We start from the raw sequence: 67,559 nt of genomic DNA, 5'->3' as shown, positions 1-67,559 counted from the left end.
ACACTTAACCCACTGAGCCATCCAGGCAACCGCCCCCCTTAAAAAAATTTTTTTTTTTAACGTTTATTCATTTTTGAGAGACAGAGCTATGTTGTCCACTTTATTAATGAAATCTCGGGCCAGCTGCACCAGAAATAATGGTAACAACAACAACATGTCCGTTTACCAAACATCTAACGTGCGCATGTCAAGCTAATCACTGAAGAGCCACAGGAGGTGTGTCCGTTCCCCTCAGTTTACAAATGAGAGAAGTGAGGGTGAGGGGGGGGTCAAGTGACTTGCCCAAGGCCACAGGGCTATTGAGGCAGGATTCAAAGCCAGGTGTCTGTAGCTGCTCTTAACAATGATATTTGGCCGCCTGGTGGGTACTCCTTCCTGGGCCCCCATATTTGTTTCCACCCAGAAATTCACATGAATTGGAGCCTTGTGCATGCATTTTACGAGTTCCACTTGGAGGGGGAGGCTTTATATTGGGGTTGGCAGGGCGGGGTGTGGGCAGGCCTCGTCATCCTTCCTGCCGATTTCTTATGGCTCCCTGGACATGTCATTGACCTCTTCCCTCTGCAGCTATGGAAACAATGCCGGCCAGAAAGGGGAAGGGACGTGCCTAAGGCTGCACTGTGGAGAGATTGCACTGGACTGGGGTCCTGGTTTTCGATTCTGTCCGCCGGGGGTGAACAAAGCATATGGGATGGATGGACAAGGACATAGGGGTTAGAGGCCCACGCTCCAAAGGACCATCACTGCTACATCTGTCCTGGCACAAGTCTTGCCATATAGGAGACCTGTGAATGGGATACAGAGGCCAGGACGGGGTGGGGTGTCTGTGGAAGTCTTCCAGGAGGGGTCCAGGGGCAAGCAGGGTTTGGACAAGCAGAGAGAGAGGAGACGGTGGACCCTATGCACAGGCAGATGTGTGGAGAAAGGGTGTGTTGAAGGGCAGGAATAGGACAAGGAGGAGACTGGCCAAAGGGTCTGGGAGTCTTTGAGGGGCCAGAGAGGACCCAGAGGCTCCAGGCCTGGCCTTTGGGGCAATCCCCTAGCCACCACAGAGCCTGCCCTGGTAATTCCTAAACAGGAACAGAAGGAGGAAGTTCTATAAGCGACACTCAGCTGGTGAGTGGGAGGCACGACTTGGTTTCGTTTCCAGACCGAGTCCTGGAGTCGTTTGGCTCTGGTGCCCGCCCCCACCCTGGCCCATCCCCTGCTGCCTCTGCCCTCCGCTCAGGTAGTGGTGAGCCCCAAAGCCCAGGGAGAGGCCAGGGGAAGTCCTGTCGTGTGGCAATGCCCTGACGTCTCTTTCTCTGCCAGACCAGACAGTGAATTCCGGAAGCCTGGGCCGCAGTTTCCACTTCCTCTTTGCCTGGCAAACCCTTTCCTATCCTTCAAGACCCAACCTAAATGTCCCTCATCTGGGCGCCTCCCGGAGAAACCCCCATCTAGGCAAGCTGAGAAATGGCTACCTCTCTCAGCTCCTCCAGCCCTCAGACTGAACTTAAAAACAGATGGAAACGGGGCACCTGGGTGGCTCAGTCAGTTGAGTGTCCGACTTCGGCTCGGGTCATGATCTCGTGGTTCGTGAGTTCGAGCCCCACGTCGGGCTCTCTGATGTCAGCACAGAGCCTGCTTTGGATCCTCTGTCTCCCTCTCTCTCTGCCCCTCCCCCACTTGCACTCACTCTCTCTCAAAAATAAATAAACATTAAAAAAATAGATGGAAGGAATCACCGTTCATCGAGTCTGTGCAGTGCGCAAGGCACCGGGCTAGCTACCTCTCAGCCTTGACACTTTATTGGAATCTCTCAGCGTCACTGGTAGTTGGTACAATCAATCACCAGGTGCTCGACGTCACCAGCAGCAGAGTGAGGCCTCGCAAGGTCACACGGGTTGCAGATGGTGGGGCTGGATCTTTCGGTCATGGAAGTTCATGGCTCCTGGCCCTCTAGCTCAGGATGTTTCAGCGTCTGTTTCCCCTTCTGATTTGAGAGTCCCCAAGGGGCAGGGTCTGTGTCCTTGGACACCTGGCCCAAAGAAGTCGCTGAGCCAAGGACAAATCTTTGAACCTCTCAACCCACTTTCACCATGACAAGGACATAGGCTGGTGCACTGTATACAGTAGACATTTAATAAATTCTTGTGACATCAAGAAACTTTGATCCTAGTCCAGGCTGTCATAAACTTGCGGTATGACCTTGGGCAAGTCCCTTCCGTTCTTCAGTCTTCAGTTTCCCCAGCTTTAGAAGGAAATGTTTAGAGACCGCTTTCTTGGCTTCCTGCCTGTCCTAAAACCCCCCCTTTTTTCTTTTTTCTGGCTCTAGAACATAATGTGGCATATACCCCTATTGTTAACATCTTGCATTGGTATGGTACATTGCTTACAACTAATGAAACAATAATGGTATATTATTATTAACTAATGTCCACACTTCACTCAGAGTTCCTTAGTTTTTCCCTAATTTCCCTTTTCTGTTCTAGGATCCCATCCAGGATGCCTCATTTTATTTATTTATTTATTTATTTATTTATTTATTTATTTATTTAAAACATTCTTTTTCAGGGTTATTGATTTTGACAGAGAGAGAGAGTGCGCACGTGTGCACACGAGCCAGTAGGGGAGCGGCGGTGGGGGTGGGGGGGAGGGGGAACAGCAGAGAGCCTGATATGGGGCTTGAACTCATGAACTATGAGATCATGACCTGAGCCAAAGTTGGATGCTTACCCTACTAAGCCATCCAGGCGCCCCAGATGCCACATTATATTTAATCATCGTGTCTCCTCCTTAGGCTCCTCTTGGCTGTAACAATTTCTCAGACTTTCCTTGCTTTTGATGACCTTGACAGTTTTAAGGAGAACGGGTGAGCTAATATTTGTAGAATTATCTCTCTACTGGCATTTGTCTGATGTTTTTCTCATGGTTACATTGGGATTATGGATTCCTGGGAAGAAGACCACAGAGGTGAAGTGCTGTTCTCATCACATCTTATCAAGGGCACATGTTATCACCATGATTTATCCCTGTTGATGTCAACCTTGACCACCTGGCTGAGGCAATGTTTGTTGGGTTTCTCTACTGCAAAGTTACCTCCCTGCCCCACCTTCCATGCTGTCCTCCTTGGAAGGAAGGAAGTCACTAAGGAACGGAGGAGTTATGCTCCCCTCCTTGAAGGCGGAGTATAGTATTAACATTTTTGCTTCTTTGGTATCTACTTTTCAAAGCCCTCCCACAAAACGTTGCTACAGTCCGTCTTTCCAACAAGCCTGGGAGCCTTTGGAGATGAGGTGGAAATGGAGGCTCAGGGAGGGGACTGGGGTGGAGATCAGCAGTTGGGCCAGGCTCCGTGTGTCCCACCTCTCTCTCCCTTCTGGATGTGAAATAGGTGAAGGCTGTGAAGGCCAAGGCTCACAGAAGGTCTGGGCAGGACAGAGCCACCAGAGTATTGTTCTCAGAGGGGCTTGAATTCTGCCTGGGTTTGCATTCGAGGTCCTGCACTCCCTCACTGTGGCATGTCCCCTCACTGAGCCTCAGTTTCCTCATCCGTACAATGGGGATAACAGTAGCTCTTACCCCATAGTGCTGTGAAGAACAAACGAGTTAAGTACACACAGAGCCCCAGAACGGAGCACTGGGCAGGAAGTTCTGTGCACAGTGACGGTGAGCTGGTGCTATGATGATTATTTTTACAAGTATTCTTTGAAGCCCTCCTGTTGCAGGCCGTCTCCTGTCTGCTCAGCAGGCTTCTAACCCCCTCTGATCTGTGGGGTCACGGCTCTGGCTGCAGATTTCCTCCCTGCCCTCTGCCCTCCCACCAGGTCAGGCGGATCAAGGGCCCGGCTCTTTTCATCTTTTCTCACAAACATTCTGAGACATGGTGGAAGGAGGCCTGGGCTGGAGCGGGGCCTGCCTGCCAGGGATGCCCTGTGTGACCTTGGGAGAGTGTCTGTCCTTCTCTGGTCCTCCACCGTGGCCTGAAGAGAGTGGTGGGGTGTGTGGCTGAGTTTCTTGGCTCTTGGCCTTCACAGGAGCCTGGTGGGGCCAGGTGCCTCCCTTCTCTTCACATGGGTAGGTCTTTTCTGCCTGTGACATCCCCTGTCCTGTCACCAGACCCTGGGCTGGACAGAGAAGCATTTGAACCTCAGGCTTCCCGTCTGTGAATTGGCCGTGCACACACAGAAGGTGGGGCTGAGAGGATTTTGATTGTGTGGGGCTGCACTCAGTGGTTAACACTTTGGTTTGCTTGGGCTCCACCCGCTTCCCTTGGCTGGAAGGTGGGTGGATGCTGGAGGAACATGCTGGAGATTGGCCACACTCCTGGCAGCTGGCCTCTGAGGGAGAACAGGCTCACCTGCTCCTAGTCCTTCTGACTCTCCTGGGGCGAGGCACGCTTCTCTAGTGTGCCGTGTTTATGCCTTCAGGCGGGTCTGGCCTGACTCCCTGGAACTCCGGTGCCCACACACCAGGTAAGCCAGGGACCTGGCTTTAACTGGCTCAGCCGTGGCTGCCGTCAGCACAGAGGCCTCCAGACTGCTCCTCCCCACCCCTCAATCTGTCTCCCACTCAGTGATCGCATATCTCCTCAAGCCCTTCTCTGCCCACGCCCCTCCATGGCTCCCCGGGGCCTCTGAGATAGATAGAAGCCAAGCCTGGCATTCAGGGATCTTCAGGGCTCACCCCAGCCACACTTCCCACCTGACTTCCCCAACTCCAGCCCCCCATCATGTGCTCCATTAGCGCTGCCGTGGCCATAGTTCCAAACACAGCAGTGGTTTGGGCCTGTGTCTTTGTTCATGCTGTTCCCTTTGCCTGGAACACCATCTCTCCTCAGGCTCCTACACTCTCCATAGAAGAGTATAGCATTACACATGCTGGGGGGCTCCCCTGGGCCCCTCCAGCCCCCAGTGCTTGCTCCATCACCATGCCCAGTGTGCGGGTCCCACTCGCCTCTCCCCGAGGCTGTGAGCAACTCCAAGACAGAGACCAGACTTGGTTTGTTCCCCGCTGCATCCCCAGCCCCCAGCACAGACCCTAGCACCTAGATGTTCGGTAGATGCTTGGTAAATACTGAGTGGCCAGAGGACGGAAGAGTAAGGCTTGGCCAGGCACTAGGGCATGGAGAGCATTGCCGGCAGAGGGGCCAGCAGGTACGAGGCCTCGGGTGGAATGATCGGCTCTGACGGAGTGGCTGCCGGGAGGCAGGCTTGACAAGGAGGGAAGGCCACCAGGACCTGCGTAGGAGGCCCGAGTGGCTGGCAAGGGCCAGATCAGGCTGAGGCACTGAAGAACTGGGCATCTCTGTGTAAACTGTAAAGTGCAGTGGCACGGAAGGTGCCAAGCCCACTCCACAGCCTCAAGCTAGAGCCTGCCTACTCTTCCACCCTATTCTTTCACACTGAGCCCAGTGGTTTTGAACAGACAACTTGTAGTAGACCTTCTGGGGAATGACAGGGCTGGTCTGGAATTTCCCGCTGAGAGTCTGTGACGGGTCAGCTTCCCAGTCGCTGTCGCTGTGGCTGTCAGAGGGTGAGCTGGGCTGGGGGTGGGCGTGGCAAACAGGCCATTGAGTCAGAGTTACTGGTGGGGGGGTGGTGCCTCAGATCCCATGTGGCGGGGAAACCAGTCTCACCCAGGGGACTGTCGCCAGTCGTGCGGAGCCAGGCCTCGCCCCACACCTTCCACCCTGTCCTCTGTGTAGCTTTGACTCAGGTTGGGTGTCAGAGGGATGAGGAGGTTTCTAGAGACATAACATGTTGATATCCATAATATCTGTCATTTGCTGGGTGCTTTGGGTTGGGAGATTGTCCTCGTGGCTTTCTAGGCCTGGCCCGGGGCTTTGTATACTGTTGGTGGTCATTGAATGTTTGCTGTCCGTTAACGATGATGAATACTTTGCAGGTATTAAGCAATGAGTTGCTGTTCTACTAACAAGATTTTAAACAAAATAATGCACAAAGAGCCACTTATCCACCAGGCTAGACCAGTGGGACTCTTGTATCTGCATAATCATGGAAGTTGGTACGGTTGTTTCCCCCAGTATATTGATGAGTAAATTGAGGCTCAGAGGGCAGGGTCATGCAGTCAATGGAGAGTTGGAACTTGAGCTTTTGTGGATGTCCTTATCTCTCCGGCCAACTGGGCAGTATCTGCTCTGTGCTGGGCACGGGTCAGGCCATAGTCCCTGCCCTCGGGGTGGGGACAGACATACCCTAGATGGACTTGCAGTGTGCCTCCATCAGGGTTTGGTCAGGAAGCATGTCCTGGAGGAGGTGGCACTTTTTCAGGACCTTGATGAACAGCAGGGGTTGGGAAGCTGGAGATATGGGGCAAGTATTCTCCGCTGGCTTACAGCCTGAGCAAAGGCCCAGAGGGGTGGTTTGAAAATAACAAACACTTCCAACACTCAATAATGAAACCATTGTGCTGGCCACATCCTCCTGAAGGGCCTCCTGAGAACCTCAGCCTCTGAGCCAAGCCTCAAAACCAGTGATGGCTCCAGGTGGAAGGCCACATCTGTGCTTGAGAGCCAACATTTGCCCCAGTCGTCCCCCACTCCTCCAAGAGAGTGGGTAGGGGTATGACCAATGAGGGCTCTCACATACTAAGTGTATATCACCTATTTCATTTTCATGAGAGTCTTCTGAAAGGAGCACTATCTTTAGCCCATATTGCAGATTGGCATACCGAGGCTTACAGAAATGGCATGCTAAACATCACATATACAAGAAGTGGCAGAGTTGGGACTTGAAACCCGGTATGTGGGTCCAAAGTCTGTGCTTTTAAAGCCCTCTGTCATCCCAGGCCCAGAAGAAGCCCGGAACTTTCAGTTGAACTCCTGGGGATGAATGTGATGTACCTGTAAATATTTAACAATTAGTTCACTGGAAGGGAAAAAAAAGCCTTTTTTTTTTTTTTTTTTTTTGCTTATTTCCAAGGAGAAAATATTCCCACCGACCGTGGCTAATATCAGGCTACCAATGTGACATCGTTGAACTGTTGGAAAGAGATGAGCGCCTTTAGCTCCTGCAAGGGGTGCAAGAGTTGGTTCCAGCACCCACTGGATGCATATCCTGTCCCTGGCCCAGTGTGGCCCGGAGAGGCCTTCAGGAGTGAATAAGGGCTGAGAAACCTGCTCCTCCAGCCAGGGGCCCACCCAGAATCCCAGGAAATTGCGGTTAATCTTTAAGCCAGCCTTGCAAACAAGTGCAGCTATTTTGCCAGCCCGGGCTGGCTTCTGGTGCTGGCTCTGCTACTGGCCTACTGTGGGACTTCGGGCAGCAACTTCCCTCTCTGGCCTCAGTTTACCAACCATAAGAGCTACCATTAGCTGAGGACAAGGTCAGCCACCCTCACACTTGTCCCTTCTAACCTTCTCAGGAGTCCTCTGTGACCATGTTCACTTCTGTTTTACAGGTGAGGGGACTGGGCTGGGGAAGCTGGTGGATTTGTACCAGGTGCAAGCAGGTGGGCAACTAGTCTAGATTTGAACCCAAATCAGTCTGGCTCTAGGCCTTGCTCATTCCTGATCTCTTGGAGGCTCTATTGTACTCTGAGGCCTTTGCCTCCTATATTCTAAGCTTTCCCTCCCAGCTCCTCTTAGGAGAAGCCTAGGCCTGGTGCTATTTGACCCGGCTGGGCCTTAGTTTCCCATCTGTGAAATGGGAGAACTTTCAGAGGAGAGAGGAAGCAGGTGGTGGTATTTAAAACTGGATTCAGGGGGCGCCTGGGTGGCGCAGTCGGTTAAGCGTCCGACTTCAGCCAGGTCACGATCTCGCGGTCCGTGAGTTCGAGCCCCGCGTCAGGCTCTGGGCTGATGGCTCGGAGCCTGGAGCCTGTTTCCGATTCTGTGTCTCCCTCTCTCTCTGCCCCTCCCCCGTTCATGCTCTGTCTCTCTCTGTCCCAAAAATAAATAAAAAACGTTGAAAAAAAAAAAAAAAACAAAAACAAAAAAAAAAACTGGATTCAGGCCCACCCTTCCCTAGGCCATGATTCCAGGAGGGCAAGCGAAGAGCCAAGGGTGGGGTGCCCGCCCCTGATAGGGCAGTTCTGGAGCCTGGGCCAGGAGGCGGTGGGGGTAAAGTGGTTGGCACAGTGGTTGGGGGAGCCTCTGTGGCCTGAAGCAGCATTTCCTTATTGTCTCCTTTTTCTGCTAAGCTCCTTGCCCCCTGCATCAAGATATAATTTGCTTCTTTATTTACTTGGAAGTGTGATTGCCACTAAATACCAGCTTCAGCCCCCTCATAAGCAGGAAGATCCAGAACTCAGTGACTTCTGATGAGCTGCCTTAGTTACTGTTTTGTTTTGTTTTTCAATGCACATTAAAATGAACACACATCTATTAAAATAAATGTTGCTCTTCCCCACACTGTGCCTCCAGCCCCAGTCCCTACTTTGGGAAACACAGGTCAAGGCCAGGGTCCAAGGCCTGGTTCTTGTCAGGTGACTTCTTTCTCTGTGACTCAGTTTCTTCATCTGTAAAATGGGGATAATCATCAGCCCGCCCAGCCTAGGTGTTGTTAGGAATAGATCCTAAAGTCGACCTGGCCATTAGCGTGGTGCCTGGCCAGGAGTGAGGGCTCCATCAGTGCTAACATGATTATTATCATTACCCGTAATTGCGAAAGAGGTGGATTTGGGGTAAATAGGGTGGGTCGACTGGGGGCAGTTGGGGAGGGCATTCTGGGGTCTCACAGGGCGGGGCGCTCTCACCCGGCGGGGTGGGGGCAGGGTTTCTGTGCCTCCGCCCCCCTGCCCTGCCCCTCCCGGACCCCTGGCTCCAGTGGGTGGGGGACCCGCGTGTGGGTCTCTCCTAGGTCACCGGCGGGGAATCGGTCCCCGCACGCTTCCTCGTTCCTCCTCCTCCCGGCGGCCTGCCGGGCCCCTCCTCCCTGCTCGCGCGCTCCCTCCCTCCTCTTCCCCTCCCCGGGCCGCCGCCTCCTCCTCTCCTCCTCCCTTTCTCTCTCGATCTGTCTCTCCCGGCCCGGAATCCATTCCGGCCTGGGAGCCGGAGCGGCCAAGGCCGCCGTCTGCCCGACCCCCTGGCCGTCCGGCGGTCCGCCCTCCCGTGCGTCTGTCTGCCGGTGCGCCCGCCTGCCGATCGGCCCAGGTGAGCGCCCCCCGCCCGTCCGCGGGCCCCCAGTCCCGGCCGGCATGGGGGAACCCCCGCGCGGGACCACCGTGGCGTTGGGTCGCGGAGCCGCGGGGGCTCCTGTCCACCCCTCCAGCCTCCGCCCCCGGGTCCGAGCCGCGATCCCGGAGCGCTGGGCGGGCGCGCGGGGACCTGCCCGGCGCGGCCTTTTGTTGTGATGCCGCGGGGGAGGGGGCTGGGCGGGGGGCTCAGGGGTCCTGTCCGCGCGGGGACCACCGCCGACTCACCCTTCCCCTACGAGCCCCCTGAGAGCAGGAGCCGGGCCGAGCCCCCCAGCCGGGTCTAGGCCAAATCTGAAATCTGAGCCTGTCGGCGCCTCCTCTGGCCGCGGCTGCGGGGCCTGGCGCCCCCGGCCGGGGATGGGAGGTGGAGAGGGGGCGGGCAGGGTGGGCCTGGGGGCGCCAAGCCAGGGGCGCCGGCCCGGGCACCAGGACTTCCCTATACTCCTGGGGCTTTGGGTAGGGCCTGGTGCCGCCGGCCTGGAAGGGACTGGGCCACGCTGTTGGTCCCCGCTACCCCCAGCCCCCCAGCCTCGCCCCTGGCAGACCCAGCCGCCTGCCTGCTCAGAAGTTGGCAAAAGTTTTGGGTTTTCTCCACCAGGCCCGGTCCATCTGCCTGCCTGGGCTTCGGTTAGGGGCGGGTTTGAGTCCCAAAAGGGGCCACCACTTGCCCTGCTCTGTGTGGTCAAACAACTGCTTACCTTCTCTGATCTGGGGGTCCTGATCAGTGGCAGGTGGGTCTGGCTGGGACTACTGGGCTGCTGGAGGGTTGGGGGTGAACAGAAGAAGCTCACCTGTGGGGTATCAGTTCCGCCTCTGGGGCCTTTAGGCTGATGGCACAGTGGGCAGAGCAAGTGCGTGACCTCAGATGAGGCTTCCTGAGCTTCAGGACCTCTACAACTGGGGCAGTGGTCCCTGGGTCACCTGGGGTGAGTCCAGGCCCAGCCACAGTGCCGTTGAGATCGGGCTTGGTTTCGAGAATAGGCCAGGCTGGTCCTGTCACTGACCCTTTTCTCAGCCTCCTGGCTGGGCAGACGAGACACCAAGGCTTCTTGGCTCACTGGGTGACCCGGGCCAAGGGACTGCCCCTCTGAGTCCCCGCATGGAAGGGGGGCAGCGTGTACGTACTTCACCATGCAGGAGCTTGGTGTGTAGTTGGTGCTCCCTAAATGAGCGCTTCGCTGGATGAGTCGCCTAAAATGGGTGGGGGCCGAGGGCGCCGGCCCTAGTGGGGCTCGTCTCCAGAAGAGGATGGATTGGTGTCCGAAAAGCCACTTCATAACCCCTGGAGAAAGAAACAGGTCCCGTACAGTCCTGCCATCTGGCAGCTGTGTGACCCTAAGCAACTCACTGCCTCCTCAGGCCTCAGTTTTGTTGAGTATAAAATCGGCCCAATGGAGAAACTGAGGCTTGGAGAGGGGAAGTGAGTTGGCCAAGCCCACACATCTTGAAGCTGGGTCTACACTTCAGAGACCCCAGCCTGGCCGCCCTTGCACCCCTCCGTTGTTGGGGGAGCAGGGGTTTGCCAGTACGGGACCAGGCACACAACAGTGTCGGAAAAGACTATACTGATGAGTGACTGTGTGGAAGCCACGAGGTCCTTTTGGTGATGTGGTCTTTCCACCCAGGGAAGTGACTTACAGTGTGTCACCTCTCTCAGCTGACTGCCTGCCTAGGCCCTCCTGTGTGGCCCCTGGGCTTTTCCTCCTGAAGGTGTCCCTGCCAGGACTGTCCTCTCCTTCCATGAGCTGCTTATCTGTTCTTGCTCTTGAAGGTTTAGCTTCAGGCCCGCCTCTCCCAGGAAGGCTCTCTGGCTCTGTCCTCCACTGCCCACCTCTTCCTGGAGCATGAACTCTCCCTAGCTCACGCGCAGTGCCTTCTTTTGCTTCTTCCCTGATTGTGACCTGGGAGGGGTGGGGGGATGTCTGTCTCCGCCAAGCTCCAGGAGCCAGGGAGGGGATGGCTCAGTGACCTGCTGACAATGCCCCCCCCCCCCCAGCCCCCTGGTCCTCAACTGACCTCATTTTCTCAAACCTGCCTCGATGCAAACATCCATGACCCTGTATGAGCATCTGCTAATAACCAGGAGTTTCAAACTCAGGCTGAGCGGTGTGGTGATGGGGTTAGTAGTGAGAGTTGTAGGAGGCACGAGGAGGCGTCCAGGAGGTGGTGCTGAGGGAGAGCAACAGTTTGCTCCAAGTTAAGGAGAGATAGCGCCCTTCCTCCCCTTCTGTTCAGACACTTCCCAGGGCCCCTGGGGTTGTGGAGAGTAGTCAACTGGGATAAATCCTTGCTGCAGAATTGCAAACAGGGTCCCTGGTCTCCCAGATATTTGAGTCTAGAGGGTGAGCCAAGTATCAAACAAGTTGCCAAATAAATTAATATATAATCACAGATGTGATAAGGGCCCAGAGAGAGAGGCGTGGGGAGCAGAGGAATCTTGAAGGAAACATGTAGGAGTTGGCCAGGCATGGAGCTAGGAGAAGGGCTTGCCAGGCAGAGGGAACTGCATGTGCAAAGGCCCTGAGGTGGGGGAGTGTGTGTTGTTATGGAGAAACAGTGGGAAAACCTCTGAGTCTGGAGCACAGAGAGTTAAGGAGAGTGGGTGAGAGGTGAAATGGGGGTGGGTGTTATCAGCAGGGCTGGACCATATGGGGCTGTGTAGGCTTTGGGGAGGAGTTTGACCTTCATCTTCACACAAGGGGCTAATTTGTGTCCCCTGTGTGAACAGACCCATGTTGGAGGCCAGGGGTACAGAGCTGGCCAAGGCATCTGGTAGAAATAGATCTGTGGGGCTGGACTCCCAAGTATTCTGTGAGGGCCTAGATCAGGAGTCAGGAGGAGGAGGCATTTGAGGCTGGGCTTTGAGAGTGGAGTAGGAGTTCACTGGTAGGAAGACAAGAGAGGGTGGCTGGAGGCTGGGAGTGGGGCAGGGAGCAGGCAGGGGTCAGCTGGAGACCAAAGGTATGATAAGGGCTCAGGAGTCAGGTCTGCGTTCATGTTCTGTCTCCACTTGTTGTGCATCTTTGGGTCATTTACTGTATCTTTCCGAGAGTTATGCTTTCTTTGTCTCGAAAATGGGGACAATAAATATCTCCCTATCCGGTGACAATTAAAGGAGGGCTATATGGCCCCAGTGCCTGGTGCCAGTAGGTACTTAGGAAAGGGGACCTGCCTTGAGTGACGTTACACTGGGTGGGTGGGTGGGCCCAGTGGGTCTGGCCATACCAGCTGTGTCATGAAGGCCTTAAGTGGATGAGCTCACAGAGTCTGAAGGGGCTGGTCTGGGCAGGCATGGCCTAGGAAGGGATATTCACAGACAAGGCCACCCATGTGCTGGGTGATTTGAGTCCTGCTCTGCCCTTGCTGTGTGAGGAGGCTGAACTGGGGAGAGCATTTATTGGGTCTAGCTCGGCCCCACTTTGAGAAAGCCTGCCTTACCTGAGATTGGTCCATTTTCCAGATGTAAATACCAAGACCCAGAGGGGAGAAGCCACTTCCTGCCCAGGTCGTGTGGCCCCCACACCTCTATCTCCCTTGGGTCTCTACAGCCCTTTACTTCCCCTCCACTACCGCCTTATCTCCACGGTAAACCACTCTGGTTTCCACTCAAGCCACTTGGTGGGGGGGGGGAGGGGTACTTCCTTTGGGACACCTCAGTTTCCTCATCGGTGAAGTGGCATAGTATGAGTCATGGCTCCTAGGATGTCCCACAAGGACCAAAATAAAGCATTCAGCACACATTAACTAGATAAATAGAGATGGGGAAGAACCAGATGCTACTCAATTCCTTCCTCGTCTGGCAGCTAACAGCCCCTCCTTGCGAATCAGTTTCTGAAGCTGTGAAATGGGCATGGGGCTTACACTTAGTAAGACCAAAGGGAGATTGGGATGAGACTGTACCTGCCTTTACCTGGCCATTGGCTCTGCATCACAGTTCTGGAAAGGTAGGCCCAGTACATGCTTCCTTGTGTTCAAGGCCCCGTTCCCACTGTGTGTCCAAAGGGAAGGTGCTTAGCCTCTCTGAGCATCAGCCTCGCACACCTCCCTTGTGAAAATGAAATCCACTAATTTCTCCCAGTGACTTGAATCTACTGGATGTTCAGTGACTGTTACGTCTTTCTCCCTTGCCCTCCCTTGGGGGGGCTCAGATATTACCCACCCCTAGGATGGCCCAGGCCTGCACTGCTGTGCTGAGAAGCATTCTGAGGCCAAGTCTTGGCTTCATGGGAATGAGTGCTGGGGGAGATTAGTAATGTCTGCCATTGGCAGAGGAGTAGAGCATGTTGTACGTGTGCCATGAGTTTGTCATTCCTGATCTATTCTGACCTTCTCTTTTCACAGATGGGGGAATTGAGGCCAGAAAGACCCAGGACATATTATCCAAGCTGGGAGAAAAATGCACATCTCTTGTCTTTTGATCCAGGGCTCTCCCGACTCAGCCAGCCTGCCCCTTCCCACAGGACAGCCTGGGTGGGGAGGAGTCCAGGGACAGATGACTGGGGAGGATCCCAGAGCTGGAAGCAAAACCCCCCATTTCTCCCCCTCCTTGCTATAGGACTTTGAACAAGTGACTCCTCTCTAACCTGGGCCTCAGTTCCTCTCCTCCCCATAGACTAACCAGAGGAGTTCCAGAATAAAATGAGAAGCTAAAGGAGAGGAGAAGCAGATGATCTTGGCCAAGTTCCCTCCTGCCCCGGTCCTCAGTTTCCTCCTCTGTGCAGTGAGAACTTTTCCCTCGCTGAGGCTCTGTGATGGGGATCCTGGCCAGGGAGTTCTCCAGGGCAGGCATGACTGAGTCTTCTTAGCGTGCATGTAGGCTGTTTGAGACTGCGGGAATGAGTCCTGCGAGTCCTCAGACCCACTGGGCTGCGAGGCCAACAGAGATGGACTCCTGGTGCTAGGAGTGGAAGTCAAGTTCGGATGGTGTCAGAAAACTAGGCCTCGGCAGACCTGATTGCCTTCTCCTGGCCTGCCTGGATTTGCTGCCCCGTCTTTCAGTGTATCTGATGTGGATGTCCTCATGTTGTGCCCTCTCCAGCCAGGTCATAGCAAGGTGGCCCGTTCTATCCTTTGCCCCAGCCTGGCGTGGACAGAACTTTTGTTCCTGTTACACAAAAAAGCAAACAGGCTCAGAGGGGCCAAGGGCTGAGGCCACGGTTGCCCAGCACGGTAAAGCGTGAGCCCAGGCTTCTGGCGGCTGGGTGACTTGTAGCATCTGATTCCCACGGAGTGTGCACCCAGCTTTCCTGAAATCTCTCCCAAGGTTTAGGGTTGGTATGTTGCTGGGGGCAGGCGATCCTGACTTTCGGGGCTTCTGGTTCTGGCTGATGGATCTCTACTCAGATCTGGAGTATCGGATCTTGCAGGGAGCCCCCAGCTGCCCGGATTGGCATCTCATGGGTGCTCAATGGATGCTCATGGCATAGAGGGAGTAGAAGTAGCAAGGCTCGTGGAGCCACTTGGTTCTGGGTTCGAATCTTGATTCTGCCGTTTGCTGTGTGGGATTGTGGGACAGCAATCGCTTGGAGCCCTAGTTTCCCTGTCTTCGAAACGGGATGACAGGGCCAGTGCCAGCTCTGATAAGGGGGTGTGAGGATCAGATGAGCTAATGTGTGTCTGCTCTGGCACAGAGCCTGCATACAGTAAGTGCTTAATATTTCTGTGATTAGGAAGGTAATCCCCTGACGAGGTGGGAATTCGGGACGGGAATTGCGGGCCAATTGATCAGGGAATCCCTGGGGCTGAGTCTGGGCACCTGAATCTGTGACAGGCTTGTCCTACGGGACGTGGCTGAGGGGATGGTTAACCAGAAACAGACAAGTTTTGTGACTGGGTAGACTGGAAACCACCAGCGCCATGTAGCCTCCCTGAGCCCGGCTCCTGCCTCAGCTGACCTGTGACTTGCCCATCTGTGACGTGTCAAGGCCTCCCAGTGTCCTAATCCCTGGCATTGAAGGCCTCCTCACTGAATGGGTCTCTCTCTGTGAAGGTGACCACTGATGGAGCCGTGGGTGCTTTGCCTCTTTGTCTGCTTGGCCTGAGAGGCAGGAGCTGTTATTGCCCCAGTGGTTTCTGTGGGGAAGGAGCTGTGGCTCAGAGAGAGGCCAGGTGGGCCCGGGCTCCACAGCAAGGGCTCCTGGAGGTGAGCTCTTCCCAGCCCCACCCCGGTCACTCCTACATTTTCCTTTCACTCAGGTGACCCCTTAGTCTTTCTGAACCGTTGGCTGTCTTCCTGTGTGCCCGAGCTGTCCAGCCTCCGTGCCTTGCCTCTGTGGGCCCACTGCCCAGTGGTCTGCCGTCTCGAAACTTGCCGAGGCGGCTAAGATGCCTCTGCCTCCAGAAAGTTCTTAGTGACCACCCTCTGTCCCCCCACCCGACTCCGTTCTTGCCTCCTCTGCACCCCGCTGCCACTCTCTGCCCTCCCTCATGGCTCTGACACATTCTGCCTTAGACGGCAAGTCATAGGATTCTTTTTTGCCTCTCAGGCAGTAAGGCGATAATCATCACCCCAAGGGTGCCGCACTTTACAGTTTACAAAGCACTTTCCACAGTCACCTTTGAGTACCCCCCAGCACGGCTAGGCAGATGGGGAAACTGAGGCCTCAAGCTCAGGCTCACCCCAGCTGCTCTCTCCGCTTGAGCTGACGGGACTGAACCCCGCCCCCACTGCCAAGAACCCCCAATCTCCTGAGGCCAGAACCCCTCTCTCAGAGCCCCAAGAAAGGAATTGGAGGTTCAGAGAGGCGAAGTGACTTGTCTAAGGTCACGTGGCCTGGAAGGCTGGCAGAGCTGAGAAGGGGCGGATTGTGCCCACGTTCCCACAGCTTCTGAGTGGAGAACCAGATGTAACCGTGATCCTGAGGGAAAAGTGACCAGCCCCTGGGGTTCCTTCAAAAGTCATCGGCTCCCTCAGCACATGCTTGAGCCCGTGTTCGGTTGCGAGTGCTTGTCCTCGTCCTCATACCTAGTCCTCACGATGTCTTGCAAGGCAGCAGTTCTGGCCCTGTTTCACCAGAGAGGAAACCGAGTCTCAGACAAGCAGTGACTTGCCCAAGGTCACACAGTACATGGATTTGGACTCAGGGCCCCATGAACACCGTGGGTCTACCCTGCCTCATCCAGGCTGGGCCCTTCTTTGCCTCCTGTCTGACCCCTGACCCTCCCTCAGCCCCTGCTAGGCATTCCTCTCAGGACAGAGAGGCCAGGAGACTTCTCTGGGGAGCCGCCTGCCTCCAACCCCAGGGCTTCTGCACCTCCAACTGCTGTCACCCACAAGCTCTGTGACTTTGGTGAGTCAGTTCACCTCTCTGTGCTTTGGCTTCCCTACCTGAAAAAATGGGCCTAATGACAGTATCCGCATTACGGGCTTATTCTAAGGATCAAGTGAGGTGCCTGATGCCCTCAGCAAAGCCGGCACATAGCACACCCTCAGTAAATGTTAGCCGCTATTTGGTTATAATTCAGATCAACTTGAAGAGGAAAGGATTGACAATCCCATTCTCCAGATAGGAAGACCGAGACTCGGAGGAGGGAAGTAGCATCCACCAGGCGACAGGGGGATGTCACAGCTAGAAAGCTCCTGGGGCACATCCCACTTTCCAGACGGGGCAACTGTTTCCTTCTGGGATTCAGTTTTCTCATCTGTGCGGTGGGTTTGTGCGTGTTGTGGGGAGATAGTTCTATCGCATCAAAGTACTGTGGTTCATCCATCAGTAGCCACCCTAGGGAGAGGGGAGAGGGTCTCCTCTTCTATCTGGGCTGGTGGGGCTGTGCCCTGTGCATTTTGTCCCTGAGTTTTGCCAAGTTCTCAAGCTTCGGCCCGTCTAGGAGGCTGAACCGGGCCCAGCCAGACCTTCTGGGTGCCCCGTGGCTGCTGACACCCAGGTCCCTCCACATCACCTGTTCCATCTGCCTCCTGTGCTGCGTGCCCTGGGCAAATGGCTTCTCTTATTGAGCCCCAATTTCCTTATCTGTGAGATGGGGGCAGGGGTCTTTTCTTCGTTGGGCAGTTGGGAGGACTGGATAAGCTCATTTCCCCCCAAATGCCCGCCTGCGCCAGGCTTATAGGAAGTACCCAGCTAGTGGTTATGGTTATAAGAATGGGAAGGTTTCTGACTGGCAGGAAGGAGGAACAGCATTCCAGGCAGAGGACCCATGTGAGCAAAGTCTCAGAGGTAGGACAGTTTAGGGAGCACCCGGTAGTTAGGTGGGGGTAAGTGGGAGAGGACTACCAACTTCCAGGCTTTGGACTGACCTGAGGCAAGTAGGCAGGGTATCAGCAGTGACTGCGGTGATGTTGACCTTCCTGCCCTCCAAACTGTAGCGTGGCTTTTGGAGGCTTGGGAGCAGCCACCTGTGATCCCCACCCCCATCCCTGCCAGGTGTTCCCGAAGGCCCTGGAACCAGATGAGCCACAGTTCTATTTGGGGACAATTCTGCTGTTCCCGTTTCTCTCCTGTGCCCTAGTTTTAGAAACAACGTGGGTTTGGTTACCAGTTGGCCATTTGCAGAAAGCACCTCCCCCCCCGCCCCCGCTCCGCCCATACCTTAGATCTGTGGGCAGCGTGGGCAAAACAGGACTCATTATTGCCTTTGGGGGTTGTTCCTGGCCTCTGTCCCTGGATTCTCTGGGCAGGGAGTTAGCAGCTGGACTCTTGATCACCTGCTGCTGGTGTCAGGGCTTGTGCTGGGTGCTGGAAACCCCAAGGGATGTGCTCTGGGAGCAGCCAATGCTCTGGTGGAGCTGGACACAGACATTGATCATTGTCCTACCACAGGGTAGGCACATATGAACTGTGGCAGCCCGTTACAAGGCCAGAAGGGCTTCCTAGAGGAGGTGATACCTGGTCTGAGTCTTAAAGGGTGAGCAGGAGCTCAGGAGGGAAAAAAGAATGGTGAGGGCATGCCAGAGGGAGGGCATGGGCGAAGCTCTGGTGGTGGGAACTCGCCTGGCGTGTGCAGGCATCGGTCATGTACAAGGCAGTTGGAAGGTTGACCAGGCAAGCCCTCAAACCCTTGCCAGGCTTTGCTGAGGTCTCCCGCTGAACGTGTGAAGGGAAGACAAAGAGAAGGGTCAGACTGGGCTCCAGTGCTCCATTACTGTTGCCGAGTGAAGGTGGCTCATGGGGGCTGGGGTTTCAGATAGGGATCGAGAACCCCTATCTGGGGCAGAAGGTGGGAGCCGGTTGGGGCCTTGGAGGGAGCAGGCCAAGAAGGACTTCCTGGAGGAAGTAGTACTGACAGCTTGAACCAGGGCCTGAAGGTGTGATGTGAGCAGCTCCTCTTGTCGGAGCCCTGAGGAGTGCTATTGACGTGAGAGGCGGCTGGTGGCCGTCAGTGGAGAGCCCGAGGGCCTGCTCGGCTGGTGGCCGTCAGTGGAGAGCCCGAGGGCCTGCTCGGGGGTCTACATGCTGTCCTCAGGCATGAGGAGAGACTCCTGGGCAGGACTGACTTGTCAGGCACTGTGGGCGTTCTGTTGGCATCGTGGCTTTGGTGAAGTGGCCCTGGAGAGAAGGTGGGTGCTAGCCAGACAAACGGGATTGATGGGGGAGCAGTGAGGAGGGGGTGGGGGCCTCTGTCCCCTCTCTGCCTCCTCATACATCCTTTCCCTGCAGAAGCCTGCCTGGCAGGAAGTGGTGGAGACGTGTTGGGGCCTGGCTGGCCAATTCCCAAGGTGCCTGGGGCATGGACTGGGTGTGGGGCAAGAGCTCTGGGTTCAGGACCCGACCTCCTTCCCTTGCTGGGTGAACCTTGCCAGGGTAAGGGTCTCCCCACTTGGGTGCAGGGCTAGGCATGGGTGCCCATTTGTACCTCCAGAAAGGCCCCTCCACCCTCTTGAACCCAGAGGGTCTGTGCTCCAGGCAAGGTGAGTTGAGAACCATGACTAAAGATTCTGGTGCCAGATGGGTGTGGGTTTGAAACCCAGCTTCGTTCTCTGCTGCCTGGGAGATCTTGGCCAAGTATCTTTGCCCTTCGGAGCCTCAGTTTCCTCATCTGCAAACACGGAGGTCACCCTAGAGCCTCCCTCCTAGGGCTTAATGAGGTTTCAGGGACCCCAGCCCCTGGGGTCTGGCTTTGGAGCCATTGGCCCAGCTGACCAGGGGTGGTGGGACCTGCTGGGTGGCTGAGGGGTGGCTTCTGGTCTGCCCCAGGCTCAGCACAGGCACTGAGGACAAAGCCCCTTTGTAGTAGGACAGATGGAGCCTGGGAGCCCCCCTCTTCGGACCGGAGGGCCGCCGCCTGCCCCTCCTCCTCACTCAGTTCCCCGGAGGGAAGGAGCTTCCTCAGACAGAGAAGATGGGAAATGAAAGTCGGGTTGTGCGGGAGGAGAGGCTGGGCTGGCTGCAGCTGCTCAGGCCAGAGCCTGGCTGGTGAGCTTGGGCGGGTCTGCGCCTGCTCTGGGCCATCTTCTCAGGGCCCTGGGCATCCCTGGCAAGTCGCAGGCCCACTGTGTGGGCCCGGTTCACTTATCCGTTCGTCGTCGTCTGTCCACCCATCCATCCATCCGTCCATCCTTCCATCCACCCATCCATCTATTCAGTAATTACCAGGCATCTACTCCATGCTAGGCCCTAGGCTTTTGGCCAGTGGCCGGACGATGCCCAAGCATCCCAGCTGTTAACTCTTGAATGTTATACCCACTGCAGCATATTCAGCCATGAGTGAGACAGAAGTGGCCCCTGTCCTCATTAGATGTGTACTCTCACTATGTCATCAGAGCTGCGGTCCACGCTAGGAAGGAGAAGTTGAAGGTCCTCACTCCAGCTGGGGGAGGTCAGAGAGGCCTTCTGCGAGGAGGTACAGCTTTGGAAACAAGACTCAAAGACAGAGCAGAGTTGTCTGGGTGTGTTGCCATTTGAACAGGTGGTTAGGAAAGGCCCCCTGAGCAGGTGATGTGTGAGTAAAGCGCCCGAAGGAAGTGAAGGAGCGAGGGGTGTAGCTGTCCAGGGGTGGTGTGCTCTGGGTAGAGGGGGCAGCAGGTGCAAAGCCCAGGGCAGGCGCCTACTGGGTTCTTGGGGTGAGGGGGAGCAGCACACCGAGTGAGAAGGGCAGAATACATGAAAAGGGGTAGGACTGCTAGAGTGCTCTCTAGGGTTTTGGAAGCCCCTGTGAGGACTTTGTCCTTTGTCGGTTAGGGGCTGTGAAGGCTGTTAAGTAGGAGTGATGGTTCAGACTGACATTTCCGAGAGGCTCTCTGCCCCCAGGTGGCCAGCTTGGAGGAGGAAGCCGGGCCTGAACTAGGGGGTGGCCGTGTGTTTGGATTCAGGATGTGTTTGGAGGTGGGACTGACAGGGCTTGGAACTGAGTTACATGGGGGCGGGAGGAATCATCTTTCCTCTCTTGGGCTGCTGGTGATGAGGGGCCGAGTCCCCACCACAGAGCACTGTGGCTTCTGGTTTATGTTTGTTCCCTCTCCCCAGCCCATCTGGAGGCACGGGGTCCCAGTGGCTTCTTCACCTTGTCCTAAGGACTGGACTAAGCCCTCCAGTTGCCGTGGCTCTGAACAACTGTACGCCTTAGGTGAAACTGGCAGGACCCTACCCGTTTTACAGATGAGAAAACTGAGGCCAAGAGTGGGACCTCCATAGCCTGGGGTACACAGCAGGGCAGGGTTGGAGTTTGGTCTCTCGGGACTCAGGGGATCTGTGGGTTTGGGGTCTATGGACCTTGCCTCCCCCCACCACTTCCAGCTAAAAATTTCTGGGTGTACCTGAGATTTTGGTTTTTTTTTCTGCCCTGAACTGTCTTGGAGATATGGAGGCTGCTCAGTGTGACCTCAGGGTCAGGGGTGGGGTCAGGAGCCTAGACTGTCACTTGCCATGTGAGCCGGACCTCAGTTTCCTCTGTTGGGGGCTGGCCCTCACAGCAGCTTTGGGAGGACCAGATAAAACAGTGCATGTCAAGTGCCAAGCCTGATGCCTGGCATACAATACACATTCAGTAATCAGCAGGTATTTTTATTATTGTTTCTGTGGGGAGTAAGGACATGTGTGTAAGTCTGGCCTCCGGCTACGTCCACCCACAGAGCGGGGCTTTGGGGGCAGGGCGGGAGTTGCCAAGTGATGTCTTCTAGATAACTCAGCACCAGGGGATTGAAAGTCCCCGGGATCCATGCCCAACACCACTTGCCACACCGGGAAACCGGCCATGAAACAACTTGGGACAGAGCAGGGTTTTACACCAGGTGGCCTGCCGCCTTGCCCTGCTCCCACGCCGCCCACTTCCGGGCCTTCTCCTTCCCTCTAGGGCTTCTAGGCTGTGGACAGGTGTGGACAAATCCTAGCGGGAAGGGATCCTGCACTCTACAGGGCAGGTCAGGGCCTGGGGTCTAGAAAGGGGTCCCCTTTCCGCCCAGGAAGAAACCCCAGAGCTACAGGGGCTGGAATAGTTCTGTCTCTCTGGGGCTGGGATTAGTGGGCTCTGTGGTCCACTTAGGCTTTGCCCTCACTGGGCTGCAGGTCCCGTCCCCAGCAGCACACCCGCCTCTCTCTGCTGGTGCCGGTACAAGCCTGCGGCGCCTTGCCCCTCCCTGGCCACACTGGCAGAGCCGGTTTGAGGCCTGCCCGCCCCGAGCGTGTTTGCACCACGAACATGGGACCAGACATGTTGTGGCTGCTTTGGCCTGTGGATGGCCCCTGGCTCACTCTTCCCTCACTCCTTGCTCACTCAGCAAACATCCTCTGCTACCTGTTCTGTGCCTGGGCCCGTGCCGGGTGCGGCTTGGGGCCTGGAGTTGCCTCAGACTTGCACACGGCCCTGTTTAAGTCAGGGGGGTCAGAACCTCTGCCACAGGGACACGCCAGGCAGGGGCAGGAGAGAGCAGTGGTCGGGGTATAGGCTGTGGGACTCGACAGACCCAGGGCCGAGGCCTGTACATCTTCATCATATGGGGCCCTGGGTAGGACCCATTCATCCTTCCCTTCCTCCCTCCCTTCCTTCAGCTCTTCCTCCCTTTTTCCCTCCCTCCCTCCCTCCCTCCTTGCACTGGAGTTTGTGAAGTCTCAAGGGAGGCAGGTGGTATAGCTTTGGGGAGGTGACAGCATGTGCAAAGTCTGAGGGCTAGGGGGTGATTACAAGTTAAAGGGAGGGTCGGGGGGTAGGGAGGAAAGAGAACGCAGCAGGCCTCGATCCTGTGAGCAGCAGGTAGGAGCTTTGAAGCCATCTTGCTGACTACTGTCCCCAGCCTCAGGCTCAGATGCTCCCTCCCTCAGAGGTCTGCCAGAGGCATCATGTCGTGCATAAGTAAATGGAGGACTGGACTTCCTGAGGTCACACATCGGGGACGGGCCACCTGTGTGTGGGCTTGGAGATTGGAGGAGGGGGAGTGGAACTCAGGGCTGACCGTGTGGCAGGGCCAGGCCACCAGGTGCTCCTGCCCACCAGTGTCACTGGAGGGAGTTCCTGCATGGGTGTGGGTGGGGAGGAGGGGGGGCACTGTGTGTTCCCGGAGCAGAGAGGCAGGGTTGCTGGCAGGGAACAGCGAACACTGTGAGCCCCTGAAGGCAGTGGGCAGAGGCTGCTGGCTGGCGGTTGTCCCCCCAAGCCCATCAGCCATCACCCATCAGCCAGTGGGGGTGGGGCAGCTGGGAGCCCAGGGAGAGATGACCTTGGAGAGGCTTGTTATCTCAGTGGCATGGGGTGGCGGTGGGGTGGGGATGGAAGGTTGGGATCTATCTGCTAAGGAATCCTTGGCATGCCAGGGTCTCTGTTTGGGTGCAGATACTGAGCCCCGAGGTGGGGGTGTGACTTGCCTGAGGTCACACGGTGATTCTGATGGAGGCCTTCCGCTCTCAGCCAGGTGGTACCTGGCTGGGTCCCTGAGACCCGCCTGTATTGGGCCTGGTGCCTTGAGAATCTTCTCTTCAGTCCCAGTGCCCACACCCTCATCCAGGGGCCGGCCCCGCCTCACCGTATAACCTGGGGCCGGGTGCCCCTCCAGAGTCTCAGCTCTTGGTCTGTGAATGCGGATGTCTCACAAAGCCTCCCTGACACCAGGGCTGTGACCCCCTGGCCTGTGAGCCTGCCCACCTGCTGGCAAAGGCCGCTTGGCCTCGACTCTGGGGTAGAGGCTACAGTAGGGTATAGGGTGGGTGAGACCTTCTAAGCCCGCCACCCTCACCGGCCCCGGGAGGCTCCAATGGGCAGGAGGACCAGTAGCCCCCTTCCAGTGACCTCCCTCTCAGGCCTTGGTGGAGGGGGATGGTGGGAAGTTGGCGTGGGAAAGATGGAGCCACCCACTGTGTGCTTGTCTTTCCCCCCATTTTGCTGTTGGGGAGACTGAGGCTACATGGTTTACACTGATCTTACACTCCCTTTGGGCCTTCCCAAGCAGTCCCTTCTGCCTGGATCCTACTTCCCCTCCCTCTTTTCACACACTGCCCAGCCTTCAGACCTCAGCTGAGATGTCCCCTCCTCTGGGAAGTCCACCATGGTTTAGGCCCCCTCTTGCCCCTCTAGCCCTCTAGAGTTCGAGATGACTGTGCTTTGCCAGGGTTACTGTGGGATGAAGGCTCAGTAACCTTACTTTGCCCTTCTCGACACCCTCAGGGGCCTGAGAAAACCTTCATGGCCTCTCAGTGTTTCAGGACCTTCTGATCTAGTTTGCTGGATAGATCCTCTCGGGGCCTCCTTCAGACCTCCTCGGGCCTGGGCCAAAGACCAGCAGTGGCCCGGTTAAGCTGGGACCCACACAGTTCAGACCTCTCACTCAGTAACCCCCTGCACATCTGACCTTCCTGCCTCAAAGCCTTTGCACATGCTGTGCCAACCTCCTAGACTGCCCTTCCCTTGCCTGCCTCCTTATTGGTCCAGTGGAGAGAGAATGGGCTTTGGTATCACTCAGATCTGGGTTGGCACCTGGGTCTCCATTTCCTGGCTGGGCAACTTCCTGGAGACTTTATGTTCTCATGTGTGACATGAGTGTGGCCATGGCTCACTTCAGGGCTCTTGGGAGCATTTGAAGGGGTAGCGTGAACCCTAGGTGGGAGGATGTGAGGGGGAAGCGTGTGGCCATCAGCATGCCCCATTCCACCCTGCCAACCTGCATTGGAGCAGCTGGTGGCATGGAGTTCTGGAGAAGGAGCCGAGGTGGCCCTAGACCCGACCGAGAAGACCCCCGCCATAGGCTCCTTCCTTGGGTCCTTCCCTTTAGGGAGAAGCTCAGAGAGGAAGGGACTTGCCAATCGGCTGCTAAGAGGTGAGATTTTAGTCACACCATTTAATCTGTCTGTGCTTCAGTTAAGAATGACACATAGTAGGTCCTAAGTAAATACTAGCTGTTACTACTGTCATTGTTCATATTCCCCCACTCTGAAGCCAGGGTCCTTTCCATGTTCTGAAACCACTTGTAGAAAAACACCCCCGTATGACAGGTAATTGCTTTGAGAGTGTGAAGGAAAAAAGGAATCAGGTGAAGATCCCAGCCTGGGGGTAGGAGGGAGCTTCTGTTCTAGTGGAGGGGGGGTGGTGCGTAGGGGAGACAGGAGAGGAATTCAGCCCCCATCTGTGAAATGGGACCGTTGGACTGGCATCCTCGCCGTGCTGCCCCGGCCTCAGCTTCCTCCTCTGGGGACAGGCCAGTGCTTGTGGCACTAGCCCTATGGAGCTGTTGTGAGGAGGGAGGAGGCATCAGTTGGGGACCCAGCCTTGGAGGCTCGGAAGGGTCAGTTGTTCACTCTGTAAGTGGTCCTTGGGCTGTGTGGCCCTAGGTCAGCCAGTCTCCCTGTCCTGGCTTCCATTTCCCCTTATGGAAAATGACTGGCCAGGGAGCCCTGCTTAGTCCCTGTTATGTGGACTTACCTGCAAGAGTCCAGCTGGGACCAGTGGCCTTGGAGAGAGGGGCTGACAACAGCCCGGGGCCAGGAGAGCCAGGATCCCCAGCTGGCCCTCTTTTGTCTTGGATGGTGTCCTGGGCCCTGACTTGGCTTCTCTGAGCCTTTCTCTGTCCCCTCCTCTAAAAGAGGGGACTGACTGTCCCTGCATAGATGGGGCCTGGTGAGAACCAGAGAGCTAAGCAATAATGGAAACAGTCATGTTCCTAATAGGAAGGGCCCCGTTTATTAAGCATGGCCTGTGTGCTCAGGGCTCTGAGTGGTTAGCTCACTTGCCTGTGCGACTACCTGGGGGTGACCGTGGCATCTCCATGGTACTGAGGGAGTCTTCGGTCAATTTACCCAGAGTCCTCCCATGGGCTGCAGCAGGGCGCCCCCTAACCACGATGCTGTAGCCCACTTGGGTCAGGCAGGTGCCTGCTGGGGCCTTTCTGGTCCCCTCCTTCCAGAGGCAGGACTGATGGCTGCCAGCGGGCTGTTTCCCTCCCCCCCCACCTCCACCCTCCTCCCTGCCAACACGTTCCTGACACAGCCTCCACCACCCACCCACCCATTCATCCTGCCCCTGATTGGGCCACTGTTATCAGGAGACACTCCTGGACTGGCTGAGAAGAGCTCTCACCTTGCCCTTCTGAGGGGGGGTTGTGACTGCTGATCTAGGCCCTGCTGGTGGCTCCCTTGGGGGGTGGGCCCTGGGACAGGAGGCTGCAGAGCCTAGACAGTTCAAGTCTACTTGCTGATGCTGTCTCTTATGAGTGCTGTGACCTTAGGCAAGCAACTTGACCTCTCTGTGCCTCAGTTTTCTCCTCTGCAAAACGGAGCTGACCATACAGGGCCGCAGTAGGTTCATCTGGACTCATGCATGTGGTGTCCTACTTAGCCTGGTGCCCGAGACGTACAGGAGTCTCTCTGCCCATTAACAAGCTGTTGCTAGCATTGGAGAATCAATTGTCCCTCCTTTTTTGTGGGGCCCCCAGTTTGGATGGCACTGTGTCTCCCTTCTGATGAGTGCACGTCAGGAGGGCCCCGCGGGCATTTTCTTCTTCAGGCCCGTGGGACGAGTGAGAGGGCAGAGCTGAGAGGCTCTTTTCAGAAGTTGAGAATGTGCTGTGTGATCTTGGGCAGCCCCTATCCCTCTCTGAGCCTCCTTTTCTTGGTCCGTTCTCTTGAGCAGTTGGATGTGGGTGAGGCTCTGCCTCAGCCCCTTCTTGTCCCCATCACTGTACTCTCTGTAATTCCTCCTTTGGCTGGTCTAGCTACCTGGCTTTTGTCTTTCACTCTTCAGTGCCTGGCGCATAGCAGGTGCTCAGCTAAGCTTTGTTGAAGAAGCCAACCAATGCACGACGATTGAGTGAATACCCAGGGCTCTCCTATTTCCAGGTCTTTGTGTGAATGGCTCCCTTTGCCAGGAACACCGGCCCTAGTCATCTCTGCTTGTAGAATTCCTCATCCTTGAAGTCCCTTCTCAGATGCTGCCTCTCCCGGCTTCTCCCAGTCAGAGAGGGTTGCTGGTGCTCTGCACACTTGGTCTGAGGCTCTCTGCTCAGAGATGTGGATGGAGACCTGTTATCATCCAACTCGTGTACATAGTAACGTATTCATAAACAACAAGGACCACGCGCTGACGAGGCACCAGGCACAGGGGGGAGCCTTGCGCAAGGATTGTCTTATTTCATCCTCCACGACAACCTTGAAGGTAGACATTATTATTATCCCTCCCTTTGCAGATCACAGAAGCTCAGAGAAGTGAAGTGACTTTCCCAGCTATGAGAGAGAGCGCACCAGGATTTGAAACCAGGTAAGACTGTGTTTTTTCTTAAAAACAAAAGGAAAACCATTAACACACATAGCAAAAAATAATTCAAACAGTCCAAAGGAAGACAGGGTAAAGCCTCTCTTTGCAGCCACATCTCCTTGCCCAAGGCAGGCACTGGGAGGGGTTTCTGGCGTGTCCTTTTAGGGAGAGGCAGACGTATACAAGCATGTATGTTAGAAAACAAACACAAACACATTGTAACATGTGGTATGTCCTGTTCCACACCTGTTTTTTCTTCACGTGTACCTTGAGGATCATTTGTGCTACTGCTTTCTTTTTCATGGTTGAATGGTGTTCTAGTATGCGCTGTGTGGATGGAGACCGTGCTTTACTTCATTGGCGAAGAATATTTTGGTTGTTTCCAGCCTTTTGCTTATTGTAGACAGTTCTGCAATGAATATCCTCCATCATACACTTCATATTCATGTGCGAGGGTTCCTCTGGGATTAATCCCAAACTGCAGGGTCGGGGAGCATGCGCGGTTGCAATTTTGATGGAGATTGCCAGAGGTTATGATCATGCACCCTCACACCGCATCCTCTGACCCCCCCACCAGTGCGGGTTGCTATAATTTCGGGGTCTTGGCCAATCCGACAGTTGAACAGTGGCCTCTGCTAGTGTTTGTTTGCTTTTTTTTTTTTTTTTTAATATCACAGCTTTATTGAGATATAATTCACAGACCAAACAATTCACCCATTTAAAATGTGCAATTTAATGGCTTTTAGTATATTCACAGAGTTGTGTAACTATTACCACAATGAATTTTAGAACTTTTTTCTTTTTTCTTGTTTTAAAGTTTATTTATTCATTTTTGAGAGAGAGAGAGAGAGAGAGAGAGAGGATCCCAAGCAGGCTCTGCACTGGCAGTGCAGGGCCCGACGCAGGGCTCAAACTCATGAAGCGTGAGATCATGATCTGAACTGAAACCAAGAATTAGACCCTTAACTGACTGAGCCACCCAGGTGCCCCTAGAACATTTTTATTACCCCAGAAAGAAACTGTGTGCCCATTAGTCACTCCCCACTCTCCTCAAACGTTTCTCCCCTAGCCCCAGACAACAACAAATCTTCCTGTTTCTATAGACTTGCCTAGTCTAGACCTTTTATATAAATGGAAGCATACAATACATGGTCTTCTATGCCTGGCTTCTTTCACTTAGCATCATGTCTTCAAGATTCTCCCATGTTATAACATGTTATCAGGACTTCATTCCTTTTTCTTGCCAAATAATACTCCATTGTCTGCATCTCCTTCATGATTAATGATATCGAGCATCTTTTCATGCAGTTATTGGCCATTTGTAGATCTTCTTTGGAGAAATATCCGTTCAAATCCTTTGCCCATTTTTTAATTGGATTGTTTGTCTTTTTGTTGTTGAGTTATAGAAGTTCTCTATATATTCTAGATGCAGATCTCTTATCATATATATGGTTTGCAAATATTTTTCCCATTCTGTGAATTCTTTTTATCTCCTTGATGGTGTCTTTTGGACACAGAGGTTTTAAATTTTGATGATGTCCAGTTTATCCATTTTTTCTTTTGTTGCTTCTGCCCTGGGTGTCATATCTAAGAAACCAAAATCATAAAATTTATACCTGTATTTTCTTATAAGAATGTTTTCAGTTTTACCTTTCATATTTAGGTTTGCAATCCATTTTTAATTTTTTTAATTAAAAAAATTTTTTTTAATGTTTATTTATTTTTGAGATGGTGGGGGGGTGGGTAGGGGCAGAGAGAGAGGGAGACACAGAATCCAAAGTAGGCTCCAGGCTCTGAGCTTGCACAGAGCCCAACACAGGGCTCGAACCCATGAACCATGAGATCATCACCTGAGCTGAAGTCTGGCATTTAACTAACTGAGCCACCCAGGCCCCCCTCGTGATCCATTTTGAATTGATTTTTAGTGTAGGGTCTGAGGAAGGTGTCCAGTTTCCTTCTTTTGCATGTGTCTATCCAGTTTTTCCTGTAACATTTGTTGAAAAGACTGTTTTATCTCCATTGTGTGGTGTTGGCATATGCTTGTCAAAACTCCTTTGACTGTAAATGTGAGGGTTTATTTCTGTCCCTCAATTCAGTCCCATTGATGTATACACTCTGTCCTGATGCCAGTACCATGGTGTCTTTTTAGAAAAAAAAATTTCTTTTAAGTAATCTCTACCTCCAATGTGGGGCTTGAACTCACCATCCTGAGATCCAGAGTCCCATGTTGTACTGAGTAAGCCAGCCAGGGGCCCCATGGTGTCTTGATTACTGGAGTTTTTCCACAAGCTCTGAAATTAAAATGAATGAGCCCTGAAGCTTTGTTTTTCTTTTTCAAGATTGTTTTGGCTATTCTGGGTCCCTTGACTTTCCATATGAATTTTAGGACCAATTCGTCAATTTTTGCAAAGAAGATAGCTGGGATTTTGATAGGGATTACGTTGACTCTGTAGATCAGTTTGGGGAATATTACCATTTTAGCAATGTTTAGTCTTCCAATCCATGAACATGGGATGTCTTTCCATTTATTTAGATTTTCCTTAATTTCTTTCAATAATTTTTGAATTTTGCACTTCTTTGGCAATTCTTATTCCTAAATATTCTTTTGATATTGTAAATTGTTTTCTTAATTTTCTTTTTGGACTGTTCATTAGCATATAGAAATAGAATTTATTTTTTATATATTGATCTTGTACTTTGCAAGCTTGGTGAATTTGTTTATTAATTCTGATCATTTTTTAGTGGAATCCTTAGGAATTTCTGTATACAAGATCATATCATCTGCAAACAGGGTGAGCTTTACTTTTTCCTTTCCAATCTGGATGCCTTTTATTTCATCTTCTTCTCGACTGCCCTGGCTGGAACTTCCAGTGCAATGTTAAAGAGAAGTTGTAAGAGTGGACATCCTTATCTCATTCCTGATCAGTACTCAACACCATTAAGTATGATGTTGAATATGAATTTTTCATAGGTGCCCTTTATCAGATTCCCTTCCAGGGAATTTGTTGAGGTTTTTGTCATGAAAGGGTGTTGGATTTTGTCAAATGCCTTTTCTGCATCTATTGAGGTTATGGTGTGGTTTTTGTCCTTTATTCTATTGATATGGTGTGTTACATTAGTCGATTTTCAGGAAGTTAAACCAGTCTCGTATTCTTGGAGTAAATCTCACTTGGTCATGATGTATAATTCTTTTTATATGTTGTCGAATCCAGTTTGCTAGTATTTTATTAAAGATTTTTGTATCTTATATTCATAAGATATAGCAGTCTGTAGATTTCTCCTTTTTTGGTTTTTAATGATGTCTTTGGTTTTGGTATTAGGGTAATATTGGCTTCATAGAATGAGTTGGGTGGTGTTCCTAGTGAATCCTTGGTATTAATTCTTCTTTAAATGTTTGATAGAATTCACCAGTGAAGCCAACTGGGTCTGGGTCTGTATTTGTGAGAAGTTTTTAAATTACTAGTTTAATCTCTTTTTCCTAGTTTTAGCTTTATTCCAATTTTCTATTGATTAGTTTTAGTTTTTTTTAAGGAGTTTGTCAATTTCATCCAAGTTATGTTATTTGTTGGAATAGCACTATTCATAGCTTCCCCTTATAACCTTGCTTTATTTCTATAAGGTCTGTAGTAGTATCCTCTCTTTCATTCCTGTTTTTAGTCATTTGAGTCTTCTCTCTGATTTTCTTGTTCAGTCTAGCTAAAGGTTTGTCAATTTTGTCAATCTTTTCAAAGAACCAACTTTTGGTTTTGTTGATTTTCTCTGTTGTTTTTATTTTCTATGCCATTAATTTCTGCCCTAATCTTTATTTCCTTTCTTTTACTTGCTTTAGGGTTTGTTTGCTTTTCTTTTCTGTTGTGTTAAGGTGGAAGGTTAGGTTATTGGCTTGAGATTTTCCGTCTTTTTTTTTTTTTTTTTAATTTGAGAGAGAGAGAGAGAGAGAGAAAGAACACAAGCAGGAGAGAGGGGCAAAGGGAGAGAGAGAGAGAGAGAGAGAAAGAGAGAGAGAGAAAGAGTCTTAAACAGGCTCCATGCTGATGTGGGGCTTGATCCCATGACCCTGGGATCATGACCTGAGCCAAAATCAAGAATTGGATGCTCAACTCACTGAGCCACCCAGACATCCCTTTCCTCTTTTTAATTTATTTTTTTCTTCTTTTAAAAAAAAAAAAAATTTTTTTTTAACGTTTTTATTCATTTTTGAGACAGAGAGAGACAGAGCATGAATGGGGGAGGGTCAGAGAGAGGGAGACACAGAATCCGAAACAGGCTCCAGGCTCTGAGCTGTCAGCACAGGGGCCCAATGCGGGGCTCGAACTCACGGACCGCGAGATTGTGACCTGAGCCGAAGTCGGCGCTCAACCGACTGAGCTACCCAGGCGCCCCTCTTCTTTTTTAATATAGATATTCATACTTACAAATCTCCCTTCAAGTTCTACTTTATTGCATCCCATACATTTTGATATGTGGTGTCATCATGTTTATTCACCTCAAAGTATTTTCTATTGTTTTGATGATTTCTTTGACTCATTGGTTACTGAGGAAGGTATTAATTTTTACATGTTTGTATTTCTGTTACTGATTTCTTAATTCATTCTATTGTGAAGGGAAACGTAGTTTGTATGATTTCACTCCTTTTAAATTTATTGAGGCTTAGAATATGGTCTGTCCCAGAGAATGTTCTGTGCACTTGAGAAGAATGTATATTCTGCTGTGGTCAGGGAGCTTGTGTAGTTTTAATTTGCATTAATATATATATATTTTTAAAAAGTTTATTTGTTTATTTTGAGAGAGAGAGAGAGAGAGAGAGAAATTTAGAGTGTGAGCAGGGGAGGAGCAGAGAGAGAGGAAGACAGAGAATCCCAGGCAGGCTCTGTCCTGACAGTGTGGAGCCTGACATGGGGCTCAAATCCACAAAGCATGAGATCATGACCTGAGCTGAAATCAAGAGTCAGATGCTCAACTGACTGAGCCACACAGGCGTCCCTGATTTACATTTCTCTTATAAATGAGGCTGAACATCTTGTCATATGTTGAAGAGCTGTTTGGCTTGCTGTAAACTATCTGGTTATTTTTCTTATTTTGTGGGAGCTCATTATATATTAAGGGGTAAACCTTTGTCTATCATATGAGTTGCAAATATTTTTCTTAGTGTGTTATTTTGCCTTTTGAATTTGTTTATGATATTTATTGAGCCATGCAGACATTGTAGGTTTTTATGTAGATAGATTTATCATTTTTTTTAATGTTTACTTGTTTTTGAGAGAGAGAGAGTGAGAGCGCACGTAAGCGGGGGAGGGGCAGAGAGAGAGGGAGACACTGAATCCGAAGCAGGCTCCAGGCTCTGAGCTGTCAGCACAGAACCCGACATAGGGCTCGAACCCATGAACTTGTGACGTCCTGACCTGAGGTGAAGTCAGATGCTTAACCTACTGAGCCACCCAGGTGCCCTGATAGATTTATCATTTTAAAAATGACTTTTAGGTTTGGGGTCTCTGGGTCACCCAGTTTGTTGAGCGGCCGACTCTTGATCTTGGCTCAGGTCATGATCTCATGGTTTGTGAGTTAAAGCCCCGTATCAGGCTTTGTGTCAGTGGTGCAGAGCCTGCTTGGAATTCTCTCTCTCTCTCTCTCTCTCTCTCTCTCTTTCTCTCTTTCTCCCTTCCCCTCCCTCCCTCCCTCCTTCTGTCTCTCTCTGCCTGTCTCCGACTTGTGCTGTCTCTCTCTCTCTCAAAATAAATAAATAAACTTAAAAAAATGATTTTTAGGTTTTGTGCCATGTTAAGAAATGTTTTTTCTCGTTCTGAGATTAGAAAATTTATTCTCTGCTTTCCGTTTGAGAGATTCATGGTTTTATTTTGTGTGGTTTAAATCTGATTGATCTGGGATTTATAGGCATATGGAGTAGGTTCGAAATCTGACTTTAATTTGTTTCCTGACGGCAGGTCATTGATCTCAGCTCTATCTTAAAAATAATCTACCTTTTTTTATACGGGCATGAAATGCCACCTTTGTTATGTGTTAAATCCCTGTATGTTTGGGAACAATTTTTGGACCCTCTATTCTGTTCCATTGATTTGTTTTTGTGCTGATATCATACAGTTTAAAAAAAATTTTTTTTTAGTGTTTATTTATTTTTGAGAGAGACAGAGAGAGAGTGCAAGCTAGGGAGGGGCAGAGAGAGAGGGAGACACAGAATCCGAAGCAGGCTCCAGGCTCCGAACTGTCAGCACACAGCCCGATGTGGGGCTCGATCTCACGAACTGTGAGTTCATGACCTGAGCCGAGATCAAGAGTTGGATGCCTAACAACTGAGCCACCCAGGCACCCTGATTTTATTTTCTGATCGCTGTTGGCATATGGATACATTGTGGATTTGGAGGTATTAGCTTTTAATTTCCTTCCACTGAATTTGCTTTTTGTTTAGTGGTTTTGCAGCAGATTCTCTTGGATTTCCCAGAGCTGCACGGGTAACATCTGCAAATGATGATACTTGTCTTCTCTTTTCTAATTCCCCTTTATTACTTCCCTTTCTTGTTCTTAGCTCATTGGATTGGCAAGGATCTCAGAGCAAGGTTAACTCGTGGACACACTTGTCTTTTCTGGACTCTTTCCCCGCGAAGTGGCTTTTCTAGGCCTGGGGTCCTAAGGAACTCTGCCAGACAATCCCTCTAGGGCCGTGCACAGAGCTTGGCACGTAGTAGGAATCTGGGAAGCCTTTGCCTCATTGGAGGAGTGATTACAAAAGACAGCAAGGATCTAAAAAAGGTTTTCCGCAGTAATGATGATGGTAGCTGGTGTTTATTGAGCACTTCCTATCTGCGAGGCACTATTAAGTATTACCTCATGTTTTCTCACAACGAGGCTAGCTGTGTGGGAACAATTGTGCGGATTCCCATTTTTGAGAAGGGGTAGACTGAGGCCCCCTTGAGGCTGCATGACTAGGACGCGGCAAGGCGGCATCTGAACCTGGCGCTCTGGCTCCAGGCTTATATTTTTGTGATGCTTCTGCTTCCCAGGAGCGTCCAGAGTTATGGACGATGATATCAGAGGTTGGCCTCTGACCCCTGTGTTGCCTCTGTGTCAGGGAGGCGGAGGTGGTGGAGTGGTAGGTGCGCCTGGGGCGGTGAGGGCTGCCCGCACAGCACGCCGTACGTCACTCTCCTGGACCTCGAGCACGCCAACCCCGGTGCCCTCACTTGCTGCATGGCCTCGGGCAAGGTTTAGCTTCTTTGAACCTTGGTTCTGCCTGTCAAGTGGGCACCGTTGGAGCCCCTACTTCATTGTGCTGTCAGGACAACGGGGCATCCGCTGCCTATAAAGTTCCCAGCGCTGTGTGTGGCATTCAAGGCCTGGCCACCTGACTGCCGCCTCCTCTCGCATTGTTCCTCTCATCCCCGGTAATGATAACGACAGCGAACAACATCGGGTGCTGTTTGTTGAGCATTTATTCTGCGCCTGGCACATGGACTCTCTCTTTAATTCTCAGATGTTAGGCTTATTATTATCCCCATTTTAAAGAAACTGAGGGGCGATGTGACTTGCCCAAGAAGATGTAGCTAGTAAGTAGTAGAGGCAGGATTTGAACCCAGGCCCGACTGGATTCCTCACTCTCAACTCCTAATCCCCTGGCCTCCTTTTGCCCTGACAATAGTGGAGGTGACGCTCTTCAGAGTAGGGAATGAAGGGGTGGGTATGCCGTGACCGGACCACAGTTTATTCCCCAGCCTCTTCTGGATGTTGTAAACATCTGTGTGCCTGGGGAGGGGCGAGGGGGGAGAGTGTGGTGCCCTCCAGCAGGGGGGCCATGGGAGAGAGGATTCGGCTTCATCCAGAGGGGAGTGGTGGGAAACTCTTCAGTGTTGTTGTTTTTTTTTTAAGTCTCATTAAAAGACAGTTTTTGACAAGGTAATTTCTAAATGTCAAGTGATACAGCAGATACGTACAGTAAAAAAGGGATTTTCCCCTCCCCATCCCACATCTTTTGGACGAAACACTGTGAAGAATTTGGAATCCTTCCAGAACTTTCTCTACAGCTCTATAGCACGTGCTCTCATAGACACACTTACGCACATGCTAGTTTCCTTCACAGAAATCATTGCACATACGTGTGCTATGTGTGCGTGGTGAGCACAGGCTCATTTACTCTTCCCGCTAACCCCACGACTTCGGTAGCATTATTGTCCTCATTTTCCAACTGTGGAAACTGAGGTCGCGAGAGGCCCAGAGGACGTTCTGCGCTGGCAGCTTCCTCTCTTCACAGCGCATCTCCTCAGGCCACACTGAGCTCTCGTTCTGTTTGATCAGCTGCATGGCTGTCCACTCCACGAACAGACCATCGTTTCTTTATCCAGCCCCTCTCTCACGAGCACGTAGGTCATTTCCGGTTTTCCACGGAGAGTGCTAAGCAGAGGAGGCCCCCGCTGTCTGTGCGGTTTACAGGGACGCCTCTGGCTACAGGGAGGAGGGTGCAAGCAGGGCCAGACTCCTGCATCCAGACCCAGGCAGACGGGTGCCTGGCTGAGGGAATGGAGAGAGGGTTGGGGGAGGCATACATTTGAGGAAGATTTGGGGAGGTGGGAGAGCCAGAGCGGAGACGGTGACAGGTGACACGGGGCTGGGGCTACAGCCTTGAGGGGAGACGCCAAGTCAGCCCAGGGCCCCTGGGGCACGAAAGGCTGGGGCGGACAGGGGGCAAGCATTGCAGGCCTGCTTCCCGGCACCTCCCGTGCACAAGCCCTCAGTCTGGAGACTGTGGTCAGGAGGCTGAGGTTAGGAGCGGCTCCCCAGAGGAAAGGGGCCTCCTTCCTCTGGGAACCTCAGGCACCCCCCAGTACGGAGGCCTCGCCACTTCCCCTTGGCCCCACAAGGGTCTATCTGTATCTCAGAGTGTGCAAGTGGCGGAAGAGATGTAGGGTTGGCTCCTCTCGAATGGGCAACTCATGGTGACTTGGCGTTTGGGCCCCAGAACCAAAAGGCCCTGAGACAGCATCCTGCCTCAAGAAAGGAGCCCCGGGGTCTGGGAGGGTGGTGTCTCCTGAGGTCACATAGCCCCTGGCAGCAGCCCTGCAGGGGACTAGACCCCACCCTAAATGTGCCTGTCCTTCCTTGAGCACATTCTGCTTTGTTGAAGCCAGAAACCTCTGGCTTTCTCTGGGAAGGGAGCTGCCTTATCTGCTCGTGCCCCATCCACCAAGGGCATCTGACTATTCCACGTGAGAGAGGTCCCGAGGGCAAGGAGGTGGAGCCACGAGTTCCCCCAGTAGACCCCATGAGCAAGCCCCTGATTCCTGCCTGTCCAGTGTGGTTCCCTGTCCCCTTTCCCCCTCGCCGTGTGACCTCAGATAAGTTCCTCAATCTCTCTGTGCCTCAGTTTCTTCCTCGGTAAAATAGGAAAACTATTAGTATCTGCCTTCTAGATTATCATGAGGATTTCATGAATGAGTATTTGCAAACTGCTTGGAGCAGGGCCTGTCTAAGGTCCAGGCCCTGGGAGTTTTTGAATATCCGGGAAGGATACTTGGTCTCCACAACATGACGTGACAGGAACAAGGCAGGATGCAAACCATGTCTATGCTCATTTAGTCTTTTGTCTGTTCTGCACATATTTCCAGAACAATTAGTAGGTACCAGGTCTGTCCTGGCCACGGGGCAGGTGCAGATGGATATGACCCAGTCCTGCCCGCAGGGAGCTTAGACAAGGGCACTAGATGGAGCCCAATTTTGTTTACAGTCATACATTCCCATGATGCCTGAAGGAAACACAGTGTCACGCCCAGGCGATTGTCTTCTAGGGGCAAGGCTGGCAAAGTGCCGCTCTGTCCTGAGCATGTGCTGTGTGCTTTCCTCGCTGATTCTCTCAAGAGGCCAGTCATGTGGGCACTGTTTTTCTTCCTGACTGCCAGAGGAGGAAACTGAGGCCCCGGTCCCATGCTGGGGTGGTAGGGCTGGGATTCAAACACTCTAGTACTCTAGCTCTTAACTTCCACACGCCTGCCTGTCCACAAACACGTGTTACTTGTATAATCAGATTTAACCACAAAGACCAACAAAACAAATAGAACAGAAACTCCACAAACCAACAAACATTGCAAACAGAGGCCAGGCCACCGTAGCTGGTTTTGAAGGCCCTCTTGTACTTTTTCTCCTGCCCTGGGAGGAGTGGTCTTGGTCAGTACAAGAGATTGGGACCAGGAGCTGTCTTTTCTTCTCCTTGTACCCTCCCAAGAGGGCACGTGCATTTTCTTGGTGCCAGGAGAGTGCTGGCCCTGGTCCAGGCCTGGCTCTCCCTCTTTCTCCACAGCACATTGACCAATTACTCTTTCTCCTGTCCTTGATTACCTCCAGGGACAGGGGGCTCACCCTTCACCGTTTAGTTCATTCTGAAGAAAGTTCAGGCTCCTAGAAAGTGCTCTATTTAAAAAAAAAAAATTATATTTAAAAAATATATTTTTATAATTTTTATTTCCCCTGAAAGTCCCACAAACAAACGTCCTCTGACACAGGCCTGGCCAGGTCATCTCTGTGTCCCTCTGTAGACTAGCATAGCCCCTGCTGCTCAGTCAGCGCTGTGAACGCTATATCAGGGAGCCATTGGGTAGGGAGTGCAGTGGGCGGGGCCCGGCCTCCAGCAAGCCCGGGCTGTGGGTAACTGGGTCAGTGGGGCCCACGGGACACCAGCTCTATGAGTGCTGATGTGACCGAAGTGGACTGGGTTGCCATAGAAATTGGTCTTCTTTGTCCCCAGGCCTGTTGGCCTGTCCCTCAGGAGGCCCAGGTGATGATCCCTTGGGCTATTGAGCAGATCTCCTCAGGGCCTCCCCAGCCTCACAATCTCTGATCTGGATGTCCCCTGGGAGCAGGCAGGCCACGCCCACCTCGTGTGGCCAGTCAGCCCGAGGCCCAGGGGGTGCAGGAGCTGGCTGAGGTTCACACAGGGAGGAGAGCGTTCAGAGCTGGGCTTGCTCAGGGCCAGCCGTCTTGCCTAAGGCCTCGGCCAGTCAAGAGCACTTTTCCCCATCCGTGGGTTCCCAGAGGAAATTCTGGACTGATTGCAGGGACTGCCGCATTCCCTGGAGAATATTCAGAACCCACCTTGTCGGTGTGTCCAGAATGGCACGATATCGGTAAGAGCTGATGTGGCAGGGTGACCTGCTATGTCCCCGGCAGGAGCATACTTGTCGTGTTCGGTTGCCACGGAGCTGGATGACCCCATTGTTTCCAGATGAAGAAACAGGGCCCAGAGAGGTTAAGTCACTTGCCTGAGGTCACACGGCCGATGAGGGGCAAAGGTGGGATCTGAGTCTGGGGAGTCTGGCTCCAGAGCCCATCCTTAACCACCGTGCCAAACCCTGCCCTGCTCGTGCTCATAAGATGCTTTGGGAAGGCCAAAGGCTGTTTCAGGTCTGGGAAGCCCTTAACGTTGGAACTTTCAGTTAGAGCCTGATAAATTGTGACCCAAGAGCCAGAGCCGTGGTGATTTCTCTTTCTAATCGTGTCCTCACAACAGCCCTGAAAAGTCTGCTTTATCCCTGTTTTGCAGATGAAGACGCTGAGGCCCAAAGAGGGGAAGTGAGTTGCTTAGGGTCACATAGCGGGAGAAGTGGAGCAGAGCCTCTCGTCCGAGCCCCCTGACTCCACACCTGGTGTTCGTGCTGAGACCTCAGGCTGCTTCCCAGATCCTCTGGGACAGCCCCTGCCTTCCACCGGGTGAGGCGGTGACCCACCAGGGCTGCCAAGGTGAGGGAGGAGGGGGGCGTGGCCACGATGGGTGGGAAGACCAGGCCCACTGGGAGCTGAGGCCGGCCAGGATCTGTGTGTTGGGAGGTAGGAGGCAAAAGAGGGTGGCGGGGCTGTGGGCATCATTGGGAAGTTTTCAGCTTGTTTTTTTTTTCTGGATACCATGTTATCAAGGAGAGGTACAAAAGCCAGGAGGACTTAGGCCAGAAGGGATTTAGAGAAAACTTCCCAAGGGGGGTGACTTTTAAGCTGAGGACTGAAGGAGGCCTGAGTTATTCTGGTGAAGTGGTCAGGGAAGAGCATCCAGGCAGAGGAAACAGCATGTGCAAAGGCCCTGTGGCTGGGGTGAGCTCCCAGACATCTCTCCTTCCAGCCTCCTGCTATATCTCTGCCTTGGTTGTATATCTTAGCACCTTCCCGTCTGCTGTTAGACAATTTTAGTCAGTCATGTATTTGCTCAGCAGACCCTCGGTGAGCCCTCTCCTATGTGCTGTGTGCCTCGGATATAGACATGACTCAGATTGTCCCTGCCCATGACAGACAGAAACTGACTCAGGGGAAGGTGGGGAGGTTAGGGCTTCTGATTATAAGTCATTTCTTTGCTGCTTGGCCTCATACCAAGGAAGCCGTTTATGGGTTTCGTCATCATTCCCATTTTACAGATTTAGAAACTGAGGCTCTGAAAGTCTAACTTACCCAAAGAGGCTAGTACCCTTCTTTGGGCCTCAGTTTCCTCATCTGTAGAATGGGTGAGGGTAGATGCTGTCTAAAGGGCCTAGGCCCAGCAGCCCTGCCTGCCCCCAGAGCCCTTCACCTCCAGGGTGCTTTCTCATCCCCAGCCAGGACCATGGGCAGCAACAAGAGCAAGCCCAAGGATGCTAGCCAACGGCGCCGCAGCCTGGAGCCTGCTGAGAACACCCACGGTGGTGGTGGGGGTGCCTTCCCCACCTCACAGACACCCAGCAAGCCAGCCTCCGCTGATGGCCACCGAGGCCCCAGTACGGCCTTCCCCTCTGCCGCTGCTGAGCCCAAGCTGTTCGGGGGCTTCAACTCCTCGGACACAGTCACCTCCCCGCAGAGGGCGGGGCCACTGGCGGGTCAGTGGGCCTGGGAGTGTGGGTGCCTGCTGGCCGGGCCTCTCACCGTCGGGGCAGAGGCTGTGGGTTTCTCGGGTTTGGGGACTGTAGGGAGTTTCCTGGAGGCTGTGGTTGGGGAGGGCTTTATAAACCGGAAAGTGTGGTACACATCCCATTGCCTTTGAGGGTGAATCCAATGCAGAGTATAAAGGGGTCTAGAGATGTGGGACTGTAGGCGGGAACTGAGGCCAGAGAGCCAGGGGGCTGTTTGCCCAGGACAGTACAGGGACCAGGTCTGAGGCTTTGTTTTTGACTCTGGTCGGCCCAGAGATGGGTCAGGACAGGAGGTCTTGGGTGGCAGAGGGGGCAAGAGCAGGTTAGGAGGGACAAAGGGAGCTCTGGTCCTCAGGCGCCCAGCCCAATGCCGAGATGCACCCCTGCGCCCTCTGCTGGCCTTTTTGGGGTATGGCAGCTCCAGGCAAGCGATGCTTAAGAGAGAGATGCCTGTATGGTCCCAGACACACACACACACACACACACACACACACACACACACACACGCACGCACACACACAAGACATTCACATAAATACTTGCATTCTTACCTTGACATACTCAGAGCCACACACAGCCAGCAACTCACTCCAAGATATCTGTGCAGACACTTAAACAGGCTGAGTTAGAGACACCATCAGACATACTGGAAGATACTGTGCACATAAAGACACACGCAGGGACACGTGGACATGCGCAGACACACACCTAACATAGATGCACACAAATGGAAACACACATACACAAATAACCTCAGCATCCCGGATTAAGACACACACACACACACACGCAGTCCGAAGCCCCTCAAAGACACACACGGGAAACACACACGTGCTGGGCTAGGAGCGTCATCACAGATACCCACAGGCTCACAGACACACAAATGCACAGACGCGCAGTGAGGACACGCAGGGACACTCACGGATGCCGTGGACACCTGCCCAAGTGAGACCCACAAAAGGGCCCGTTCATTTTTGGTGTCCCTCCTGTGTGCTGGGCTCTTCTGGGGCTGGGGACACAATGGTATGTAGAAGAGACAAACCCCGATGGAGGAGAAGAACAGAACAAGCATGTAAACTGGGTAGGGTGTTAGAAGGTGGTGCCGCTCTGAAGGAACAAAAAGGGTAGACAGGGGCTCTTGGGGGAATGTGCGGGGTGAAGGTTGTGGTTCAAACGGGGGACAGAGAGGACCTCTAATGAGGGGACACCACCTGGAGCCGAGATCTCCCCAGACACATAGAAGCACCAAGAGTCACACAGAGAGAAGCTGAGCAGCCCAGCCGGGTGCAGTTTCCCTCATTCACTGGTTCATTTACCCACGGTTGCTTCCTGAGCACCTACTGTGTGCCAGGCTCTGGGAACAACACAAAGATGTCTGCTTTGGGGGCCTCTGGGGCTACAGGGAAGATGGGCACTGGACAGAAGCCAGCCCTCAGAATCACCTAGAGCCCGGTGGGCACATTCATATGTGGAGAGACGCACGTGCCTCCTACACGCCCTCGCAGGGGCTCCCAGACGCACGCACGCAGTGGACACGCTGCAGGCCCACCCCCCTCTGAAGGTGACCGCGTCTCCAGGCTGGGCCCAGATGGTTGTGGGAAACCAACCTCCATCCCGCCCAGGGCCCTCCTGTTCACCCCTCTTTCAGGCTGTGGCCCTGGCCGTTCTGACACGTCCCACCCCTCTCTGCAGGTGGAGTGACCACCTTTGTGGCCCTCTATGACTATGAGTCTCGGACAGAGACTGACCTGTCCTTCAAGAAAGGGGAGCGGCTCCAGATTGTCAACAACACGTGAGTGACCCCCTTCCCCATCATCCCTTGGGGCCCTATCCCTGGGACCTGGTCTTGGGCCAGAGCCACTTCTGAGCGCCTCAGAGCCAGGGGCAGTGCGATGGGCAGCAGGCATGGCTAGTGTCAAGGCCAGCCGAGGTCCAGGGAACCGTCCTGGGGCTATGGGAGAGGAGACAGGTGGTGGTCAGGGCTCTGGGAGGGCTCCCAGGGCAGGGATCTGGGCTCAGTAACTCCGTAGAGCACAGCGCCCCAGACCTCACAGAGACCATATGATCAGGGCACGACCCAGGACTGCAGAAAACAGGGCCTAAAGCTGGAGGCTGGACCCCCAGAGGTGCCCTCTTGAGGGACCTGGGGCTGGAGGGCCTGGGGCAGCCGGCTGAGCCAGAATGTCTAGCTGCACGGGGAGAGGCCCAAATAGGGAGAGGCAGGGGACCTGTACTGGGCACTCAGTGTGAGAGGGTTATGACTGGGCATGGGATGAGACGGTGGGATGGGGTGTGGATGTCTGGTTCACCTCCAGAGGTCCCAGCCTTGGAGGGGGGCATCCTAGGGCCAAGCTGGCTCTGGGGCCCCTGTGGGCAGGGGAACAGGAGCAGGAGCAGGTGGGGAATGAACTAGTGAGGGGTCGGAGGGGCTGTAACTATGAGGTGGGGGGCGTTCTTCTCCTCTTTCCTGCTCTCCTTTCCCCATCAGGAGTACACCGGGGGTGGGCGCAGGTTTGGGGCCATATGCCCAGGAGTGAGGGGTGGGGAGCGTCCCAGGGGGGCAGGAGGTTGCTCCTTCAGGCACTGCCGACAAAGGGCGGGGCAGAGCTCAGCACCTGCTGCACTCCTGCCCTCGACGGGGCCTGCTGTGCCCCCATCCTCAGTGGAACCCCCCGCCCCGATTCCTGGCTCATGCTTGCTCCCTCCAGCCCTCCCTCAGCTCTCCCTCTCTCTGCTTCTCTCTCGCTGGCCCTTAGGAGGAAGGTGGACGTCAGGTGTGTACTCACTTCGTAGGTGGCGGGCTGGGTGGGGGGCGCTTCGCTGGTGGAGGGGGGCGGGGCTGCTGTCTGCATGTGCTTCCTCTGCATGTCCCTGCCTGTGGTCTCTGGCTCCCTTGGCTGTCCCCGTCCACCTTTCCCAGCTTATGCCCTACCCCCAACCGGTGTGACCAGGTCCTGACCTTAACCCTGGGCCGAGACTGGGGAGGGTCCTACCATCCCGCTCTCACTCACCGTCCTGCCTCCTCCCCACCCACCTTCTTGCTAACCTGCCCGCCCTCCATCCTGTCCGGTCAGCCCACACTGAGTGCCAGCTGCATGCAGGGTCCAGTGCCGGCCAGGTGAGGCCTGGGTGGAGAAGGGGCCTTCCTGGAGCCAGGGGCGGGGCAGCGGACGGGGCGCAACTCCAGTCCAGGCCAAGTGACAGGCAGAGGGCAGGGCCAGGGTACGCTCAGGCATTTGGTCCCTGCAGTGTGCTCCCCTCTGGTGGTGACCATGGGGACTGGAAGCTTCAGGCAGGTCCTCCGAGGAAGAACAGTGATACTGTGTAGCAGTTGGAAGTGGCCGGGAGGCAATCCCTCTCAGAGGGGCGGCTGACAGGAGGGTGCGGGGCTGGACGCCCTCAGGGCTGTGGGAAGGCAAGAAGGTGCTGGAAGATAGAGTAGAATTGGTCCCTGAGCGGCTTCAAAGGCCCGGCTAGGGAGGTCGGACATCACCATCTCCAGGGGTGTCGTGCCTGTTCATGCCTCCCTACCCTTGTGCATGCTGTTCCCCTCTGCCTGAAACACCTTTCTCCCGTCTCTGCCTGGCAAACTCCTCTTTGCCCTTCAAGGTCCAGCTCAGGACTGCCTTCTCTGTGAGGCACGAGGGAAAAGAGGGGCCAGGTGCTGTGCCAGGCGTTCTTACCCATGTCCTTGTATTTACTCCTCCATGCAATCCTGCCGGGGCCATAGTGACGGGGGAGGGGCTGTCTCCCTTTTGCAAATGAGGAAACTGAGGCTCAGAGACGTGAAGGCTCTTGACCAAGGTCACACAGCTACCGGGTAGCAAAACCAGGATCAGAGCTCGGGCAGCGGCACTCTCTCCTCCTCGCGCCGCTCTCCCTGGGGGTGGAGGGGCCTCTCCCAACCTTTCCCCCCCCCCTTGCGTGTCAGAGTCCTAGTGCGCCCCAGTCCCCGTGTGGCTCCAGCTGTTTGCCTCTGCCTCCCCCAGACCAGACCTGCTCGCAGGTCTGCCGCCTTCGTGGGTCCCCACATCACCTGTTGCTTGGCGTGGCGGGGGTGCCTTGCTGGTGTCGCTGAGCAAGCTGAACCAGCAGTAATCAAACAGCCATGGTTCACCGTGCTCTGTGTGCGAGCCTGGTCTCGTGGGAGCGCTGTAAGTGGCGTCGTTTTATTTACACGTCACCGTCAACCGCAGTAGAAACTCTTCTTGGCTTTATTTTGCACTTGAGGAACCTGAGGCCCCGAGAGGCGGAGTGAGTTGCCCCAGGTCACACAGCTAGTGGTGGCAGAGGGGTGGCAGAGGGGTGGGGGGGGGGCAGGCCCTCCCACCCACGGCCCTTGCAGGAGGACTCAGTAGGGTGCAGGCGAGCCAGGAGGAGGGAAGGGCCCGCGCAGGGGAGGACGCATCAGGTTGGTGGCTTTGAAGTACCAGGGAGAATCTCAACCAGTGATGGGAAGGGCACCTCAGGCTGGGGCCACAGCTTGAGCCGAGGTGTGGTGGCAAGGAAGGCTCTGGAAACTTTGGTTCTGCCTCTTTCACCTCCAGCCAGAGGGCGGCCCTCACCCTTTCCTTTGTCTGGCCCCTCCCCTCCCTTCGTCCTGCCTTCCAACATAGGCTTGGGGGTGTCGGGCCAGGCCTGTCCTTGGATGGCAGTGAGGCGCTGTGACTGGAGGCGGGGCACCAGGAACCCTTCCCGCACGCGAAGCTCAGCCACCCCTTTGCCTGAGAAGTCGGGTGGTGGTGGAGTCGGGGGTGGTACTAGAGGAAGGGGAGGGATAAGGGGGTTGGTGACAGATGGGCCACCTAAATTGGAGGTGTTCAGGTGTCATAGCCGCCCAGGGACAACCTCGCGTGTCCTTCTCCCGTTATCGCTCAGTGCCCATGATTGTTCACTCCTCCGGCCCTGCCCCCCTGGGCCTGTAAGAATGAGGGACTTGCTGGGCTGGGTGTCAGGATGGGGAGAGCTTTAGGGCAAGCCTGGCTCTTGACAGGGTTTGGCCGGGGCTTCCCGGGTCGGGGGCCTCACGGCAGCAGGGTCTGGAGATGCTGCTCCTGGACCTTCAGACCACATGGCCCCCGGGGCCCAGAACCCTGTGTGCTGTGTGGCCCTGGGTCCGAGGAAGCCCAGTGGGGTCTGAGGTCTGACTGGCCCAAGCCCTCAGCCCTGGTGTCTGAGTCTCTAGGAGTCGGGGCCCTTCTGGGTGTGAGTCTGGGTCGTCCCCTGAACTGCCCCTTCCTCCCACTCAGATTCCAGCAGCTTCTTTGGGGGAGCCCTCACTCCAGTTCCACTTTCTACCACAGGGCAGGGGACACCTTCCTGCGCTCCTCATACAACTGTCCCGGCCTCACCCTGCCCTCTCCCCACTGGGCGTGTGCCCAGGCCTCAGGGTGCCCTGGCTTGTCTGCAGTCCCCAAAGTGCCTATCTGACCAGTCTCGATGGTCCCAGTGAGTTAAATATAAGTGTCCAAACCAGAATTCTTCCCAGGTTGAGGCTGCCTTACTCCTGATCACATGCCGGCTTCGCCGGCTCAAGGCTTAGGGTCCCAAGAAGAGGATCCTGAGGCTCAGAGAGGCGAGGTCAGTTGTCTGATGTCGCACAGCTAGTGAATGGGATGTAACATTGCAGCTGGAGGACTCCTTCCTGGTTCAGTGCTTTTCCTCTGGCCGCACGTGGGAAGATGAGGGGTGGGGCAGGGAACGTGTGTAATTCCCTCGCTTCCTTTCCTTCTTCCTATCCATCTGATAAGGACCAGGCCCCCAGGGAAGGTGCTAGATGTAGTAAATCTACTCAGCCAGATAGATGACTTCCAAGTCTGGGCGGAGGTTGGTGTCCCTGCTGACTGGACCCATCTGAGAAGCTGTGGGGACCTTCGTGGGGCCAGCCCCCAACCCAGGCAGCTACCCAAGGCAGGTTTGAGCCTCCCAGACCACTGACATAGGAAAATGGGGCTTGATATCAACATTTCTCAGGTGGGCCTGGATGATGATCGCAGTAATTATCTCCGTTGACCCTAAGCCCGGCTTGTTGCTGACTGCTTTATACACTTTGCCTGCAAGGGAGAGTCTGTGACTGTAATAGATGAGGAAATTTTCATGTATTTATTTATTTATTTGTTTGCTTATGTGAGGAAATTAAGACCCAGAGAAGGTAGGGTGCTTGCCCAAAGTCACGCAGCAAATCGTTATTGCAGACTGAGACTGAGCTCCTTTGGTTTTTGTTTTCATTTTATTCAATTAATTTATTTAGCCGCTTTGGTTTTTAAAAACATTTTGGATAGTGGGGAGGGGTACCATAGAGATGCAGATTTAGTTGTTTTTCCTTTTTAAGCCAAATCGAGGTGCTAACAGCTCATGCACATTGAGCCCCTATTGTGTGCCAGGCCCTGTGCTGGTATGTTACATCCTTGGGTGGAGGCATGAGTATCCCCATCCTACAGATGAGGAAACTGAGGCAAGGCCAAGGTCACATAGCCTGCAGGTGGTGAGCTGGATGGTGCCCAGAGTGGTCTGACTCTGGAGCTCCAGCTCTGAGACGCCCCTCAAGCTGGGACCAGGTCAGAGTTGGGCCTTGGGTCTGTTGTGAGATGGCGGTGACCCTCGTCCCTGCCTTGTGAACTAAATGAAACCCCAAACCTGGACTGGAAACCCCGAACTCACATACGGGCTGATGTCAGGGAGCTGGGAGATCTGCTGGCTGAAGTCTGGGTAATGTCAGCTAGGCTGACCCCCTGCTTGATTCTGGGCCCTGCTCGGCTGGCCTCTGGGCACATGCTCCTTGCCAGCCTTCCACTCTGAGTGCCTGGATAGGGGCTCCCTAGAGGCCGGCCAGTTTGCAGACTTTGGCTTTGTCAATCTGTCTCGTTTTGTAGCCTCTGACCCAGACCTTGGCTCAGTTCCCTGCCCCCTGTCCTGCTGCCTCCTCCTCTGTCTTCCCCTGGCTTTCCTGAGGGCCTCTGAGCCTCTGGACTCCAGGAGGGGTCCAGGAGGGCCTTCTGTGTCTGGCCGTGGACACGCGGACCCTGGTTCTCAGCCTTGCCCTGCCATCGATTTGCTGTGTGTCTTTTGGCAAATAACTGCCCCTCTCTGTACCTTATTTTCCCATTGGTGAAATGAAGGCTTTGACTGGAAGATTTCAGCTGTTTCTTGTGACTGGAGCTCTTGCTCTGTAGCTTTGGGCAAGTCTCTGCCCATCTCTATGCCTCAGAAAGTGCTAGGTTACTCCAGCCTGGGTGCTGTGTGGCCTTGGGCTGCTCCCTTGACATCTCTGAGCCACAGATTCCTCATCTGGGGGCTGAGGCCTGCCTTTCCTACAGGGTGGCCTTGAGGATCAAATGGGACAGACAGATGTGGACACCCCTGGGTGTTAGCACAACAGGGTGTTGGATGGTGGCCCTACGCTTCCAAGGCCCTTCCTTGAGTTTTGCCTTTGCCCCCTTACTCCCGAGCCCTCCCTCTCGAGCAGAGACCCCCATGTGAGCTCGTGCCTCTGCCTGAGTGTTCGTGCAGCAGTTGCACGGCTGAGTGGGCCCTCAGCCCCAGTCATGCTCCCTTTGCTGTCCAGAGGGCACCCTGTACCCTCTGGTTCAGCCTCAACCCACCCCACTGAGCCCCCAGGTCTGGGTGCTCACCTGTATTCTGACCAGTCTTTGGAGAGCTCTCGCAACCTGCTTTCTCCTTACCTCAACTTCTCTATCTTCAAAGTGGGCTGAAAAATATGGGTCAGAGGCAGCTCAGAAGCAGCAGGAGCCAGCGATCTGGGTTCAAGTCCATACTGTGTAACTGTGGGCAAGGCTTTTTTCTCTGGGCCCTGGCAATGAGGAAGGGGGAGCCCATCCTGCTTGCTGTGTGTCTTCTAAGGGTCATGGTCATGGGGAGGTCCAAAGGCAGCCTTGGAGAGAGAAGCTCAGCAAGGTCTCGAGCCCCACCATACCCTGTAGGGGAAGATTCCTTCTGGTCTGGGAGTCAGGAGCCTGGGCCTGGCTGTGTGACCCTGAGCAGAGGCCTTCGCTTCTCTGGCCTGTCTTTCCATCTGCACGGTGGGAATGGAAGGGGGCTGGACCCTATTTCTCAGGCAGCCTTTCCCATTGGCCTCCCCTCACTCCCCCTGGACCCCTCCCCATCTCCTTTGGTTGCTTTGGATGTGAGGCCTCTGTGGCTGCCCCGCCTTGTCCCTGGTCCCCCGCACCGCCTGCTGTCCTGCTCTCTTCCTCGCTCTTTCTGCCTCTCTCTCTCACCACCCCCATCTCTGCCTCTTCTTTCCTGTTGAGCTCTCGCTTTCTCCTCTCTTCTCTGTGTCTCTGGACCCCCGCTCCAGCCAGACCTGGTTCACATTCAGATGGCTGCAAAGGTACTTCGCCCCCTCCCCACTCCCACCCAGGCCCAGGGGACCCGACCGTGCAGGGAGCTCCTCTGTCCCCGTCCCCATCTCCTCCTCACGGGGCAGTTAGTGTAGAAGTGCCCTGGGCATTGGGGCTCTGCCGCCTCAGCCCCTCTGACATGACTCTGTGTGACTCTGGGCAAGTCCCAGCTCCCTCTGGCCTCAGTTTCCCCCATATGTGGGTAGGCTACAGGAGGAAACCCGTAGTTTTCAGCCAAGGAGCCCCTTAGGTATGACCGGTGATATGTGACAAAGGCAAGCATTGCTCTAGTTTGCAGGGTTAGTGCCTGGATGGTCACCAAGCCCCCAAAGGGGGCCACCCCCTACCTCCAGCCTGGCCTCACCAGCTTCCAAATCTCAGGGCTTTGGGATGGCTTTCATGATCTGACCTGACATCTATCTTAGGCAGGAATCATGTCTCCTGGTACAACTTGCTTGCTCCCCAGAGACAGGGAGCTCCCTCCCTCGTTCCCAAGACAGCTCTTGGCATCTTGAGATGGCTTTGTCTCTATGAAGGGAAGCCGATTACTCCCTATTCCAGGACTCTGCCCCTGTGAATTTGGGCCTCAGGCTGACCAAGGTCAGTCCTGTCACAGTCCTGGACAAAGTGCGTCTGAGTCAGCTTGGGCCAAGAGGCATCTGGGCCGGGGAGAGAGAAGTCCAGGCCGGCTTGGCCTGGCAGCACGGAAACTCAGGCTGGTCCCATGGCTGCCGGTGCCTCACTTGGCCTTGGGGACCCCAGCACAGCACCTGTGAAGACTGCTGCCTCGGGGCCCACCACTGATGGCTCCTTCTCTTTTGCTCCTTCCCTCTCCCCCTCCTTAGAGAGGGTGACTGGTGGCTGGCCCACTCACTCAGCACAGGACAGACGGGCTACATCCCCAGCAACTATGTGGCGCCCTCTGACTCTATCCAGGCCGAAGAGTGAGTATGGACTCTGGCCTCCTGCCTGCCAGGAGCTGGTTGGGAGCTTCTCTCCTGGGCTGGAGTGGGTGGTCTGGCTGCCAACGGCCCCGGCCGCATCCTAGAGAGAGGCACTGTGGGTGGCCGGAAGCCTGGCTCACTGACCCCACCCTCCTTCCTCCTGTCCCAGGTGGTACTTTGGCAAGATCACCAGACGGGAGTCAGAGAGGTTACTGCTCAATGCGGAAAACCCAAGAGGGACCTTCCTAGTGCGAGAAAGCGAGACCACGAAAGGTAGGACCACTCCCGCTGGCCGATGGGAACTGTCTTTTGTGCGTTGTTTGAGCTGCGTATCGTAGAGCGAATAGGAGTTTGGTACCCGGTGTCAGGTGGGAAGGGCCCTCCAGGTGGAGGAAGTGGTAAGATCAAAGGCAGGGAGGTACATCTGAGGACAGTTGAGTTATCTGGGGTGGCCAGAGGTGCAGCAGAAGATTTCATCTAGCCTCTCTGGCCTCAGGTTCCTCGGATGAGGTATGGGCACAGGCTGTCAGGAGGCCCGAGGGTCACACAGTAAAAGACTTGTTCCCAGGGTGGGTGCTAATGAAGTAGGCCCCTCTTCTCCGTCTCCAGGGGCTTCTAGAGATGCCCTTCCCCAGCAGTCCAGGCCCCTGGGCCTCTTCTGTCCCTCCCCCAGCCAGAGAACACAGATCACCCCTTTTCTCTCTAGCCCCTCTGCCAGTGGGTGGCAGGCAACCCATCACCATGGAAACGAAGCTGGGCCACGTCCCGTGGGCCTGGGGCTCAGCGAGAGATGGGAAGCAGAGCATCCGTGTCGTGTGTGTGCATTTATGAGCAGTTGTGTGGCCGGGCACGCCATGCGTGGGTCCAGGCATGTGTGTGCATGTGGGGGTGCAATTGTCTGGGTCCTCCTGGGTGGGAGTGGGTAGTTGTAGGATTGTCTTCGTGCCTGGGGGGCCTGGGCCGTGTGTCCCTGTGTGAGCAGGAGGCCACCTGGCATGGGCATGCCTGCATGTGCGCACATGTGGTCAGGGCTGGCTTCAGACTCAGGCCGCTGGCATCCATGTGTATGTGGCCTGGGCCATCTGTTAGTCATGGTTGCCTATTGCAGGCTTTAGAGACCTGGTTACAGTCCTCTGTGCCTGACTTGCTGGGTGACCTGAGGCCAGCTGCTTTCCCTCTCTGGGTCTCCTTTTCCCCTTCTTGACACTGGAGATTGTAACCCCCACCTGAGGACTATCCAGAGAGCCCATGGGCTGTGGGGGCTGGGGTTCTAGCATGATGGCTCCTACCTTCTGAAAAGGGCTTTCTCTGGCTGTTGGAGCCTTTACCCCAGGCCTCTCTTGGGCTCAGGTTAACAAAGGCTCCTAGCCAGGCCTGCTAGGCAGGAGGAAATTTTCCAGCCAAAAACTTTTCCAGGCTTAAGAGAGGCAGGGAGGAGGCCACCAGGGCTGGCCCATCTTTGCCTTGTCAGCCTGTAGGCCACACCCAGCACATGGCCTCCTGCCCATGACTGCTGCAACCTTAGCCAGCCACCCGCTCCTGCCTGATGGAGTCTTCAGGAAGGTGTGGGGAGTGCCCCACATAGAGAGTGCCCTTGTGAGAGAGGAAGCAGTTAAGCCAGGGACACACAGCCACGAGACCATTCCTGGCTCCTAGCAAACATTTGCTGAGCACCTACTATGTGCCGGGCCCTCTTATATGTGGTCTCCAATCTTCCCAGCATCTCTGCGAGTAGCCCCATTGTGCAGAGGACGAAACTGAGGCCCAGAGACTGGCCCAAGCGACTTACTTGTCCAGGTCACACAGTTGGGATATACACTCAGGCCTGGGAGATCTTGCAGGCACCTCAGCACCCGGCTGAGGTGCCTGGGGAGGTTCTCTGATCAGGTGTTCCTTTGCTCACTTGGCCCTGCCTTGGTGGCTGCCTGAGGGCTGGGTGCTCAGAGACAGGGCGGACTGGACCTGTCTGTGCCCCGGGCTGGGGCTGCGCCTGCGCCTCTGGCCTCCCTGTCTACCTGTGCTGGGCGGGCACAGAACTGCACTTAGTGCTGTGGCCTGGGGGCGGGGTGTGCTGGGCGAGGGGGTCACGGCTCCTCTCTGACCCTGCCTTGCAGGCGCCTACTGCCTCTCCGTGTCCGATTTCGACAATGCCAAGGGCCTCAATGTGAAGCATTACAAGATCCGCAAGCTGGACAGCGGTGGCTTCTACATCACCTCCCGCACCCAGTTCAACAGTCTGCAGCAGCTGGTGGCCTACTATTCCAGTGAGGGCTGGGCAGAGTGGGCGCTGGGCCTGGGGCTCAGCCCTCCTCCGGGGACCCTTTGGAGGGGGCTTTGGGGCCAACAAGGGCTGGGGCTTCTGTTATCCTGAGAGTGTGGGGTCTTGCTCCCCTCCCTCCTTCTTCCTCCTGCCCCTCCTTCCTTTCTTCTCTCTCCCTTCCCCCTCCCCTCTCCCTCCCCCTCTTTTTCCTCCTCTTTCCTCCCCATCCCCTCCCCCCACCATGCCCACCCTCCTCTTTCTCCTTCTCTGCAGCTGGCTGGGGAGGAGGGCTGCCTGGAGGGGAGCAGGGAAGGGAGGGGGCTTAGGCCGGTGTCGTTTGTTTCTGCAGCCCTAGGACCGGTCTGAACCGGTTACTGGGAGAGGAGGGGGCGGCTAGACCGACTGCAGCAGAGGGAGAGAGAGCGGCAGGGCAGGCGGAGGGAGCGAGGGCTCCCGGTACACACCGGGGCTCAGGTTGTGGGTGTGGGCGTGTGTGCATTATCCGGACGCTTCAGGGCTTCCCCCGGGGCAATGGGGTCTGTGTGTACTTGTGTGGGCGGGTCTCTGTGGGTGCCTGTGTGCATGTGGCTGTGGCCGTGGCGTCTGTGTGCAGGTGCGGCCCATCGTGAGAGTGCCAGCAACTCCCCATCCTGTGCCACCTCCTTCTCTGTCAGCTGGGCCCCCCGACACCCTCTACCATCTGCCACCCCTCTGTCCCCTTGACCACCATCGTAGGGTTCATTCTGAACACTGCTCCCCCACATTAGAACCCTCCAGAGATTACCTTGGAATCTCAGGATAAAGATCCCCACGTGGCCTCCAAGGCCTTGGCTGCTGTAAACCTTGCCGGCCTCCCTGCCTTACCCGGGGCCCCCTTTCCCCGTTCATTCCCCTGCAGCCCCTCTGGCCTCCTTTCAGTTCCTACAACCCAGAGGCTTGTTCCTCTCTCAGGGCCTTTTGCCCCTGCAAAGTGGTCTCAGTCCACCACTCACTCCCCTGCAGATCGAAGCTCAGGCACCACTTCCTCTGAGAAGCCTTCCAAGACTCCACCCAGCCCACCTGCTGTTGCACACACTGCTCTCCTCGGTCATGCTGGTCCTGGGAGGTGGTCCTGGGAGGTGATTAGGGGAAGTTGGGCTCCCCCTGCTCTGTGAGCTCCCTGAGGGCAGGATTCCACTGGACTTGTCCCGCACTGCATCCTTGGGACTCACCTGGGTGGCTGCCCTTTCAGGTCCGATGAACGTATGAATGAATAACTCAGCGAGCAGATGCGCGAGTCAGTGTGGGCCTGTGTGGGGGATGAGGGTGTGTAACGCACAGGTGTGGATGCCTGGCCTCGAGGGCATCCCGTGTGTCCCTTGTGCATGCCACGTGTATGTGTACACACACACACACCGTGGGACAGGGAGGCCCCAGGGCAGACACCCTGCTGAACCCTCCCTCCCTGCCTCTGTCCTCAGAACATGCCGATGGCCTCTGCCACCGCCTCACCACCGTGTGCCCCACGTCCAAGCCACAGACTCAGGGCCTGGCCAAAGACGCCTGGGAGATCCCCCGGGAGTCCCTGCGGCTGGAGGTCAAGCTGGGCCAGGGCTGTTTCGGAGAGGTGTGGATGGGTAAGGCCTCGCCCCCGCCCCCTCAGAGGGAATCACCGTCCCTTGTGGGGCTTTGGTGTCTACACTCCAGAGCCGGGCAGATGCCCATCCCCTGGGACAGCTCCAGGCCCCATTGCCCTCCCCCTCCCACACCCTTTACCTCCGCAAGTCACGGTCACCTCTGCTGAACAGTGGGCTCTGTTTTCAGTGTGGAGCCCCCCTCACCACCACACACCTCTAAGGACCCTGGCGTCATTTGGCCAAGGGCTGCTCAGGGCTGGGCATCCTGATTCCCCGAAGACCCACCGCGCAGTCTGGGACAGGTGGCTCGGCTCGGAGCCTCGGTCTTCCTCGGGGTGCAAGGAGGGTGGGGAAGATAGGAACCACCTGTGGGGTGTGAGAGACCGCTGGCCCGGCATGCGTCCACGCATTAGCGCTTCGCCGTGGGAAGAGAAGCCTCAACTCGCACAGGGGGTGCTTGGCAGTGCAGTCTGGCATGTTCTGGGCCTGTTAACAGTCTCCCGTCTGACCCTGGAGTAAAGGCAAAACTGTCCTTGAAAACAAACACCGAGCAGCCCTGAAAAAAACCCAGGCCGCCTTCTGCTGACGCGGAGGAATCAGGGCGGTTGGCGTGAGGCAGGCATGACAGTTGTGAGCTGGTGGCTTCTGCAGGGGACTTGCCGCGTGCCGTCGTGTAAGCCGAGTGTTCACCTGGCATCACCGTCTCCACTCTCCTCCCTTCAGGGGAGAGCAGAGAGGCTTCCTGGGTGGAAGGCCCTGCAGGCACCAAGGCCTGGAGGCTGGAGGTCAGGCCAAGTCAGGAAAGGTGTTGGGCTGGGGACAGGGGCGAGGGATGAGAAGCCAGTTCCTAAGCACAGCCACAAAAGGAACACACGAGCAAAGCCTGGAGAAATCCCTGGCATCAGCTGCTCTGGTGGCTGCAGAACTCATTCCTGGCTTGGGTGTGTGGTAACGAGCCGCGGCTGCCCCGGGTAGACTCATGGAGTGCCAGGTACAGGTCCCCAGACCTGTGCCGCGAGGGCCTCGGGAACAGGCCTGGGCCCCAGCCCTCAGATGGGGGCCCAGGGACTGGGAGGAATGGGCCTAGGGCTACTCAGCAAAGGCCCTTGGGTCCAGCTGGGACAAGAACTCGGATTAAACACACTGGTCTAGAGTACAGCTTCCCCAAGGCCTCCCAGTTTGAAAACCAGACAATAATAAAATGACAGCTGCGGCTAAATGAGCCCTCATAGTGGGCTTGGCCCAGCGCCTCAGATCTCATTTAATTCTCTAGGTGGGGACACTGAGGCTCAGAAAGGGGCTGGACCTTGGCGGGGCTTGTCACGTGGCTGGGAGGCCAGAGCTGAAACTGGTACCCGGGCAGGCAGATCCTGGGTCCCAGTGGTACAGGAATAGGGGGGGCCTTCACTGAGGCAGCCTTTACCCCTACCCATACAGGGACCTGGAATGGAACCACCAGGGTGGCCATCAAAACCCTGAAGCCAGGCACAATGTCTCCAGAGGCCTTTCTGCAGGAGGCCCAGGTCATGAAGAAACTAAGGCACGAGAAATTGGTGCAGCTGTATGCCGTGGTGTCTGAGGAGCCCATCTACATTGTCACGGAGTACATGAGCAAGGGTGAGGCCTGAGCGACCGGCACAGAGATGTGTGACAGTCCCTTGCTAGGCAGGAGGGGACACACTTCACTTCCCCCCAGATGTAGTGTGTACATTTTATTATTTTATTTTATTTTATTATTATTTTTTAATTTTTTTTAATGTGTATTTATTTTTGAGAGAGAGAGCGAGCGCTTGAGCAGGGAAAGGGCAGAGTGAGAGGGAGACACAGAATCCGAAGCAGGCTCCAGGCTCCGAGCTGTCAGCACAGAGCCTGACGCAGGGCTCAAACGCACGAACTGTGAGATCACGACCTGAGCCGAAGTTGGGTGCTCAACCGACTGAGCCACCCAGGCGCCCCTTATTTTTTTGTTTTTTAGAGAGAGTGTGAGCTGGGGAAAGAGGCAGAGGGGGAGAGAGAGAGAGAGAGAGAGAGAGAGAGAAAGAGAAAGAGAGAGAGAGAAAGAGAAAGAATATCTTAGGCTCCATGCTCAGCATGGAGCTCGATCCCACGACCCTGGGATCATGACCTGAGCTGAAGTCAAGAGTCTGATGCTCAGCTGACTGAGCCCCCCATGCGACCCCTAGAGTGTACATTTTATTTTTATTTAAATAATTTTTTTTTAACGTTTATTTTTTGAGAGAGACAGAGTGTGAGCGGGGGAGGGGCAGAGAGAGAGGGAGACAGAATCCAAAACAGGCTCGAGGCTCCTAGCTGTCAGCACAGAGCCTGACGCGGGGCTCGAACCCATGACCGTGAGATAGTGACCTGAGCCGAAGTCAATCGCTTAACCGACTGAGCCACCCAGGCGTCCCTAGAGTGTACATTTTGAAAGGTGGAATGGCATAGAACCAACTTGTTGTGTCAATGGAAAGTCAAACCAAAGGTGGCCTTTCTCATTTTGTTTTTAATAATTTCCCACAATGCATCTTGGCTCCCCAGTTTGCTGGTTTTCTAAAGCCATTTGCCATTATGTGGCTGAAAGAAAAGTCCCCCAACCCTCCAAGCTGAGCCACTTCTAGGTCAAGCCCCTGGCTTGACCTTTACCTAATTTTTAAATTAATTAAATGTTTCAAAATTCCGCTTTTGGGAGGTATAATTTACAAACGATAACATACACCATGCTAAGTGTCCAGTTCTGTGAGTTTTAACAAATGGACATGGTGTACCCCTTACCACACTCAAGATGCAGGAGATCTCCGTCACCCTGGAAAGCTCCCTTATTTTCCTTTGCAGACGGTACCCTCCAGCCCTAAACCCAGGCAATAACTGATATGCCTTCTGTCACCATAGCTCTGTTTATTCTAGAGGTTCACATATTTCATCTTCTACATCCAAGCGTCGCCCTTATCACCTGTGTCAGTAGTTCGTTCCTTTTATTATTGCCGGGTAGTGGTAGTGCGGTACGGGGATGGGCCACGGCTTCTGTTCTCCTGGAGGTGGACATTTGGCTGTTTCCCGTCCTGCTTTGCCTTCTGAGTGACAGATGCTGAGTGAGGCTTTGTTCCGAGATGGGTTCGCGTGAAATCTGCTGTGCCGCTTGAAGCAGGGCTGGCCGGCCCAGGTGGGCAGGATGTGTGGGGATCTCTGCTTCCTGGCTCAGGGAAGACAGGGCTGCTTTCTCTCTGTCCAGGGAGTTTGCTGGACTTTCTCAAGGGGGAGACAGGCAAGTACCTGCGGCTGCCACAGCTGGTGGACATGGCTGCTCAGGTGAGTCAGCCCCGCCCACCTCCCACGGCCTTGGCCCTAGAGCACTCAGACCCACCTAGCTCAGCCCCCTCCAGGCAGCCTGCCTTGACTGCCGCCCACACTGTCTGATCTCACCACATTTACTACGGGGACCACCTATACGTGCTGTGAGTGGTGGTTCTGGGCAGAGCTTGAAAGAACCCTTAGCTGGGCGTCAGGAGTCAGGGATGCCTGTGGGGCCTCACACCTCAGTTTTCTTCTCTGTAAAGGTTGTTCAGTCACTCAACAAACCTGCATTGGTACTTGCTTGCTGTAGGTGGTGCTCAACAATCATTTCCTTATTAATCCTTATCACAATCAGGGGAGGTAGGGATGGCCCTTATTCCATTTGACACATGAGAAAACTGAGGTTCGGAGGGGACTTGGCACAGCAGGCAGGACCTGGCACTCATCTGTATCTGTGGGGCACCTGGGGCCTGCCTCTTCATCGTCACCCTGCTTCCTGGGCAGTATCTTGTCTTGTGCTTCCCCTTTGCCCTCGCCCTTTGTCCCGCGTTCCCTCTTCCCGCTGAACTCTGGTCCTGCTTTTGTGCCAACGGTGTTTGTTGTAAGCTGACTTCGCTTGCCTGAGGGCTGGCAAGGGCAGGGCATTTGGCTCCCCACCCTGGGCACGTGACTCGTGACCTGGAAGGGGGCACGGGGTGGTCCCTGAGCCTGAGCCGGGTCCCCTGGGTTCTGCCTGCAGATCGCCTCGGGTATGGCCTACGTGGAGCGGATGAACTACGTGCACCGGGACCTCCGTGCTGCCAACATTCTGGTTGGAGAGAACCTCGTGTGCAAAGTGGCCGACTTCGGGCTGGCTCGGCTCATCGAAGACAATGAATACACCGCCCGGCAAGGTGGGCAGGGCCTGGGTCGGTGCCAGAGGGCCCTCTGCAGGCACCGTCATGACGTTCTGCTGAGCCTCCCCTGAACTTTCTCCCTCCCGCAGGTGCCAAATTCCCCATCAAGTGGACGGCTCCAGAAGCGGCCCTGTACGGCCGGTTCACCATCAAGTCAGATGTGTGGTCCTTTGGGATCCTGCTGACGGAGCTCACAACAAAGGGACGGGTGCCCTACCCTGGTAAGAGGGCTCCTCGTGGCCCATCTTTGTTCCCTGAACCCCTCTGCCCTGGTGACCTGGGGCAAGCCATACCCCTTCCCAGGCCTCAGTTTCCTCATCTGTAGAACGAAGAGGTTGAGCATCTGATCTTAGAATCTCTCTGGTCAGGGCTCTCAGCCCCTGGGAGGCGACTTACCCACGGTCACACCCGCTCTGTCCTAGCCTGGAGGCACTCTCGGTTGTCCTCCTCACATCTTCCCCCCGCCCCACTTTCCTCACCTGAGCCAGCCTCCTCATACCTCCTTCTACCCACAGGGATGGTCAACCGTGAGGTGCTGGACCAGGTGGAGCGGGGCTACCGGATGCCCTGCCCGCCTGAGTGTCCCGAGTCCCTGCATGACCTCATGTGCCAGTGCTGGCGGAAGGAACCGGAAGAGCGGCCCACCTTCGAGTACCTGCAGGCCTTCCTAGAGGACTACTTCACGTCCACCGAGCCCCAGTACCAGCCTGGAGAGAACCTATAGGGAGCACACTACAGGGCCAGACTGGCCTCTTGGCTTGGATCCTGGGCTGGGTGGCCCCTGATGGAGGGTCTTGCCTCCCTCTGCCTGCCCGCATCGATCCCCTCTGTGGGGCTGAATTGCCAGTGATGAGGCCCCTCCCTCTTTTGTGGCATGGAAGGGCTTGGGGCCTGGGGCAGCCTTGAAGACAGGGTTTAAGGCTGGCACAGTGACTGCGTCCCGGCACCTGCTCCAGCCATATGCGTCCTCCCTGCCTTCCCTCCTGGAGCTCTGTGTGTCTCAGCAGGAGGAACCGGGAAGAAGGACGGGCTGAGGGCACCCTTTGTCAGCCTCAGTCTGCTCCTCACGTTGACTCCTTAACACTTCCACGTCGCCCCACGTCTGCCTCCAGAGCTGGCCGAAGAGCCTTTCCAAAGAGGAGTGATGGGCGCCTGGCCCTCGGCCTGCCCGCCACCCTGCCCTTTGCCGTCCATTTCTGAAACACCTGTTGGTGGAAGCTGCTGGGTCCAGACCCCTCTGCCGTGGCTCCCAGGCTGGGCAGCTGAGGCTGAGCTTGACTTGATGATGGTAGGTGGGGTGGGCACCCCCCTCCAATCCTGTTCTTAGACCCAAGGGACCCTTCGAGATCACCAGTTCCTTGCCCTCGTAGCACCCATGGGGAAACAGTCCAGAGAGGGGATGTGACTTGCCCACGACCACAGAACAGTTCAGGGTTGAGGTGGGTTTGGAACCCGGTGCTCCCTCTGTCTTCCTCAGGAACCAACAAGATTGTCCTTGGAGGCACCATGGACAGACTGGGGCAGCCCAGGGGACCAGGGGCCTGAGGCTGAGTTAGAGATAACAGAGCCTTGCTGCCGCTGCCTGACTGGCGGGACTGTTGTGGAGGGAGGGAGTGGAGACGGGCGTAGGGCGCAGCTGAATGAGGGGTGACCATGCCAGTGTCGGGGAGTAGATGTCGATCAGAGTGGGAGTGTTTTTTTCATCCTTGGAGCTAGCCAGCCATGAAAGAGAGTGAGCTCCCAGGCTCCGGAGGCAATCAAACCGAAGTACAAGATCCACGTGGTTGGGTGGTCCTGGCCTCAGGAGGGAACCCCAGGTTCTCCTTCCCCCGTTTGTCCTGTGTCATTTCAATGCCTGGCCCCTGCTCCCCTCCCCCAGTTAGCACCCCTTAACCCATGAGTAGGAGAGGAGCTCCTATGCTGGGGGTGGTGGGTGTCGAGTTCAAGTGTCCACTGCCATGCACCAGGCCTGGCTTTGTGACCTTGGGTGGCCCCCTCCTTCCTGTCTGGGCTGCAGCGTCTGCCTCCACGTGTGGCCATGGCCTCTGCGACTTCTCTGCTCCAGACCCTGTGGCCTGGCGTAACCTTGGTGAGCCCAGCCTGGGGCGTCGGGAGACTCTGGCCCTCGCTCTAATGTTTGGCCTTAGGGTATGTGGCGACTCCTCCCTGGGCCTCAGGTACCCCATCTTAAAAGGGGTGGCCGACAGTTTGTGGGCATCTTGCCAGGGCCCCTATGTGTGTGTGTATGTGTGTTATGTGTGTGCACGTGTGTGTCCATATTTAACATGTAAAAATGCTCCCCCGCTCTGTTGCCCAGACATGTTGTACATTTCACTCACAGCCCCCCATCACAGCAATAACATTCCCGCTGCCAGGGGCTCTCGAGCCAGCCGGGCCCTGCCAGCGGGAAAGGAGGCCAAGCGGTGCCTGCCTATGAAATTTCAACTTTTCCTTTCATACATGTTTATTACGCAAGTCTGCCGTCCGTCCCGGTCAAATCTGGGCTTGCTTACCCCGGCGCACTCTCAAGTCCCCTTACGGCTGCCTGGGGCCCTTTGTATAAGGTGTCCTAATACTGTTCTTTTTTTTTTTTTTTTTTTTTTTTTTTTTTTTAAATAAACAGTGTTTTGTAGATTTCAGATGACTATGCAGAGGCCTAGGGGACCCCCGGCTCTGGGCAGGGCCTGGGGGTCCCGAATTCCACGGCCCAGGCTTGGGGGGAGGGGGGATCCAGAATTGGTTGTAAATACTTTGCATATTGTCTGATTAAACACGAACAGACCTCAAAGTGTGGCCTGTGGTTTACTGGGCATCCACTGTGTGCTGGAGAATGAGAGGGGTGAACTGTGAGGACAGACTGTAGTCAGAGGGGCCTTTATTTGGGCCGCACTGGTGGCCAGCGGGCTTCAGGCCAGGGGGAGACATGATCAGATTGGAGACAGCCACTTGGGCATGTGGCCGTGTGTGCGCCAGCACCTCTATTTGGGGAGTGGGCACATCTGGCAGGAGTTTCGCTTGTGTCTGAGATGCACCGGGGGAAGCCAGGACTCCCAAAGTGTGAGCAGTTCAGGATGCAGATGCCCCAGGGGGATGGTGGCAGTGGACAGTCTGGGGGCCAGGTGGGGCTGTTGGGCCTGGGTGGGGTTGCAAATGTGCTTAAGGGGAGATGTGGCCGTGTGTATGCTGTGTTGTTTCCCAGGAGCTCTGGGCTGGGCTGGGGCTCTATCCACAAAAGTCCTGGGCACTCTAGGGAAAAATCCAAAGACCTTTCCTCTCCTCCCTTTTCCCCCACCACTAAAGGGACACAACCGGGCAGTTCATTTGCAACAGTCTTTACGAAGAAATTTATTTTGCATCACATGGCACGTGCATCTGTGTGTCACCTCTGGCTGTCATAATAGTCTATTTCAAGATTAGGACATTTCTCTCTGCAGTAGTATTTCCACAAGCCAAAAACCATAGTATCCAGGTCAGAATGGACACGCAGAAATGCACACACAGGAGCAGGGATGTATGTGTTTGTGGCTGAGCCTTCTGTTTGCTCCTAGGAGTGTGTGCCTTTGTGTTTGTGTGGGTATGTGCCTGGGCCAGTTTGCTCATGGGCATCTGTGTTGGTGTGTGGACACGCGTCCTGGTGGTCTGTGAATCTGGGTTCCTGGCAGTGTGTGCCTAGCTGTATGAACCTTCATAGTCACCTGGGTCTGTGACCGGGAGGTTGGACATCTGTTTGCCCAGGGCTGTGTGCATCTGTATACATACATATCCGGGTTGTGTGCCAGCCTGTGAGTTCCCGGGGTGAGTGTCTATGTGGGCATCGATGGGGTATGAAGCCAGCGAGTCTGTTTTCTCCGGATCAGTGTGCGGGATTTGTGTGTATTACACGGACACGTGCCATAGTTGGTGCCTGAGGTTCGGGCTCCCGGGGCCAGTTTACAGCTGGGTTCTGTGGGCTCGGAGGGCACACAGGGCACTGGCCACTCCTGGCAGGGCCCAGGTGTGCCTGGGTGGGTTGGGGGAGCCCAGGAACGTGTGCCAGCAGGCCAGGGATGTGCCCCATCCCAGAAAAGGATGGGGACAAAGTGATCCCCCCTGCCGGCAGGTGGGGACTACACTTGAGCCGTGCTGGGGGGCGGTCGAGAACCGCGTGGGGAAAGGCTCTGAGCCCCCTTTCTCTGCACCTCTCTGTCTATCTTGCTCCGTGTTTCTCTGTGTTTATCTCCCTCTGTGCCTCTCCGTCTGTCTGTCTCTCAATCTCCTGCCTCCAGCTCTCTGTCTGGCCCTGGCTCTCTGTCTTAACACTTTTTTTTGTTTCTTCCTATTCCCCCCCCCCCCCCGACACTTCTCCATAGTTCCCAGTGTGTTTCTGTGTGCTTCTGATTTTCTTTCTGTCTCTGTTTCTACGTGTGTCTCTATGTTTCAGGCTGTTGCTGGTTTCTCTTTTTCTCTGTGCCTGGCTGCTGTCTCTTTCCCTAGTTTCTCTGTCTCACAGATTTTCTTGCTTGTCAATCTCTCTGACTTCTGATTCTTCCTCAGGCCTTCCCACACCCCATGCTTTTGCCCAAGCTCTTTCCACTGTGGAGAATACCCTTGCTTTTCCCTCTGCAACCTGGAAAACTCCTATTCATCCTTCAAGACACATCTCAGAGGCCACAGACCACCTCTTGGAGCTTTCCCTGACCCCCTGGAACTTGCAAGGGTTGTTGTGTCAGTCCACACAGCTCACCCGCTGGTACAAGAGCTTGAGGGACCAGGGAAGGTCGAGCTGATGCACCCAGATCTGGCCCACGTGTCTGGTCAGGGAAGGGAGGCAAGAAAGCTGGTTCCATCTCTCCCACCTCTTGTCTCTGGCTCCTTCTCTGGTTTTGACTCCCTCACTCTGGGCCTCTGTCCAGTTCGCTTTTGCTCGTCGCGAGAGAGACAGAGTGGAGAGGTGAGAGATGTGCGGTCTGGGCGACCACCGTCCCGTAGCCCCTCTGCTCCTCCTGCAGCCCTCTCCTGATTCTAGCCCACTTCCGGGGACTGGAGACCCTGGGACCCCCGAGTCCTCTCCACCTTCCTTTCCTGATTTCAGTGGTTTTTCTCTTATTCTGCATATATTTTTTTCTCTGAGGAAAATGAGATGTCTTCCCTCATGGAGAAAATAGTATATATTCCTTATGGCGGAGTAGGAAAGATACAGAAAAGCACACACACAGACAGACCTTAATCTGTGCCCCAGACTCCATCCACCCCGCCCAGAAAGGGTGGGGCACGTGTCTGTGTCCCAGGTCCATTCAGACCCGTCATCTGTTCTCTGCCCATTGGCCTCTGTGTCTCCTTGTCTCTGTCTGTCCCAGAGGGAGTCTGTCTGTCCTCTGGCTCACATTCGCTGGCTCTCCCTGTGGGCTGCTGGCCTGGTCACTCTTTCATACGTATGAAACTCTTCCCAGGCCCTGTGCTGAAGGTGTGCGTGCGCGCGCGCACACACACACACACACACACACACACACACACGACGCACGCGCACGCGAGGTCCATCGTCTGCATTTTCTCTTATCTCATCTTTCATTTTTTCCCTTGCGGGCTCCAAAAAAGCTGCGGTTTGCAGAGAGAAAAAGAGACACTAACAGAGACGGAAACACAGAGACAGAGATGGCAACAGCCAGGCAGAGGGGTCTGGGGGCCAGGTTGGTGCCGTGGTGGGGGGAGGGAGACGGAGCTCTGCCCATGTGTCTGTTGTTCATCCGGTCCTCGCCGTCCCCAGCCCTCCACACCCGAGGGCCTTTCCCACCCAGTGCCCGGACCTGTGCTCCCCTCACAGTGTGACCCACGGGATCCTGGATCTGTGTCTCCCCACCTAGCTCTGCCAGCCTGTCCATCTGTCTGTCTTCTTTTTTTTTTTTTTTTTTTTTTTTTTTTTAATTTATTTTTGGGACAGAGAGAGACAGAGCATGAACGGGGGAGGGGCAGAGAGAGAGGGAGACACAGAATCGGAAACAGGCTCCAGGCTCCGAGCCATCAGCCCAGAGCCTGACGCGGGGCTCGAACTCACGGACCGCGAGATCGTGACCTGGCTGAAGTCGGACGCTCAACCGACTGCGCCACCCAGGCGCCCCCATCTGTCTGTCTTCTGTCTGCTTCTGCGTACCCCGATGCCTCCCCCTTGCTGTGGTCTCATTAAGTGTTCATCTTTGTCTTGGTCCCATCCCCCCGGGTGGGGTGCGTCCGTGTGTCCACATGTGTGTGGCCGATCTCTGTGCCACTGGGTCTGTCTCTGCCTCCCACCTCCACGTGTCTGCACTTTTCTTAGTGCGCTCCTTCCCCGTGACTCCTGGGACTTGGCCTCTGGGGTGAATTTTTGCTCAGTCCCCATCCTGGCCCCAGACTTAGTCCCGTGCTCCCTCCAGCCTCGGCTTCAAGGCCTCCGTCCTGGTCGGTTTCCCTGGCGACCACGCCCCGGACACCTCCTCTTTAAATGTCCCAAACTCAACTCACCTGTGCGCTCCCGCAGAGGGGCCCGTTAGGCCTTCGGTGGGCCCCAGTTAGCTTTGCCTTCGTGAGCCCCTTCCTCCGTAAGAAACATTCAAAATTATATTACAATATTGCTGTAAAGTCAAATATGTGAATATATATTAAAGCGTTGTTTGAGGGGCGTGTGGCTGGCTCAGTTGACGGAACATACGACTGTCCATCTCTGGGCTGTGAGTTTGAGCCCCATGTTGGGTGTAGAGTTTACTTAAAAAATGAGCTAAAAGTTTATTTGTCTTCTTCTTCTTTTTTTTTTTCACTTTATTTACTTATTTTGAGAGAGAGAGCAAGCAGGACAGGGGCAGAGAGAGAGGGAGAGACAATCCCAAGCAGAGAGCACAGAGCCCTACTTGGGGCTTGAACTCATGAACCATGAGATCACGACCTGAGCTGAAATCAAGAGTCAGACGCTTAACCGACTGAGCCACCAGGTGCCCCTATTTGTCTTCTGATTTTAAGAAAAATTAAAATGTTTTGTGGGCCCCTAAAGTACAGTGGGCTGTAGATTTACTGGGCATGTCCTCTGTGCCAGGCCTGGTAAATGCTGCTCCTGGCACATTATGTGTCCTCTTAACCTGCTATCTTCTCTGTTCTTTCTTCTGCATTCTGCCCCCTGTGGTTTGCCCTTGACCTCAGTGTGAGTGCATCAAAGCAAGGTGACCTGTGTCAGCCCCTCCCCCACTGTCTCTGTCTGTCTCTGTCCAGCTCTCTCTTGCCCTAGCAGGTTTGTCCCTTTCTCTGGGGTCCCTCTGTTAATTCACTTATTCTCCCAACACGTGGCCCTCCTGTCTGTGTGTCCGGCAGGGAGCAGGTGTCTGGCTCCCCCTCTGTCCCGAAGGCCTTCTGGCCTCCTGGCTCTGTATGCTTGTCGAATTTCCGGTGCAGGCTGTGCTCCTGCACCCCGGCCCCTTGCCCTGGGCTGGAGGGTCAGTGTTCTCTCTCACTCCCACCCAAGTGCTCTGCCCCCCCACCCCAGTCTCCGTCGTCATTATTCCAGGGGCGCCTGCTCTACTCTCCACCTCATCCCTCCCCCCTCCCCTTTTACCCTCTGCCTCGGTCCACATTCACCCTGCTGCTCTCTAACTTTGCCTTCGCTCAGGTGTGTGAGCATCCGCTCCCTCCCTGGCCCATTGGACCAGTTTCCACGAGGCACCTGCTGTGGGTCCGGCCCTGGCTGGGCTGGCGGTTCAGGGGTGAGGGATACCCTGTGTGGGACAGATGAGCAGAACAGATGGTCCTGGGAGAGTAGGGGTGGGGTCCTGAGTGTGAACAGAGGGTCCGGAGGGCTCCCCGGGGAGGCAGAGCTGAGGGAGGCCTGGGGGCCAGGAGTACCAGGTGGGGGAGGAGGGCAAAGAACAAAGGCTGGGAGAGGGGAGGTGGCCGAGCTGGGCCGGGCTGGCCATCGAGTCACCACATCCTCTGTCTCCTGGGGCTGCGATCGTGTGTGAGGCAGCCGGCCCGACAGACATCCGGACGGACACTGGGAGAGAGCGAGAGAGGCCCATGGAAAGCTCCTGCTTTTTCTGTGTTTATCTCCCATCTCGCTCCTCTCCTCTTCTCTCTGGGACTTATCCGAGTCTTGTCTCTTTTCTGGGCTTCCTACGTTTGTCTACGTGCGCGTGTGTATGTGGCACGTGTGTGGCCTGTGTTGCGTGTGGATGGGGTGCGTGTGGCATACGGTCCCGTCCTGACTCCCTCACTGTTGCCCGAGTCCAGCAGGGGCTGTGCGGCCCGTGCGTGCGGACGCCTCTTTCATTCCTTCTGACTTAAACGTCATTTGCACCGCTCTGAAGAGGCAGCCCCGGGGGAGACAGGTGCCTCCCACTCTTCCTCAGCCCAGCCTTCTCTTCAGCCTTGTCATTCAGTCGCCGTCTCGGGTTTTCTCTTTCCAAACTCCTCTCTTGGGGTCGTGCTTCCGGTGGACTTGAGACTCATGTGTCCTGCTTGCACTTGTGTCTGTCTGTCACCTCTCCCTCCCACACACTTTCTCCTTTTCTCTCTTTGTTTTCCTGTCTTTCTTTGTCTGTGCGTCTCTGCCTCTGAGCTTTAGCTTAACTCTTTGTGTTCCCCAGCATTAGGTAGTTTTCCCACTCAGATGTGACTGCACAGTCGTGTGTGTGTGTGTGTGTGTGTGTGTGTGTGTGTGAGAGAGAGAGAGAGAGAGAGAGAGAGAGAGAGATCTCCTCTCACCCTTTTGCTCTCTACTCGAAATCCCCTCTCTGGCTCCATCTGGATTTTTCAAGACACTCTGGTTATCTGTCTCTCTCCAACTTCCAACTCTCTCTTTTTCTCCTTCCACCTCCAGCTCTGAGGCTCTGTGTCCGGCATTTGCTTTCACTCTGTAGACAAGCATATGGTGATCTGTGTCTCCATCCATCCGTCTGTGTGTCTGAGAGTGATTTCTAGGCCCTTTTCCTAACCCCCCTTCCTGGGCCCACTGGTGTCTCCCCCTTCACACCGCTGGGCCCTCTCAGCACCTACGCCGGCCTCCGTCTCTCTCCCCTGCCCTTCTGTGTGAGCTCCTGGGCCCCTCGCCACCTCCCACCCCAGCCCCTGCACCCCTCAAGGCCCACCCCAGCCTCAGCACCATCCCCACCCACTGCCCCCACATGCCTGCTTCACTGTCCCCAACAGGTCACCCTGACCAGGCCATTCCGTGGCGGTAGAATGCTCCAGGAGCCCCCAGCCTCGGGTGTCTCTAGCTCAAGGGGCCAATGTTGGTGATTTCCTTCCTGCCCCATGGGACCCCCGCCTAATTCAGGTCTCTCCGGGAGTCTCTCTTTCCGTGGGAGGGTCTAGGCATCAGTGTTTCTTGGTCACATTACTTTTTTACGTTCCTTTTCATCAGACTTTGTCAGGCTCTGTTCTTACCTGGGCATTGTTGTGTGTGTGTGTGTGTGTGTGTGTGTGTGTGTGTGTGTCCCCGTTCCTCCCTCCCCATCTGACACATACCTCTTTCCTTCTGTCTCTTATCGTCTTTCTCTCATTAAAAAATAATGTAACTGGGGCGCCTGGGTGGCTCAGTCGGTTAAGCGGCCGACTTCGGCTCAGGTCATGATCTCGCGGTCAGTGAGTTCGAGCCCCGCGTCGGGCTCTGTGCTGACAGCTCAGAGCCTGGAGCCTGTTTCAGATTCTGTGTCTCCCTCTCTCTGACCCTCCCCCGTTCATGCTCTGTCTCTCTCTGTCTCAAAAATAAATAAACGTTAAAAAAAATTTTTTTTGAAAAAAAAATGTAACTTCCATACTATAAAATGCACAAATCTTAAGGGAAAAACCTCAGTGAATGCCACCCGTGTCTACACCTGTGGACCCACTTTCCCGAGCCAGACCCGGACCTCGCAGCTCCCAGCAGCTTCCTTCTCACACGATCACCAAGGGAACCGCTGTTCTGACCGCTTCTGTTTACTCTCGTTGCTTTACGTCGTTGTGTGCATGTGTGATGTTCTGTCTGTCTTAGAACTCTCTTAGCTGTTGCTTCCCTTCTGGGAGTCCCTCATCTTTGTTCCTTCCTTCGGTCACAATTGAGTCCCTCCAAAGACAGGCTGTATGTCTAACGCCCTGCCTTCCCTCTCTCTTGCTCCCTCTGCTTCGTAGCTAAGTCATTATTGAATTCTGCTTCAATTCTGTGCGTCACTGCAGGAGTGTGTGTGTGTGTGTGTGTGTGTGTGTGTGTGTCCCCGCTCACCCACTGCCTCCCCCTCACTCACTGCTTCTCCCACCTCTGCCTCTCTCTCCTCTCCCGCTCCTGGGGGCTCCATCTAGATTTTTCCAGGTGGGTCTGGCTCTGTTTCTCTCTCTCTCTCCTCCTTTCTTCCCTCGCTGTCCCCGAGGGGCGGGTGAGAGCTGGCTGGCACCGTGCCTGTGTGTGTGTCCACCTCTGCCGCAGCTCCGGCCTCGCCCCCTCCCGCTGCCCCTCGCACCTCCCCTGCCCCCTTTGCAAACTCTCTCTGCCCACAGTGGATCCACTGCCGTCGGTCTCTGGCCGGGATCTTGGAGCTAAGCCCCTGACCCCCACCAGGTCCACCTCTCCCAGTGCGGAAACCCCTCCTCCAG

The 67,559-nt window shown here is 54.9% G+C and overlaps 1 protein-coding gene and 1 long non-coding RNA gene across 2 annotated transcripts; one reads left to right on the top strand and one right to left on the bottom strand.

Moving 5' to 3' along the window:
• The first annotated feature begins 8,912 nt into the window (after positions 1-8,912).
• Positions 8,913-59,787, top strand: SRC (SRC proto-oncogene, non-receptor tyrosine kinase). Its single transcript, XM_042931010.1, has 14 exons — positions 8,913-9,097; positions 26,699-26,769; positions 38,306-38,502; positions 39,342-39,599; positions 41,325-41,424; positions 48,838-48,936; positions 49,106-49,209; positions 51,051-51,200; positions 52,657-52,812; positions 54,250-54,429; positions 56,042-56,118; positions 56,843-56,996; positions 57,089-57,220; positions 57,515-59,787. The coding sequence occupies exons 4-14, from the start codon at positions 39,350-39,352 to the stop codon at positions 57,721-57,723; spliced, it is 1,611 nt and encodes a 536-aa protein (XP_042786944.1). The 5' UTR covers positions 8,913-9,097; positions 26,699-26,769; positions 38,306-38,502; positions 39,342-39,349; the 3' UTR covers positions 57,724-59,787.
• LOC122215573 lies at positions 14,476-18,429 on the bottom strand. The gene is made up of 3 exons (XR_006200459.1): positions 17,688-18,429; positions 17,396-17,603; positions 14,476-16,144 (listed from the first exon to the last, which is right to left on the bottom strand). It is a non-coding gene; the product is annotated as an uncharacterized LOC122215573 (long non-coding RNA).
• Positions 59,788-67,559: the final 7,772 nt, after the last annotated feature.

The sequence above is a fragment of the Panthera leo genome, chromosome A3 (genome assembly GCF_018350215.1).
Source record: "Panthera leo isolate Ple1 chromosome A3, P.leo_Ple1_pat1.1, whole genome shotgun sequence".
Classification (NCBI taxonomy): domain Eukaryota; kingdom Metazoa; phylum Chordata; class Mammalia; order Carnivora; family Felidae; genus Panthera; species Panthera leo.
Note: the sequence above shows the minus strand (reverse complement) of the source record. Positions and strands in the feature narration are given on the sequence as shown.

Coding starts and splice junctions, on each gene's coding strand:
- SRC (XM_042931010.1), top strand. CDS start 39,350: ATGGGCAGCAACAAGAGCAAGCCCAAGGATGCTAGCCAACGGCGCCGC. Junction 51,201..52,656: donor GCTGGTGGCCTACTATTCCA/GTGAGGGCTGGG, acceptor CTCTGTCCTCAG/AACATGCCGATGGCCTCTGC. Junction 52,813..54,249: donor TTTCGGAGAGGTGTGGATGG/GTAAGGCCTCGC, acceptor CTACCCATACAG/GGACCTGGAATGGAACCACC.